At 42.4% G+C, this 62500-nt stretch overlaps 5 protein-coding genes and 1 long non-coding RNA gene across 10 annotated transcripts in view; 3 read left to right on the top strand and 3 right to left on the bottom strand.

Annotated features, from left to right (window-relative positions):
• The first annotated feature begins 1502 nt into the window (after positions 1-1502).
• Positions 1503-2857, top strand: LOC128600709 (uncharacterized). Its single transcript, XR_008384601.1, has 2 exons — positions 1503-2026; positions 2464-2857. It is a non-coding gene; the product is annotated as an uncharacterized LOC128600709 (long non-coding RNA).
• A 6888-nt stretch (positions 2858-9745) lies between these two features.
• LOC128600749 (uncharacterized) lies at positions 9746-15975 on the top strand. Its single transcript, XM_053613434.1, has 2 exons — positions 9746-11158; positions 11200-15975. The coding sequence occupies exons 1-2, from the start codon at positions 10899-10901 to the stop codon at positions 11933-11935; spliced, it is 996 nt and encodes a 331-aa protein (XP_053469409.1). The 5' UTR covers positions 9746-10898; the 3' UTR covers positions 11936-15975.
• A 3930-nt stretch (positions 15976-19905) lies between these two features.
• On the bottom strand, positions 19906-29303 carry si:ch211-165g14.1 (retinoic acid-induced protein 1). 3 transcript variants are annotated; one of them, XM_053612453.1, is made up of 5 exons: positions 25880-27266; positions 24384-24477; positions 22395-22444; positions 22218-22255; positions 19906-20774 (listed from the first exon to the last, which is right to left on the bottom strand). In XM_053612453.1, the coding sequence occupies exons 1-5, from the start codon at positions 27143-27145 to the stop codon at positions 20771-20773; spliced, it is 1452 nt and encodes a 483-aa protein (XP_053468428.1). In that variant the 5' UTR covers positions 27146-27266; the 3' UTR covers positions 19906-20770. The 3 variants fall into 3 exon arrangements, with proteins under 3 accessions (XP_053468428.1, XP_053468427.1, XP_053468426.1); XM_053612452.1 differs by lacking the exon at positions 19906-20774 and adding an exon at positions 28260-29303 and having other exon boundaries at positions 21763-22444; positions 25880-27147; XM_053612451.1 differs by lacking the exon at positions 19906-20774 and having other exon boundaries at positions 21763-22444.
• Positions 29304-30650: 1347 nt separating this feature from the next.
• mfsd13al (major facilitator superfamily domain containing 13a-like) lies at positions 30651-42315 on the bottom strand. Its single transcript, XM_053612454.1, has 7 exons — positions 41826-42315; positions 38840-39559; positions 37382-37536; positions 37033-37116; positions 34542-34682; positions 32919-33044; positions 30651-32692 (listed from the first exon to the last, which is right to left on the bottom strand). The coding sequence occupies exons 1-7, from the start codon at positions 41979-41981 to the stop codon at positions 32674-32676; spliced, it is 1401 nt and encodes a 466-aa protein (XP_053468429.1). The 5' UTR covers positions 41982-42315; the 3' UTR covers positions 30651-32673.
• cdr2a (cerebellar degeneration-related protein 2a) lies at positions 37419-56945 on the top strand. 3 transcript variants are annotated; one of them, XM_053612455.1, is made up of 6 exons: positions 37419-37532; positions 42609-42773; positions 44804-44916; positions 48595-48743; positions 50145-50312; positions 52425-56945. In XM_053612455.1, coding segments are annotated over exons 1-6 (1344 nt in total). In that variant the 5' UTR covers positions 37419-37531; the 3' UTR covers positions 53173-56945. The 3 variants fall into 3 exon arrangements, with proteins under 3 accessions (XP_053468430.1, XP_053468432.1, XP_053468431.1); XM_053612457.1 differs by lacking the exon at positions 50145-50312; XM_053612456.1 differs by lacking the exon at positions 37419-37532 and having other exon boundaries at positions 42543-42773.
• Positions 56946-60385: 3440 nt separating this feature from the next.
• sdr42e2 (short chain dehydrogenase/reductase family 42E, member 2) overlaps positions 60386-62500 on the bottom strand; it is a 19680-nt gene continuing 17565 nt past the window's right edge. The window contains exon 11 of the mRNA XM_053613336.1: positions 60386-62468. Within this exon, the coding sequence (XP_053469311.1) occupies positions 62220-62468 (249 nt within the window). The 3' untranslated portion in view covers positions 60386-62219. The remainder of the gene's footprint in view (positions 62469-62500) is intronic.

Genomic DNA, 62500 nt, shown 5'->3' with positions numbered 1-62500 from the left:
GACATTATAAGATAATCTATAAACTCGAACGAAAACTAACCGCCGGATCATCAAGGCGGCCATCTTGGAGACCCAAATGCTGCATTCGACTTACCTCGGAATTACAACTTCAATTTTAACCTCTGTGCAATCGAGCTACAAGGTGGAGGGAAAAAAAACATCCGTCTTCTGTTAGCAACAAGCTAGCTAGCTAACGGGTGAGTGATGTATATTTACATCCTCAAAACAGCGAACGGTGGAGTCATTGTTAAGATAGTACAGTATGTCTGTATGTTGAACGACCTAAAGCGATACTTGTATATAGAGCATAGTTCATTTAAATGTAAAGAATTGCTGCTTTGTGTATTGTTTATGCAGTGGGCGGCCACGTCGATTTAGCTCACGTGCTGAACTTGGAGTTGAGGAGATCACCCTGAGCTCCTGAGTAGGAATTCCAAGTCGAGGGGGGGCGTCGTCTTTTGTTTTTCCTAGTCGGAGATATGAGTTACGAGTTTTAGTCGTACTGTATGTGGTAATTTTCAAGTTACAATTAGACCATTTCCCAGCTCAGCATGGTCAATGTGTGGGGCAGGGGGGAAAAAACATGGATGCCTCCATGAAAGCATGTCTTTTGTTTGCTCTGTCAGAGCACATAAAGCTCATAAACATATACTTTACATATATACTAAACATTCGGACAACATTTTGGGCTGAAGTTGCAGCACAGCAACAACAGCAGACAATAGCGAGTAGCTTAGCAACAAGCTAGCTGGCTAACTTTAGTGATAACTCTAATGTTGATGATTACCTTCTCAAAACAGTTATTAGTATGGTCAGTGTTATAGATTTAACTTTCATTTGACATCCCTCCATAAACAGGAAAGGAACTGGTAGTTGAGAAGACAATCTGAAGTTAATGAGTTGAAGTTTCAAGTTGAGGGGGTGTTTTTCGGTGGCTTTTACCCGTTATATGTGAGGCAGCATTAGTTTGATGGGTGGCCATCTTGGACAGTTTTGGTTTGTTGAGTGACCATCTTAGAGAGTCATAGTATGTTGGGCAGCCATCTTGGAGAGTCTTATTTTGTTGGGTGGCCATCTTGGAGAGTCATAGTTTGTTGAGTGACCATCTTGGAGAATCTTAGTTTGTTGGGCGGCCATCTTGGAGAGTATTAGTTTGTTGAGCAACCATCTTGGAGAATCTTAGTTTGTTGGGCGGCCATCTTGGAGAGTCTTGTTTTGTTGGGCGGCCATCTTGGAGAGTCTTATTTTGTTGCGCGGCCATCTTGGAGACTCATAGTTTGTTGGGCGGCCATCTTTGAGAGTATTAGTTTGTTGGGCGGCCATCTTTGAGAATTTTAGCTTGTTGGGCGGCCATCTTGGAGAGCCTTATATTGTTGGGCAGCCATCTTGGAGAGCCTTATATTGTTGGGCAGCCATCTTGGAGAGCCTTATATTGTTGGGCAGCCATCTTGGAGAGCCTTATATTGTTGGGCAGCCATCTTGGAGAGTCATAGTTTGTTGGGTGGCCATCTTGGAGAGTATTAGTTTGTTGGGCGGCCATCTTTGAGAATTTTAGTTTGTTGGGTGGCCATCTTGGAGAGTCTTGTTTTGTTGGGCGGCCATCTTGGAGAGCCTTAGTTTGTTGGGCGGCCATCGTGGAAAGTCTTAGTTTGTTGAGCGGCCATCTTGGAAAGTCTTAGTTTGTTGGGCGACCATCGTGGAGAGTCTTCTTTTGTTGAGCGGCCATCTTGGAAAGTCTTAGTTTGTTGGGCGGCCATCGTGGAAAGTCTTAGTTGGTTGAGCGGCCATCTTGGAGGCTGCATGTTTGTTTTTCACAAGCCAAATTAAATTCTGATTTGAATCTGCGTTCAAATTCCCATCTCACATTGTTTTTAATAGCTATCGGTTTAAATGGAATCTGTCTACAGTTCAAGCCTACTACCAAGCCGCTAACATTTATGTTTGGCCCCTTGCTACCGTACGACGAGCCGGCCAATTCACTGAAGGGGAAAGGACGGCGGACGTGAAAGATGCATGTTTCATTCTGGTAGGAGGTTACTTTAACTTTGGGCTGACATTTTAGCTAGGTGAACTTTGACCTGTGAATTCACCTGAAAAAAAAAACGGAGGAGTTGTTTAATTTAATTTGTTACTTCAAGCATTTATAAATAACTTCTCAACAGCCTGATAGCTTAAATGACAACAACTGAATCTGTGCTCGATCCCTGTCCTGAAGTTTTTACATTTAAGCTGAATTTGTGACTGGTGGCAAAAATCCTAGCTCCCCAGATATCATTTCATAGCAGGGTTGAACTGCTAATTATTGATGCCTTTCTTTAGAAAGTTGCGTTCTGTAGTTTCTTCATCGTTGTACTTCAGACGGTCAGATTAAACAGCTTGTAAAAACCATGGAGTTTGTAAGTCAAGGCTGAATCCCGGGTCAAGTTTTTTTCTTTCTTTCTTTTTTGCTCCTTTTCTGCTCAGTCGGAAATGCGGCCGTAACGTCTCTCGCAGCAAGTCGCCCCGAATGGAGGGCTGCTTTTTATTGAAGGCTGACCTGCAAGCCCGTTTCAAAAGCCTGGATGCCAGCTGAGGGCCTACTCACTCACTGGGAAATGCAAACAGAGTTCCTATGGCAACGGGGACAAGAGGCAAAAACTCCTAGTGAGAGGCCTGAGGGGTGCGGGGGTAAGAGGTTGTGGGGGAGTGTGTGGAATAAGTGCGGCTGTGCGTTTACCCTGGCGCTGCCTCTCTTCACGAACACACTTTGTGCCCAGACCTCAAACCCAAAAATCTGTTTGAATTGCACAAAAATGTTTATTTTGAAAGCAGAGCTCGGCGTCACACGAGGCATTACTGCATACATCACATACTTTAACTCTGTCTCATGTTTTCTTTGTTCCTTTCAGGAATGTTTAGAAAGGTGTTTTCAGGCTAAGAGCGAATATAGTAAATGTTCACGAGCTCACAAGATGATTGACAGCTTGACTGGTCTCCATAACGACCATGGAATTTATTAGCTGGTTACATGCACAGTTATTTGTAAAATCTATTTGAAAAAGTATCTACAGTTGCAATCAAAATGATTCAACCCCCAGTGCAAATCAGGTTTATTGTCAAAATGTACAGACCTTCAGCTGTTTTCAATGAACAAATCAAACAAAAGCAGTTGAAATACTTGGACACAATGAATGCTTCATGTGGTTTCCCCAAATTCAACTGAAAATGCAATTTATAATGATCTCTCCAGTTTCAAAATGATTCAACCCCTTCATGGCGAGCATCTCTAGTACTTAGTAGAGCTCCTTTTGCTGTTCTGACCTGCTGCAAACGAGATGCAGAGCTTCTGCAGCGTTCCTGAGGAATCTGATCCCATTCCTCATGAGCAATGTCCTCCAGTTCGGTAATATTCTTGGGTTTGCGTGCTGCAACCGCCTTCTTCACATCCCACCAGAGATGTTCTGTGGGGTTCACATCAGGTGACTGTGATGGCCCTGTAGAATCTTCCAGGACTTCTTCTGCAACCAAGCCTTGGTGGAATTTGACGTACGCTTGAGATCATCGTCCTGTCGGAAGGTCCGATGACGCCCAAGCTTCAGCTTCCTCACAGACGGTATGATGTTTTCTCCTAGGATTTCCTGATACTTCACTGAATCCATCTCGCCTTCCACACGCCGCAGGTTTCCGGTGCCAGAGGATGTAAAGTGAAATGCTTCGATCAGCGCAGCGCTCTCACTGGTTAGAAGCTGGTTCGAACGCCATCTTTACCTGAGCAGAAAAACAGAAGAGGTCGTGGACAGAGTGTACCTAGTAGCTAGTAGCTGACGTGGTTAGGAATTGACTCAGAAATTGTTCGTTTCTGTTTAAGACTTTTCAAAGCGTTTATCTCGCATTACTTCATCGAAAGATTTTATCCTAGCTAGCGATTAGCTAGAATCATGCCTCGCTATTAGTATTGTGAACCTATTCTGTGGACCTGTAATGTTAGCTTGCACCTCGTTGCTATAGGAGATTTCTGTTTAACTCTAGCTTCCACGTTAGTCTGGCTTTCTCCCTTAAACATTGCGTAAAAATCAGTTTTCTACTTCTGTAATATCTGGGGTTAATGTTACACGTCGACTTGAAAAGAAACGACGTAGCTAGCATTAGCTAGCGTAAAGCAGTGTTATCCTAGCTGGCTAGCTACATCACCAGGCTGTTTTTGTGAGCAGATATGAAAGAGTATGTACGCTAATCACGTGTTGTTAATCAGACGAATGCCGTGAACGTGTGTTGAATATTTGAAGACAGGCTCCTGTTAAGAGGCTCAGTTTGTTTTCATGCTAATACGCCTTCGTTAGCTGACCGTTAGCAAACGCATACACGTACAGCCTGTGCGGATAAAATTAAGAGGGCCTGCTAGTCAGTTAACATTAGCTAGCTCAATCCAAAATAGCTACGTTAGCTAGCTAGGTCGATTTTTGTGTGTCTATACAGTACGTGTCTGTGTTTTCAGTGTATCTGGTTATCTCTTAGCTAGCTTGCTACTTGCTGGACGTCTTTCTAAAGCGACTAATTGAATAAGGAATAATTAACTGCAGCCGTAAGAAGAAGAAGGTCCTGGAACTCGGAGGCTGAAAGCTTTGTTTCTCGTCTCGTCTGAATCCTATGGAAACGGCACGGCGGCTCGGTCCAAGTTCAAACCCGGGACCGGAGCTACAACGATAGTCAGGTCCATTTATTCAAGGCTAAATTTCCTGGACTCAGAAACTGTCATCACAGCACGATCTGGCTCGGACGAGGCCCGTGTGCACATCCAGTTATGATAAGACGAGCCGAAAGTACGGGAAATGATTCACTAAGGGCGCCCTCGGGTTGGGTCAGATAAACAGCCGCGGTCGGGATATTTGCAGTAGCAGCAAATTGCTGCAGGAGTCAGTTGGCAGGAAGGAGGGAAGAGAAAGAGAGAGATGGAGAGAGAGAGAGAAAAGTGTGGGGAGAGACAAAATGGAGGGAAGAAGGCAATGAAAGGACGGGGAACGAGAGAATGGGATGGGATGGCGTTGAAAGAATGAAGAGAGAGAGTGACAGAGAGAGGCGGACAGAAACAGAGACAAACTGAGAGATTTCCGAACAGAAAGATAAAGAGTGAGAGAGATAGACAGAGGCAAGGGGGATGATGGCGCTAGAAGAACGAAGAGGAAGACAGGGAGTGTGTGTGTGTGTGTGTGTGTGTGAGAGAGAGAGAGAGAGAGAGAGAGAGAGAGAGATGATGGCGCTAAAAGAACGAAGAGGAAGACAGGGAGTGTGTGTGTGTGTGTGTGTGTGTGTGTGAGAGAGAGAGAGCGAAAGAGCGATGATGGCATTAAAAGAATGAAGATAAAGACAGACAGAGTGACAGGTAGTGAAAGAGAGAGAGAGAGAGAGAGATGATGGCATTAAAGAATGGAGATAAAGACAGACCGCGAGAGAGAGAGAGAGATTATGGAATTGAAAGAATGACGACAGAAAGAGAGAAAGAAGGGAAGGGAGAGAATATAAACATCAGAAAGCAGAAAAATTGTGACATCTTTCCAGCACGGGAAGTGCAGGAATTCATGGAATGTGTTGACTTCACTTCACACACACGCGTGCGCACACACACACACACACACACACACACACAGCTCCCCACAGTCTCCTGGCCTCGGCTGGAGGGAATCAATAGGGCCTCTGTGGCGTGTGCACGTGGCTCGGCCTCCGGCGCTGCTGACTCTCGGCCACACACCCGCCTCGAGAAGAACAACAGCAGCCCTCGCTGGGCCTCGCCTCGCCTCGCCTCGCCTCACGTTTCACCACGTTACACTTTATACCATCACCTCTGGATTTAGGACTGAAGAGAAATGCAGAATGGGGGGAAAAAAGAAAGGAAGCAGATAAAAGCGCAGGATGGTTGGGAACGCTCCGTATCCACCTCTCCGTTACAGAGCGAGAGAAGAGAAAGCGTCTCTCTCTTCTTTTTCTCTACTCGTTATTTTTACCTGCTACACATGAGAAAATAATGCTTAGAGACGTCGAGCGTGGATTAAAAACGTCAGAACCGGATGATGGAACGTCCCGTAATGACCGGGGTGGAGAAATCTGAGAGAACTTTAGACTCATAAATCATGAATGGTTTTATTTTTTATTTTTTTTCCGACATCGACCGCAACTTTATGAGGGTAATATTGTAAACGATCCTCTTCTGTTTCCCTTTTCATAAGCTATATATAGAGGGAGAAAATACAATGAGCCGTGAGATTACCATGACCATTAATGATTCCAAGCTGGATCCCAAATAGCAACCAGCATGAACTGATCCACCACCACCACCTAGGATACAGCTCCTACAGCTACACCAGCACGAATTCATGGAAGTGACGGAGAGAAATACTCCTTATGAGCTTAGAATGATCCGAAAAAGGTCACGATGCCTCATTAAAATCACCCCGTCCACTCCTCTGCTCTCCTCATGCGTCTTTCCCTGCTGAAAAAAACAACAACAATAGAAACCCTCAGTATTTGTAATGGTCATAATGGGAATTGTATTGGTTTTAATGGTTATAATGGGAATTGTATTAGTTTTAATGGTTATAATGGGAATTGTATTGGTTTTAATAGTTATAATGGGAATTGTATTAGTTTTAATGGTTATAATGGGAATTGTATTGGTTTTAATAGTTATAATGGGAATTGTATTAGTTTTAATGGTCCCTGTGGGTCTCTACTGGCAATTTGTTGCCTTCTATTGGTGACATGTTATGTCTAGTGGACACCATTAAGGACCGGTAATGGTTTTAATGCTTAGCTGATTGTTTGTAATGGTATTTGTAGTGGAAACCATTAAGTGTGTCAGTGATGCGTTGGGTCTCCAGGAGCCTCCATAGGTAGTCAAAGCATCATTTATTGCCCTAATACTGCTTCTTCATTTTTGGAAAAGACTTCCGCAAATGTTGTTGTTTTGTATCGACTTGGTAAACCTTGTAAATTACATTTTAATGGTGCAAAAAAAGGGAATTTTTTTTTAAAAGTGTGCTGGCGAGGTGACGAGCCACCAGAACAGCTTCGGTGCTCCTCGACATCGATTCTACGCATCTCAGAAAGTGTACTGATGCGATGAAAGCGTTGAAGACATTTTGGAAGAATGTGTGTTTCTTTGAAAAATGTTTTTCAAATGGTGGTGCTAGTGATGGTGGTATTGGTAGGGATGGTGGTGTTGATGGTGGTGGTGGAGATTTTGTGGTGATGGTGATGACGGTGGTGGTGATGATGGTGGTGGTGACGGTGGTGGTGTTGGTAGGGATGGTGGTGTTGGTAGTGGTGGTGGTGGAGATTTTGTGGTGATGATGGTGGTGTTGGTGGAGATTTTGTGGTGATGATGGTGGTGTTGGTAGTGGTGGTGGTGGAGATTTTGTGGTGATGATGGTGGTGTTGGTGGAGATTTTGTGGTGATGATGGTGGTGTTGGTAGTGGTGCTGGTGGAGATTTTGTGGTGTTGATGGTGATGGTGGTGGATGATGGTGGTGTTGGTAGGGATGGTGGTGTTGGTAGTGGTGGTGGTGTTGGTAGTGGTGGTGGAGATTTTGTTGTGATGGTGATGATGGTGGTGGTGACGGTGGTGGTGATGGTGATGGTGGTGCTGGTGGTGGTGGGGATTTTATGGTGATGATGGTGGTGGGGGTGATGGTGGTGTTGGTAGGGATGGTGGTGTTGATGGTGGTGGGGGGGATTTTGTGGTGATGGTGGTGTTGATGGTGGTGGTGGGGATTTTATGGTGATGATGGTGGTGGTGACGGTGGTGGTGATGGTGATGGTGGTGGGGGTGATGATGGTGTTGGTAGGGATGGTGGTGTTGATGGTGGTGGGGGGGATTTTGTGGTGATGGTGATGGTGGTGTTGATGGTGGTGGGGGGGATTTTGTGGTGATGGTGGTGGTGATGGTAATGGTGGTGGGAGGAATTTTGTGGTGATGATGGTGGTGGTGATGGTGATGGTGGTGGTGATGGTGGTGATAGGTGTTCAGTGGGGTTGAGATCAGGGTTAGGGAGAGTCCGGAGTCATCCTGGGCAGGAGTCATCACAGGGTGGAGTCATCCTGGAAGAGACCACGCCCATTACGGAAGAATTGTCAAAGCGTGCCAGAGAAATACATTTGTCTCCCAGTCCGTATAGACATTTATGAAGCACAATCTGCTCTCAGCCTCAGATGATTTCTGCCTGCTGACCGTCTGATGGATATTGTGTATTTTTATTATGTGCACCATAAATATGGAAAAATCTGACTGAAGGAAGGAACATCTTTCAGAAGAACAGAATTCATCGTTCCAGTCCTGCGTCGTTTCAGAGAATCGTTTATCCTGCTCATCTCGCATTCTCCGAGGGTGAGGGAATCAGTGGTGCTTTTGTGCAGGAGATCTGATCTATAGGGTGATATATAGTAATGCCTATTCCAGGTATGGATGTAAATTCTGGATCTGGATCTGGATCCGGAATCGTTTCTTTACTAGAACAGAGCCCAATTCCTGCTTCGTGGCCCAAAACCCCGTTATGTAATTATGTCGTTACGCTTCATTAGGAACAGCGACGTAACGACTCAGATAGAAAGCCGTGCTGTAAAAACAAATGACATTTTTCCAGCTAAACCGGTGTTTTATTGAATTTATTTATGTTCTGTCCCGAGACAGACTGAGTGAGTGAGCGAGCGAGCGAGTGAGTGAGTGGCTCTGTCCGGGAAACGTCATAAAACCGTGGCGCCATAATTCTTAGAAAGATCCCGCAAACGTACGGCGTCTGTAAATCAGCCCCCAGTCCACTTCCCTGGTTCCTCTGTGTGTCAGGATCTTTCGCATCGGGGCCGTTGATTTATTTCCCAGAGATTTGTCACACACGCATCAATAGATACCGAGCCCGAGGCGCTGGCTTATAAATTAAACGACTGACATCAATAGGAGGAAGTGGTGCCAGGAGCAGTGTGCTCTATCTGACTGTCTTTACAGGGAGAAATTCCACCGAGGCCTTGTTTATACTCCTGTTTTTGTGTGTGTGTGTGTGTGTGTGTGTGTGTGTGTGTGTGTGTGTGTGTGTGATTGACAAGAATTTCCACTGAACGTCCCTGAACTGAGGAAAAAAAAAACATTACTTCAAGCTCACTCAAGCTGTGTGTGTGTGTGTGTGTGTGTGTGTGTGTGAGAGAGAGAGAGAGAGAGAGAGAAGATTGTCAGATCACTTTCAGCTATATGAGACAGGTGTGAGAGCTCAACAAACACACACACAAACACACACACAAACACACACACAGAGGAAAATCATCCATAAGAGTGTGTTATGCGTGGTCATGTGACCAAGCATTGACCTTCTCATTGCCCCAGAAATACCCTTGGAAGCATGTTGAGCAAACATGCTGCCAATAGTTTAGACATCCCTTAACCCATCCTTGGCGACACACACACACACACACACACACACACACACACACACAGAGTGGCAGTGCCATTCTACCGACAGCGCCATGGCAACAGCCGCTATGTCACTGAGGCGACTATTTTCTCATGATGTCATGAATTCATTCCAGTCGCTTCGCTCCAATGCACTATTGTTGCCACAAAATAATAAATGATGGTCCCGGCTATTCACGACACGACGCTAGACTTCACGCATACCGCACATTTTTAGGTAAATTGGGTGTTTATTTATTACATTTTATGAACTGTCTGGAAAAAAAAGCGTGTGATTTTGTTGTAAAACAAAAACAAAACAGCCCCTATTTTTCTCTTGACGTTAACGAAACGAAGAAAAAACCCCCACAGCTTGTCGCGTTACCGATAAACCGCAAAAAAATGACCTCTGTCCCGACGTTCCGACCGTTACAAAGCGCTGACACTGGAGACTCCTTCCATACACGTTACATAAACGTCTCCTCACTTCAAGAACAGTTCACCGTATTCTCGTTTTTTAATCCGTTTATCTCCAACGTCCGGCGTACGAGTCCGCGTGAGCGAGCTGTTGCTATAGAAACGGTAACGTATTAGAACGAGAGCGCTAATATAAACCTGCGCTACTCTCCGAGCTGCTGTTAGAGAGAATGAATCGACAACCTTCTGACCAATCGCCACCCAGAACTCAACAGCTGCTTTGGTTCGAACATGTCATCGTTTCTATAGAAACAAAAACGAACACCGGGACGTGTACGGTACACCGGGACTCGCGCGAGACTGGAACTAACTTCTTTTCAGGGATGTTCCACAACGTTTCTACCCGGTCGTTTCTTGCGTCTTGGATATCCGGGTTCTCTCAAGCCTTCAAGCTGATTAAAAACGCTACACCTACAGGAAATTGTAACAACAACAGTCGCTCTGAAATCGCTCTGCACGTCTCACCTCGAACCGTCCACCGGCGTTTGCTTTCGCACATCAGACCTGACGTTGATTGGACAGCCTGGCTGGGCTGATGGTGCAATTTCAGCAAATCCATGCGCGTAATAGACGGCGATTACCGGAGCGTCTCGGAGCTGAGGGGATTATAGATGGCTAACGCGAACACAGTGACACACTGACAGACCTGTTCACGTGGTCTTGCATCAACTGAAAGAATGGTAAGTGAGAAATAAACCGAACAAAGTGGGAACGGAATTCGGAGAAGCCTGGCCAAAATAGAGAAACGGAAGACGTAAAGATTCAACAGCGGTCCGTAAACGTTCCTTTACGTCTGAAAGGCAATCTGAAATCCAGACAGAGTCTCAGCGTCGGATTTAAACTTCCGGAAGCAGAAGTCTTCAAGTCTGAAGAAGCACAAGGCTTATAACTAATGGGTTTGTAGTGCATGTAGAAGTAATTTCCTACAAAACAGAGAAGACTGTAATACAGTAATGGAGTACTGTCATTCATGTAATACAGTAAAGCCCAATAGAGCTCTTATAGAAGGCTTATGGAAATCTTATGGCGGTCTTATGGAAGACTTATGGAGGTCTTATGGAAGGCTTATGGAGGTCTCATGGAAGTCTTATGGAGGTCTTATGGAGGTCTTATGGAAGTCTTATGGAGGTCTTATGGAGGTCTTATGGAAGTCTTATGGAAGGCTTATGGAGGTCTTATGGAAGACTTATGGAGGTCTCATGGAAGTCTTATGGAGGTCTTATGGAGGTCTTATGGAAGTCTTATGGAAGGCTTATGGAGGTCTTATGGAAGGTTTATGGACTTATGGAGGTCTTATGGAGGTCTTATGGAAGGCTTATGGAAGGCATATGGAGGTCTTATGGCAGTCTTATGGCAGTCTTATCGAAGGCATATGGAGGTCTTATGGAAGTCTTATGGCAGTCTTATGGAAGGCATATGGAGGTCTTATGGAAGGCTTATGGAAGGCATATGGAGGTCTTATGGCAGTCTTATCGAAGGCATATGGAGGTCTTATGGAAGTCTTATGGCAGTCTTATGGAAGGCATATGGAGGTCTTATGGAAGGCTTATGGAAGGCATATGGAGGTCTTATGGCAGTCTTATGGCAGTCTTATGGAAGGCTTATGGAGGGCTTATGGCAGTCTTATGGAAGGCTTATGGAGGGCTTATGGAGGGCTTATGGAGGTCTTATGGCAGTCTTATGGAAGGCATATGGAGGTCTTATGGCAGTCTTATGGCAGTCTTATGGAGGTCTTATGGAGGTCTTATGGAGGTCTTATGGCAGTCTTATGGAAGGCTTATGGAGGGCTTATGGAGGTCTTATGGAGGTCTTATGGCAGTCTTATGGAAGGCATATGGAGGTCTTATGGCAGTCTTATGGCAGTCTTATGGAGGTCTTATGGAGGTCTTATGGAGGTCTTATGGCAGTCTTATGGAAGGCTTATGGAAGGCATATGGAAGGCTTATGGAGGGCTTATGGAGGTCTTATGGCAGTCTTATGGAAGGCATATGGAGGTCTTATGGCAGTCTTATGGAGGTCTTATGGAGGTCTTATGGCAGTCTTATTTAGTAATGAGTCTGAATTTAAGATATTTCATTCACAAATATCTTGCAGAATTTTGTGGACATTTCCCAACATTAAATGGACCTATAAATGTATGAAACCCGTCGCTGATTATTTTCCTGCTATATCAGCACGACACTGTCGTGTTTCATTCCTTACTTGGAATAACAATGTCTTCCTGCCTATTCATAAACCTGAAGCACGTGGTGCTATTTATGAACTAAAATAACTATTTAAAGATTTCTATTTCATTGGACAAATGAAATGTTTACGCAGTCAGTTTTCTCGAGTCTGGGTTCGGTTCCTGTCAGAACACTCCCAAAAATTCCGACTTGGGATTCACTGCCTGAGGTCGAAACGTGAAGGTTTTTTTTCCCCCTCAATCAGAAGGTGGGAATTGCGATTATTCCCGTATGACGTGAACGCAGCATTAGCATAACTGAAAGCTGTGTGGTCCCGTGAGAACGCGGTGTCGCTTGGGATGAGACACGGTTGAAAGGGGCCCTGCTTTTTTTGGTCCGGGGTCATTAAGGGACTCTGGGATAGTCGCTTCAATGATTCCCCCTGCAGGGAGACTGAAAAGAATTGAACCAAACCGTTCGATCGTAGACCAAATCAAGAATCTTCCAAATAAACACACATTCTTTTCATCTGAATTTCCTATTCATTCTCGACAAGGTACGACTCTTACAACCCGGTTTACTCAAGGGCTTTACAACCAGCGCGTGATTGTGTACGGATTCGTACAGCGGATTTTGGGTTCTTCCGTTGGGTACCGTTCTTTAGAAACACACCCGAGCCCTGAAAGAGTTTGATCTAATGCGAAGAAAAGCTAAACGTCATGATTTTTGTCCTTTCTTTTCTTCTTCTCTTTTGTAGAGAACCTTACGTATGTAAAGTTTTTTTTTTTTTTTCGCGTGCGGTTTCGTTTTCTTGGATTCGTCGAAGCCGAGCTAGCGGTGCGGTGGAATGTAGACAAGTTCGGAGACAAATCCACTATTAATGCACATTCAGAAAGCGCCTTCTCGCTCTTAAAGCACGTCTGACTTCAATGCCGTCTCCCTGACAACCATATCCCTCCTTCGACCCCTGACCTTTGACCCTTCACGGTGCATAATCGAACGAAGAAGCTGCGAATGAGTCCGGTGGGGGGGCAGACGAGGTCATGTCACGGCACACACAAATGAAGACCATTGTGATGGCGATAATGATCATTGAGCTGAGCAGGAAACGGCGCACACACACACACACACACACACACACACACACACACACTGAAAATGTCTTCATGATAAATGAGTTTCTGTGCAGCACAATGGAAGAGGAGAACGGCAGGTAGGAACACGCAAACAGAGTGAGAGTGACGGATGGATTGAAACGGAATTAAAAGACGGTTAGAATATGGTGTGAACAAACGAATCGCCTCCCGTGAGTCGACTCATCGAATCTTAAGCAGGCTCTTAACAGTTCCGTAACACGGAGATGTTTAAAGTAGCTCTGAACTTAAGGACGTGATGTTTGACCTGTAAGTGCTTGGGCACAGAGTTCACACACTGGTCATTTAATAATGTCTTAGTCGCACAGCTAAACACTTCACACACACACACACACACACCAGGAAATCCCTGCGCTTACCCATAAACTCCTACATAGTATCTGTAGTATCGATATTTGAATAGATTCTGTACTGTAAGAAAGGAATAAAACACTGTGTTGTGCTGCTTTAGGAAAATAATCAACAAAGGAGTGGTGTGATGAAGCAGAGTCACTGTCACCACCCTTAAGGATTCATTATTTTCCCATGACAGCACGTCCTGCCGTGTTTTATTCCCCTTATATCACAGCGATTTCCCCACGGTTGCAACGTTTTACTAAAAAGCGACTTTTTATCCGTTTATAGTTACATTTACTGTTGGGGAACGTCTACAAAACACGTTCGTTCCTCTTCTTACTTACGTCGTAGCAGCTATAAATGTACTGTCGCTCCCTCCCCGGCTTCTCTTTATTCTTTTTCTTGAAGTTATTCTTGAAGCACTGACACTGGAGACTCCTTCCTTCCATGATAAATAAACAAACGGCGATTAGAAAACGTCACCGCGTCGACGGTCACGCCGGTTTGTTACGCGCGTCCGACGCACGACCGGCGGCGATGTGTTAGCATGAGTGCATTAATAACGTTAAAAACGTTTACCGATCTGCGGTTGAATCGAATTACAGCCGACATTTTGGAATGTTTCGGAGACTTGGAGCGCCTCATCCTTCAACGTCCTCGTGCTATTCCCGAGCTGTTAAACCTCACAATGAGGTCGTTGTCTCATACAGGAAGCCGGTCTTTCGCTGACTCACCTCTTTGCCAAACAGGACCACAGATCAGCAGTGTTAGGAATGAGTGCTGTGAGTGAGTCAGGAGCAGAGTCGCTTGGCCTTCAGTGTGTAATCACCTGATCAATGCCCTGTTTATTACGGACACAGTGGGGCAACAGAGAGACTTCTGTGTCCGGACGCGCTGCGGTGCGGTGTACGGACACATAGAGCAGGTTTCTGACGCGTGCGCTTTGTTTGAGTACTAACAAGAAAACACACCAATACTCCATTAAGTGCTGGCATGCGTCTGTGCAGCAGCGTTAAAGGAATACTCCAGCGTGTGTGTGTGTGTGTGTGTGTGTGTGTGTGTGTGTGTGTGTTTCCTTGAACTGAGGGGAAAAACCCCCGTTTACTTCAAGCTCACGCGTAATGGAAGTCTAAGTTCAGTTGTTAAATGGTTTGTTTTTTTGCAAAACATTTTTGTCCACTGTCATGAGTTCCTTAGCACTTTTTTTTTTTGTGGTAAATTTAGGACTGGTATCCCTAATTTAGGACTGGTATCCCTAATAACGATGATAATTATAATTATGAGATAGCGGGTCATAATTCCGAGATGCTGTCCTCATAATTTTCGAGATACTAAGCCGTGATTTTTAGATAACAGGTCAACATTTTCAGTTAACAGAATAGACTTCGTAACTCGAAATGAACACTCAGTATCTCAGAATGATGACTTTAATTATCTCATAATTATGACTTCGTATCTCAAAATGATTACTGATGATCTCAATGATGATAGTATCTTGAAAGGATGAATTGTCTCGTAATTATGACTTAGTATCTCAAAATGTTGAATTATCTCAACTTTGTGACTTATAGTATCACGAAATTATGGCTTGTTTTAATTATGATTTAGTATCTCGTAACGATGAATTATCTCATAATCATGACTTAATATCTCGTATTGATTAACTATCTCAATTATTAAAATATCTCATAATGATGAATTATCTCATAATTATGACTTGTTTTAATTATGATTTAGTATCTCGTAATGATGAATTATCTCAATTAATTCAATATCTCATAATGATGAATTATCTCATAATTATGACTTGTTTTAATTATGATTTAGTATCTCGTAATGATGAATTATCTCAATTAATTCAATATCTCATAATGATGAATTATCTCATAATTATGACTTGTTTTAATGATGACGATATCTTGTAATGATGAATTCTCATAATCATGACTTACAGTATCATGAAATTGACTTGTTTTAATTATGATTTAGTATCTCGTAATGATGAATTATCTCAGTTATTACAATATCTCGTAATGATGACTTCTCTCATAATCATGACTTAATATCTCATTGATTAACTATCTCAATTATTAAAATATCTCATAATGGTGAATTATCTCATAATTATGACTTGTTTTAATTATGATTTAGTATCTCGTAATGATGAATTCTCAATTATTACAATATCTCGTAACGATGACTTATCTCATAATTATGACTTGTTTTAATGATGACAATATCTTGTAATGATGAATTCTCATAATCATGACTTATAGTATCATGAAATTATGACTTGTTTTAATTATGATTTAGTATCTCGTAATGATGAATTATCTCACTTATTACAATATCTCATAACGATGACTTATCTCATAATCATGACTTAATATCTCGTATTGATGATCTCAATTACTATAATATCTCGTAATGATGAATTATCTCATAATTATGACTTGTTTTAATGATGACAATATCTAGTAAGGATGAATTCTCATAATTATGACTTATAGTATCACGAAATTATGACTTGTTTTAATTATGATTTAGTATCTTGTAATGATGAATTATCTCATAATTATGACTTGTTTTAATTATGACGATATCTTGTAATGATGAATTCTCATAATCATGACTTACAGTGTCATGAAATTATGACTTGTTTTAATTATGATTTAGTATCTCGTAATGATGAATTATCTCATAATTATTACAATATCTCGAAATGATGACTTATCTCATAATTTATGACTTAGTATCTCAAAACTATGAGACATTACCTAGAATTTATAACTTGCTTTCTCATGATTTTGCCCTTTTTTTTTTTTTTTTTTTGAAGTGGAGGAAATGGGCTTCCATACACCACAAAACCTTTGGAAAAGTCTAAAGCAACCTGTACTTTTTTTTTTTTTTTTTTCTTTACTGCACCGTCGCTCCACCCTCACACCTTTATCGCTCGGTGTCGGTTCGAGTTTCTGCGTTTATTAAACTTTTATTAAACATTTAAAAGTGACTTACATTACGTTTGGCTTCTCGGTTCTGTCGTATATGAAGTCGATATTTTCAAACTACTTTTTATACCTGAAAACCTTCAGAGTCATGAAGTAAATAAAGTAAAAGAAAAGAAGTTAAACATACTGTATTTCTCGAAGTTTAACCGAGAATTCTGGTGTAAAGGTGCGACCGGGTATGAATACACTCTCCAGATTGATCAGATAGTACATCCTAAACGAATATGAATACAGACACGGAAAACTGGCAGAGCGTCGGAATGCTTTCCAGAAAGTTCTACGTTTAAATAACAATAATAATAATAATAAAAAAAAAGGGTTTGAGGATTTTACTTTAATCCGGTGCTGGGTATCAGATGGGACAGTTTAATAGTCATGAAGGACGTTGAAAGACCCTGACGTCATTAAGACACTCTTCTTGATGCACAACACGACGTGGTGCTCGAACACACCGACTGAACCCGGGAATTCGCTGAATCGTGGGTCTTTCCAGACGTGTCTCGTGTTCTTCCATTCGACGTTTCACAGCTACCGAGCTATAAAGCGACAAAAGTTACAAGTTTCTTATCGGTGCAACAGCAGCATGAGGTTTCATGTTCATAAATAAAACGCTCAAGGCGGTGTTGTGCACATTCAGCTGCGTGCATCAGCAAATCATTAACATTACAGGAGCTAAATCGAGCACTGAGAGAGCGGACGAGCCTGCTGAGGAGCACAAGTGTGAGCAACAGCTGAGTCGTCAGCTGTATAAAGAATGGCTGAGCTCAGGGAAAGTGCTGAGAAAGCACACACACACACTCTCTCTCTCTCTCTCTCTCTTGCCCACTGTAAGGTTTGCTACATGCACACAGAGCAACTCTGAGCATTTATGCATTCAAGGAAACACTCAGGATTGACCCCAGGGTCATGAGCTCTGACCCCCAAGAGGTCGGAGCTGCGTGATGCTATCAGGCTGAACAAACACTGTGAGCCACAGGTGCGTGATGATAGCAGCCTCCGCAGGCCCACAGAGAAACACGATGGCACACGCTTTTCACGAGACGTCTCGCACCATGAACAAACAACTCGAGCGTGAGGGAGGAAAACACACCATTGTCACGTCAGCTCGAGATAACACACACACACACACACACACACACAGAGCGAATAGATATATTTATAGAAGCGCCTTAAAATTCAGCTTCACGGTGCTGTTGAATTCCAGTCACTGCCCTGCGTGTGTGGAGTTCGTATGTTCTCCCCGTGCTGCAGGGGTTTCCTCCCCCAGTCCAAAGACATGCCAGGTAGGCTGATTGGCGTGTCTAAAGTGTCCGTAGTGTATGAATGTGTATGTAAATGTGACCTGTGATGGATTGGCACCTCGTCCAGGGTGTACCCCGCCTCCTTGGACTAGGCTGCAGGTTCCACGTGACCCTGAAGGATAAGCGGTATAGAAGATGGATGGATGGATGGATGGATATTAACGTGCTCGTTTCTATCTAATACGTCATCGTCGCTATAGTAAGAGCTCGTTCACAGGGACTTGTACGGCGGACGCTCCACATAAACGGATTAAACACCGCGTGTAATCGTCGACACTGTGAAGTTTTCAGTAATTTATGGAAGGAGTCTCCAGTGTCAGACTGTTTATAGCTGCTGTGATGTACGTGAGAACAGGAACCAGCCTTCTCGTAGACGTTCCTCGACGTTAAATGTAACTGTGAATGGAGAAAACGCACGACGGGTCAAATTGCTGTGGTGTAAGAGGAATAAAACACTTCAGGACCAGCTGTGGTGGGAAACGGCGACTCCCAGCGTGCGGCCTGATCGGGGTTGACGTGTGACAGCAGCCTGAAATGTTAACGCAAAACAAAGCAGGAAGTGAAAAGGGATCAAAAAGGAAGGAAGGAAGGGAAAAAAGAGAGAGAGATATTTATATGTTTTTCTACATTTGGTTTTCATTACAAGGAACACACATCATTTGGTTCTCCGATCTGAAACGAAGAAAAACATTGCTTGATGGAAGACAGACGCACGGTAGGTGTGGGAGATTTAAAAAGGGATTTCTAAGCGAGGATCCACACCGACTGCAGTCTCACGCCAGATTAGTGTTAAGCTGCGGCGTGTAAATCCGTCACGGTTATTCTGGAAGGTCACGTAGTTCAGACTCTTCACTGATCTCCTCATCGATCACACCCACTGCGTTATCACCGCACGTATTAAGCGTAACTGCATTCTGACCTCACGTGTAATAAACCACGGCGAGCTGGAGCGAGGGAAACGCAGACAGCTCGTACACGGACGTGTGTGCCGTGGGGGGGGGGGGATTCTCGCGTCATGTGTTACGAAGCCACAAAAACCACACCCATGCACAGCGTTGAAATACTCTCTTCAGAGTCGCTGAAGCATGATCAGAAAGTTGATTGAAGTTGCTAGGTGACGTCATGGACTAATTTACATATTCAGCGATTCGTCTTGATCATGTGATCAGCGATTGGTCGACGGGAACAAATGTGATCAGCGATTGGTCGACGGGAACAAATGTGATCAGCGATTGGTCGACGGGAACAAATGTGATCAGCGATTGGTCGACGGGAACAAATGTGATCAGCGATTGGTCGACAAGAACAAATGTGATCAAGTGATTGGTCAACAGGAACAAATGTGATCAGCGATTGGTCGACGGGAACAAATGTGATCAGCGATTGGTCGACAGGAACAAATGTGATCAGCGATTGGTCGACAGGAACAAATGTGATCAGCGATTGGTCGACGGGAACAAATGTGATCAGCGATTGGTCGACAGGAACAAATGTGATCAGCGATTGGTCGACGGGAACAACAGCCATCAGCGATTGGCCGACGGGAACACTGGCTTTTGACACTGTGAACACTGTGACGTGAGCTGGAGAGCCGTATCAAGTGCAGGACTCTCGCTGACATCTGCTCAGTCACTAAAGGTTTGTAAAAAGTCGCCAAATCTAGAGATAAAGCCCATGAACACGGTAGCCGTGGAAACGTGCCATTAACACACTTTTTCCACAAGCGGGCTTTAGAGATAAGTCACTTGAACAGCTGCATGAATAAAAGACCCAAGTGCATTCACGCAAAGAAAACGGTGATGGGAGAAAGAAAGCAAAAAAAAAAGAAAAAAGACAAGAAAAGGAAGGAAAAAGAGAAAGAAACACACAAGTAAGACAAAGACCAGGAAAGAGAGAGAGAGAGAGAGAGAGAGAGAGAGAGAGAGAACAAGAGAAAAGATAAGAGAAAGAACAAGTGTTATTCAGGTCCTGAACTGAGACACCAGTTTCAGCGGAGTGTAACTTCAGCACCACCATCAGGCCACACACACACACACACACACACACACACACACACAGTGTAAAAAATGTTTATTAGAACATACAGATAAAAAAAAAAAAAGGGCATAGGGTGAAATCCTACACACGCCTTCTCCAAATCTCAGGCCATAAACTTTGTCTCCTGGACAAAAAGTGCAACAGACACACAGACGTCATGTCCGATCACCTGAACAATAATAATAATAACAATAACAATAATAATAATAATAATAATAATAATATTTAAAAATCCCTGTATTTGTAAAGTGCCAAAAAGTGTGTAGACATTTCAGCTGAGGTTGTTCATCTGTGAATAAATACACGTAGGCATTAATCATAAATAAGAATAAATATGTTAACGTATAGTGCATACAGTACCGTCTGAGCAGAACCGGCACGCCCAGCATCACAGACTGGTGTTACATACAGAGCAAACCACTGGGAGATCTCAACCGTCCCAACAATTAACAACACCCTTTACATTTCAATCATAAATACAGCACATTTTGAAAAGAAATCCAGCACCGGGCCCTATCGAGTATAAAGTAAAAAAATAAAAATAAAAAAATGCAAACACCCTTTTGGTTGGAAAACAATAATAACAACAAAACAAAACAACAACAACAAAACAAAACAATAACAACAAAAAACACATTATTAAAAAAACAAGTGGACGAACATCAGGCTCTGAAATCCGATAAAGGAACGAGGCGTGGCTGAATAAAAACTTTCAGCGCCCTCAAAATTTTGAAAAAAGGCAGCGGCAGTGAAGGTGAAGGCAGTCGGGTTTCAGAGACGTTCCTCTACATGTGAGGAGAATGTAAACACTTCAATACTGTACGTGAAGGACAACAAACCCTGATGTGAACTCTCACGCCCATTCCGAAAAAATCACACGAGTTCACCTGCCGGAGAGAACACAAAGAACATTACTATTACTATTATTATTACATCTATTACTATTATTATTACTATTATTACATCTATTACTATTACTATTATTATTACTATTATTATATCTATTACTATTACTATTATTATTACATCTATTACTATTATTATTACTATTATTATATCTATTACTATTACTATTATTATTACTATTATTATATCTATTACTATTACTATTATTATTACTATTATTATATCTATTACTATTATATCTATTACTATTATTATTACTATTATTATATCTATTACTATTACTATTATTATTACTATTATTATATCTATTACTATTACTATTATTATTACTATTATTATTATATCTATTACTATTATTATTACATCTATTACTATTACTATTATTACTACTATTATTATTACATCTATTACTATTATTATTACTATTATTATATCTATTACTATTACTATTATTATTACTATTATTATTATATCTATTATTATTATTATTACATCTATTACTATTACTATTATTATTACATCTATTACTATTACTATTATTATTACATCTATTACTATTACTATTATTATTACATCTATTACTATTATATCTATTACTATTACTATTATTATATCTATTACTATTACTATTATTATTACTATTATTATTACATCTATTACTATTACTATTATTATTATTACTATTACTACTACTATTATTATTACTATTATTATTACTACATCTATTACTATTATTATTACTATTACTACTACTATTATTATTACTATTATTATTACTACATCTATTACTATTATTATTACTACTATTATTATTACTATTATTATTACATCTATTACTATTATTATTATTACTATATCTATTATTATTATTATTTTTATTTCTATTATTATTATATCTATTTCTATTATTTTTATTACTATTATTATTATTACTATTACTACTATTATTATTATTATTATATCTATTACTATTATTATCATATCTATTTCTATTACTATTATTACTATTATTATTCTTATTACTATTATTTTTATTACTATTATTATTACTATTATTTTTATTACTATTATTACTACTACTATTATTATTATTATTATTTCTCAGTACTAAACAGCACACTTGTATGATTGAACAATATCATTAAATATTCGTCAGGGTCCATCCGTAATAAATGAAGAACAATAATGCAAAAGAGAGAAAAATAAAAAGCAATAAAAAGACCAGGGGGAAACTGATGAGTTCTATAAATCGGAGCTTGCACTCTATCTCTCATTTTATGATTATTAATATTGTGATCATTTTAATCGCTACATTTTAATTCTAATTTATTTAAAAAAAAAAAAAACTGTGTTAAAGCTAAAAATAAACAAAAAGTACAATAACAAATTGCCGTGATGGTCATCCACAGCCTTTACAGCGTCACCTGTTCTGCAGTCTGCTCACGCCGAGTCCTGATTTACTCTGAGGAACAAACAACAAACAGTTATTTATTATTAGTACAATAAATAAACACAGCAACCAGCATAACAAATATCTAATACTGACTAGATCTTAATGGTGTGGGTGTGTGTGTGTGTGTGTGTGTGTGTGTGTGCGCTACCTTGTGCTTCGGACATCTCAGAGTAAAGTTTTCCTCATTAAACACACATTCTGTAAAAAAAAACAAAAAACAGCTCTCAAACGAGACAAGCGAGACACGCGAGGTGGAGTTTACACACGTCTCACAAATACACACAGACAAGATGAGCACCGCTGACATCCGCATGTACAGACTCTGGCATCTCTCCAGGATTCGATTTAGTTTTGAAGTCTGATATCTGTCTACAGCGTGTGCAGCGTGCGTGAGATTACTACAGGCAGGTCAACTCTGTTTACTGAAAACTCACTGCTGAGAGCGGCTTTCTGGAAGTTTCCGGATGAAAACGAGAACGGATCTGTGTTTACACTAAACGCGGTCAGGAGAAAATCCAACAAGACGGCGAGAAAGTGACGTCAGTATCCGATGTCGACAAAACGTCAGCGTGAAGGAACGAGAGACGGTTTCTGATGTTCGTAGACGCTACGTTACGATTCCGATGCGCGACGATATTTGACGGTACCGTTAATCTGATACGATTCTTAAGGTTAGGATTTGAGGGGAGTGCGGAGTCGGAGGTTCACACACCTCGAGACGTTGCTCGGATGTTTTATTTCAAGACATTCGTCAAGACGTTCGTCAGACGCGAGACATTTTTGTCCTTAAAACGCTCTCGAGTGTGTGTAACTAATTTATTACGCATCCCATCTCAAGCCTCCGTCACCAACGGAGCAGTTATTGGGGAGAGAGAGAGAGTGAGGGAGGGAGAGAGAGAGTGTGAGAGAAAGAGAAAGGAAGAGAGAGACAGAGAGGGAGCGAGAGAGAAAGAGAGAGTAAGAGAGAGGGAGAAAGAGAGAGTGAGAGAGAGGGAGACAGTGAGAAAAAGCGAGAGAGAAAGAGAGTGAGTGAGAGAGAAAGAGTGTGTGAGAGAGAGTGTGAGAGAGAGAGAGAGTGTGAGAAAGATAGAGTGAGAGAGAGAGAGATTGAGAGAGAGAGTGAGAAAGCTAGAGAGAGAGAGAGTAAGAGAGAGTGAGAAAGATAGAGTGAGAGAGAGAGAGAGATTGAGAGAGAGTGAGAAAGCTAGAGAGAGAGAGAGATTGAGAGAGTGTGAGAAAGTTAGAGTGAGAGAGAGAGAGAAAGTGAGTGAGAAAGCTAGAGTGAGAGAGAGAGTGAGAGAAAGATAGAGTGAGAGTGCGAGAGAAAGTGAGTGAGAAAGCTAGAGAGAGAAAGAGAGTGAGAGTGCAAGAGAGAGTGAGTGAGAAAGATAGAGTGAGAGTGCAAGAGAGAGTGAGTGAGAAAGAGAGAGTGACAGAGTGAGAGAGTGTGAGAAAGATAGAGTGAGAGAGAGAGTGAGAGAGTGAGAAAGAGTGAGAGAGAGAGAGTGAGAAAGCTAGAGTGAGAGAGAGAGTGAGAGAGAAAGATAGAGTGAAAGTGCAAGAGAAAGTGAGTGAGAAAGCTAGAGTGAGAGAGTGAGAGAGAGAGAGAGAGTGTGAGAAAGAGTGAGAGTGCGAGAGAAAGTGAGTGAGAAAGCTAGAGAGAGAGAGAGAGAGAGAGAGAGAGAGAGAGAGAGTGTGAGAAAGATAGAGTGAGAGTGCGAGAGAGAGAGAGAGTGTGAGAAAGATAGAGTGAGAGAGAGAGTAAGTTCCCGGGTTTTCCCCCATTTCATGTTGATAATATAAAAATATAAAAATAGAATAAATAAATAAATGAATACTGATAAGTCTACGTGTTCACAGGATTTTCCACAAAGGTCTACTGATGATCCATAACATCATGAAAACATTTCTCAAGACTCAGTTTTCCATATAAAACTGTCTTATATTTATCCTTTAAAACAGAACATGTAGACACTTAAGCCTGGTGGGACGAGTGTGGGGGCGATGGGGGGTTGGTGCTACGTCCCTGGACGATCCCACTGAATCTGATACGATTCCATTTAGATTCCTACGAAAGGAGAAGGCAGGAGATCTTTCCCCCGTTTAAACAGATCTGCTGTGGAGCACAGAAGCTTACCAGCCTGGAGAGCGCAGGGGAAATGGTATTTATTCGGGCAGCCTTTGAAGAAGCATCCCAGCGTAGCACCACAGCTGTGGCAACACGAGCAGACCTGAAACATTCACCACCACGAACAGTTCATATTCACTTTAGTCCAACTTCATACACTTCTGATACAACAGGTTTTGGAAAAGGGTTAGAAAAAGAATTGAGAATGGGTTTTGTTCCTCTGACACGCGAATGCAGAATTTGGAAAGAGGAGTGTATTGATGAGGTTTACACAGCCCTGTGTGTCGTTTACTCTCGCCCCCGCTGTCTCGGGTCACGTTACGAGTCATACTGTGTTGATCTTGGTATAAACTAACCGAGCTGCTGAACATCTGGTATGAACCATAATTTATTTATTACAGCTCAGCAAAACCGTCACTCTTATTTCCTGTTCATTCTTAATTTCCACAACTATACTGTATAGAGGGATATTAGTGGAATACTGGAGGAGTATAGGAGGAATATTGGAGGAATATTAGTGGCATATTGGACGAATATTAGAAGAGTACTGGAGAAATATTAGTGGAGTATTGGAGGAATATTGGAGGAATATTAGTGGAGTATTGGAGGAATATTAGTGGAGTATTGGAGGAGTATTAGTGGAATATTGGAGGAATATTAGAGGCGTATTGGAGGACTATTGGAGGAATATTGGAGGACTATTGGAGGACTATTGGAGGAGTATTGGAGGAGTATTGGAGGAATATTGGAGGAACATTGGAGGCGTATTGGAGGAATATTGGAGGAATATTAGTGGAGGTTTGGAGGAATATTAGTGGAATATTGGAGGAACATTAGTGGAGTATTGGAGGAATATTGGAGGAATATTAGTGGAGTATTGGAGGAATATTGGAGGAATATTAGTGGAGTATTGGAGGAGTATTAGTGGAATATTGGAGGAATATTAGAGGAGTATTGGAGGAATTTTGAGGAATATTGGAGGAATATTAGTGGAGTATTGGAGGAATATTAGTGGAATATTGGAGGAATATTAGTGGAATATTGGAGGAACATTAGTGGAACATTGGAGGCGTATTGGAGGAATTTTGGAGGAATAGTAGTGGAGTATTGGAGGAATACTTGAGGAATATTAGAGGCGTATTGGAGGAATATTGGTTGGAACATTAGTGGAGTATTGAGGAATATTAGTGGAATATTAGTGGAATATTGGAGGGACATTAGTGGAATATTGGAGGAATATTGGAGGAACATTAGTGGAGTATTGAGGAATATTAGTGGAATATTAGCGGAATATTGGAGGAATATTAGTGGAATATTAGTGACATATTGGAGGAATATTGTAGGTGTATTGGAGAAATATTGTAGGAGAATTGGAGGAATATTAGAGGAGTATTAGAGGAGTATTGGAGGAATCTGATTCTCACTGCCCTGTTTACCTGATGGAAAACCTCCACATAAACGTTTTCAAAAAAAACCTGAAACAAAGCCATGCTACATGAACTCACGGCTTGTTGCGCGATCCTGACCGCCTCCTCCAGTCCGTACAGCCTTCCTTTAACGAGGAAAACGCCTGCCGACCAGATACTGCAGTCCTCGTGAACCCAGCGTTCTCCGACCTCATCTGACGTCCGATTCTTCTTCGCGCTGGCATCTTCGTGTCTGTTTATCAGGAGATCCGCAGACGTCTTCCTCTCGGGTCCGTGGAGATGGTACGGTCCATGCAGGTCGCCCAAACCTGTGGCGTTGGCCATCCGGCCGCACAGGCAGCACATCTCGCCGGTCTGCCGCTTGCCCTCTGACCCGAGGCGTCCCAGCTGGAAACACGACGTGGTGGGGACGATCCCGGGGGACGTCACGGGCTGTCGGGGCTTCCTCGCCTGGAAGTCACCGTCTTCCTCGAAGTTGACGACGGTGCAGGCGGAGAACTCCATGCGGACGTATGGTGCGAAGGATTTCCCTCTGCTTTCTCGCTTCCCCTCCTTGCAGCTTACGTACTTCAGCTTGATCTCGGGTTCGTTTGAAGGAAACGCAGACGACGACGAGGATAAACCGGAGCGCTTCTTCTTCTTCCTCCTCCTCTTCGCCGCACTCGCTGTTGCTTTCTTGCCTGCTGAAGAACTGACGCACTGTTGGTTTCTCTGATTTTCCTTAGTCGCTGGCGCCCTCTCCTGGCTCGACGATGACGATGACGTTGATCCATTCTGTGTCGGCTTAAAGAAGTCTGTATTTTCCGCCTCTGAGGTAGACGGTACGTTTCTGGATTCCACCGAGTCGCTATCCTGGATCACGTCCCATTCTATCAGGTTCGGAGAAGAATTTTCGATCACACCGCTGTCGTCGCTGGAAATGCTCTCCACATGTACGGATCCGGAACACTCTGACGACAGGGTTTCGACGGCAGGTAACCAGGAACGTAATCGTGATGGAGGAGCGCCCTTCCTTTCGTTTTTTCCCCCTCCCGTCCTGTGCCGCCACTCGGTTTCTTTTACAGTCGCGTCATCAGTCTGGACGTTTCCCGTAGCGATCATCAGAGTCTTCGCAGGTTGCTGGGCGAGCCCGTTTGGCAGGGAGGCGTTTAAAGGCACACATGCGGACTCGTACCCGAACTCCGAGCGAGGAGGACGGATACCGTCGGTCCCTGAGGCGTGGTCGCTCCGGCTCCGCTTCTTCCGCACCAGATCCAGAGCCTCGGAGATCTGCTTGGTGAGATCCAGAGGTGTGGGAAGCGGATCCTGAAGATGCGTGACGTTCAGCCGGCTCAGAGGATCCATAACTAGAGATGAACACAGAAAGAGAAAAGAAAATCCTAACACCACAAACGTGCTCAGATCGCCAATCTCATGCACATTAGCGGGGGCGTTTTTTAAAAAAAATTTCCACCCTGACGTTTCGGCTTCCCGTTTTCAAATATTTAGCACATACGTCTTCAAAGAATGATTAGAAATGCTTTAAAATAAGGTTAGCAATCTTGTAATAACATCATTATTAAAATATTAAAGGAGGAATATTAGTCAAATTAATCTTTGGTGTTGCTATCGACGATACGATTCCTATATCCTGATCTTATCTCGATCTATTCACAGCAAAAAGCTAAATTAATTGATTCAATTACTTAAGTTAAAATGTTGATTGATATATATATATATATATCAATCAACATTTTAACTGTTAAATAATTAATAAAGATATGCAAATTATTTTTAGTCATTAAAACATTACTATATAAAATATGACAACTATTAAATTACAAAATTATAAAATAACATCGTTAAGCAGATCAGAGTGTCCTCAAATAAATCAATATTTTTTATTTATTTTTTTTTTAAATTCTATAAATTAATTAATAATTAATATAAATCACGGCTTGTTTTGGTGCCTTTAGGAAATTTAAAAGCCTAGGGGGGAAAAAGGTTTATAACGTCATAAATATTTTATTAACACAACTTCACCTATAAAGAATAATTTAATTAATTATATTATTATTATCTTAGTCGGATTTAGTTTTAGCTTTTTAAATTAAAATGAATATTCTTTGTTTATTAAAGAAGAGCTAAATTGCTAGTTAGCCTTCAGCTGTAGTTCTGGTGTGTAGCTCAGGGAGAGCTCAGGTGGCTACATAAATATATATATATTTTCAAATATATATATCATAATATGTACATTTCGGATAATTTAAATAAATGTTTATATTTTTACCATTTAAAGTGAATAAATATAGACATTTGACATTTATTAATACAGATTTGGAAGCTGTTTTGCTCACCTGAGCCGGCAAAATAAACTAGCCAACTGTGCTTAAAAAAAAAAAAAAAGAGTTAGCTTAGCTTAGCCTAGCATAGCCTAGCATTGCTTAGCATAGCATAGCTGTTAGCTAGCAGGACTTACCGGAGAAATATGTTCAATTCACCGAGTTCAGGAACATTAACCCCTGAAGGCGACAACACTAAAGGCACAAATTACTGAATAAAAAATATTTTTGTGTAAAATCGTACAATAAAACTGAATTATATGAATAAATATAAATAATATATATACATATATACAGCATATATATGTTTTTATATTATTTAAACAAATTAGCTGAACACTGTGACTCAGAGGGCTAACAGATTTTAAGATGGCCGACAGGAACCTTTTAACGTCCTTTAATGTCAAAATAAAAGTCACAACGTCACGGCAGCGATTACCGCGGCGCTGTTGAATTCTGGATTGTGATTGGTCAGAAGGTGTTGATTTTCTACAACAGCAGCTCTGACAGTAGTGCAGGTGCAAATCAAAAGGTTTATATTAATGCTATATTAAATGCTTTCTTTCTTTTTCTCTTCCTGTTCTTTCCTTCCTTCCTTATTTCTTTCTTTTCATTCCTTTGTTTCTTTTGCTGTTTTTTCTTTAAATATTTTTTCTCGTCTTTCTTTGTCTTTCTTTTGTTTCTCTTCCTGTTCTTTCCTTCCTTCCTTATTTTTCATTCCTTTGTTTCTTTTCCTGTTTTGTTCTTTAAATCATTTCTTCTCTTGTCTTTCTTTCTTTCTTTCATTTGTTTCTCTACCTGTACTCTCATTTAGATTGATATGACATGATATGTTGTTTTGTTTTTTATTGGTTTTGGTGTATTTATAATTCTTTTTAGAACATTGTACGGCACACTGCTCAACTGTGGTTGTTCTAATTGTGCTTTATAAATAAAGTGAGATGAGATGACATGGTTGTAACAGCTCATTCACAGCGACTTGTACGGCGGGCGCTCCATACACACACACACACACACACACACACACACACAAAAGATTTTAAGAAAGTGTGTGTAAACGTGTGGTTGATGTGGTCGAGTTTTCTGTAAGGAGACGTTTACGTAACACTTATGGAAGGAGTCTCCAGTGTCGGCTCTTTGTAACAGTCAGAGGTAAAGCTGTAACTTTAGGTTTCTGGACATCTTCGGGACAATTTTACGCTTTGCGGATTCGGGGGAACAAGCTGCATTTTTTTGTCTTATGAACTTGAAGAGAGCGATTCAGTAGAGAGGCTGGTCAGGGAATGACTGTTTATATCTTCTGTAACATAAGTGAGAACAGGAACTGACTTGTTTCAAGGATGTACCACAATAATTAAATGTAACTACACATTATACAGGTAAAAAAACAAACAAACATGGTGTTGTTCTTAAATGAAGAAAAAATAAAAATGATTGGCACCAACTCCGGTTTCCTCCCCCAGTCCAAAGACACGCATGGTAGGCTGATTGGCGTGTCTAAAGTGTCCGTAGTGTATGAATGGGTGTGTGAGTGTGTATGTGATTGTGCCCTGCGATGGATTGGCACCCTGTCCAGTGTGTACCCCGCCTTGTGCCCCATGCTCCCTGGGATAGGCTCCAGGTTCCCCGTGACCGTGAAGGAAGGATAAGCGGTATAGAAGATGGATGGATGGATGGATGGATGATTGGCACCAGGGTCTGAAATGATCTTTTTCCTCCACCTGCCACCAGAAACTAACAACGCTGTCTAAATAAAGTAAAGTCATCCTCACATGCATTCATTAAATTCAAATAAAACACTCAACTATTTAATCATACATTAGCAGATTTAACGGGCAAAACGTGTCCTCGTCTTCATCCTATTTTAGCCAGTCCCGCCTTTCTCCGCTCTCCGTTACCTTCCACGTTTCATTCAAACATCTCCTCTTTTCGGCGTGCTCCCCGTGACCTCACTTTGTTTTCTTTTCGGAGGTTGAATTCCAGGAAAACGTCTCCGAAGTTTTACAGTAAAACACGAACGTGATGCTGATCAATGTTTTCACGAGCCGTTACGTGGGAGTTCGTTTATAATCGCAACAGACAGTTAGCCACGAACGGGAGGAACGAGTACAACTGATTTATGCAAATTTAGATTTCTATTTTTGTAAGCCCTGCTTGTGCGAGAAGTGTTCCAGACAATTCTCCCGCATTTGGCGGGTGCAAATTTCATACCCTGAGTGGCAAGGTGTTGTGGTATAAGAGGAATAAAACACCGTGGGACGCGCTGTTAAAGGAAAATAATCAACTTCGGTGTGGTAACAGCAGAACTCCGCTTCCTGTATGATTGTTTTCTTATAACAGCACGCCCCCACGTGTTTCTTATTATAACGTAATCTATTACAGATGTAGGAAGTATTGCCACCCTTCATGAAAATGAGCAAAAATGAAGAGACGAAAAGAACAAAATCCATCTTTTTTTTTTTTATTATTCAAATTTATTCAAAACTTCACATTCGTGATCAATAACCGCAATGAATTTGCAACGCGAATGGAGTAAACTTTTTATTTTTTTATTTGTGCTTCTTACACAACGTAATGATTTATTTTCCCCCCACACTGAACACACCTTTCTGCCAAAAAAAATAAAAAAGAAAATACACTTGTTCCCTCGGATATCAATCCTACATCAAAAGTCACATTACAAAAAGTAATACGTATAGAAAAATGGTGTCGGGCCTCGTTTATCAAACTGGACACGAACAAAATTTAATCCATAAATGAAGACGAATAAGACTAGCCGGTCGGGCGGAACAAAAGTAACGGCACCCTATAAAAGGAGAAAGCGTTACGTGCTAAATTTTCCATTAACGCAGCTCAGCCACTGCAGCGTGTCGGCCATCGGCTACAACGGACACACGCTTGCTAAGCGTCTCAGTTCTATGAAGCGGTAAAACGTTAAATCCTAACGATTGGCTCGTACGATTCCTCAGACCAGTCATATGAGGTGTGTGACGTGTGGACGTTTCTTCGGTTCCTCCTTCACAACTTTCGTTATAACCGTAGATTCATCTTCATCCTGTCGTATACGACGTCTCGACGATAATTACGGAATATTATACGACAATAATTACGCAATATTCGACTTGATAAACGAGGCCCGTTGGGTGTAGGAAAAAAAAAAAGAAAAGGATTTCTTAAAAGTACCTTTCTTTTGTAAACAATCTTCCCCTGCACAGTAGAACCTGGTGATCATAGTGTATGACGTCACTGTTTAATGATAATAAAAAAAAATATCCCTACATCCTACATCACAAACAGTTTTCATCTGCAGTAAAGTGCACTTAGGTTCCTCACTGGTGCTTCAAAAGAGCCAGCTGCTTTTATCCAGGATGATTTATTTATTTATTTACTTTTAAATCACGTTACGATCCTATCCGAGCACACAGCCGAGCAGCTCAGTGTTTACACTGTTCCTGGAGGACTGGTTTACTGCCAGTGCTGAGATTTAAACTCACACCCTTCTACGTATCCACAGTGCAGAATCTTAACCAGGGTACCTTTAGTACCACCTAGTACCGTTCATCAGCCAGACATTTATACCCATACAGCCTCCACAACAACATTCCCACTGTAATGCCTCCTTCACACTGAAGTGCGCACATTTGAAAAGGCGTTCTTTTTGTTTTCCTTCCTCCATTTTGTTTTTCACATCCACCGATGAAAACGCCCCGTGTCGTAAGACGTTCTCCGGGGCTAGCCGAAATCGAGACTAACCGACTTTCTTGCACCGTGCTGTCACCTGATCCTAGCTCCGATCAGTTTTGGTCAGTCTTTTTTCAACTGAACTCCAAAATTATTGGCACCCTTCGTGTAACGGAGCCCAAATGGACATTATTAGCTCTGTTTGGACTGGGTCAGGGGTTTGTATTTTTTGTGTGTGTGTGTGTGTGTGTGTGTGTTTGTTGTGTTTTTTTATTTAACATGAAGGATGTGTGATGTAATTATTACTGGCGTATCTTTAGGATTTTACAGAATGTAGAGATCTTCATGAGTCGTGAAACATCCCACATTTTACCAACTATAAAAGGACTTGAAGAAAAACAACAACAACAACAACAACAACAACAGGTAATTATATCCTGCAGAAAACGGAAATACTGGTAAAGATTATGTTATATCCTGTGGGAGAAGTGGTTTTGTGCCTTTACGAAGTTTTTTTGTTTTTTTTTAATCATCTTGCAAATGATTTAAAACACGACAATAAAATATAGATGATGTTTAGAATGACTTCTCATAGAAGTAATGTTTTATCTGGGATTTAAGTGTTTAGGTTTTTTGAGTTCCTAGTACATGTTCTGGGCATGTTTTTTTTTTTTTAATTTCTTTGCAAAAATTATTGGCACCCCTAGAACTGACACCAGACATCTGTCATCGCATGAGGCACGTCCACTCGGGCTCATTTTCATAATTCTTCCCACTCAAGTCAGGTCCAGTGCAATTTTGTACGTTTTTGTCTTTTCTCTGTATATCACATTAATGTAATAACGTATAATCTCACTATTCACGACGTCTTCAATCTTCCCAAGGGCTCCTGTAACACCACCACCAGCAGCATAAAAGTCACAACATGGATGGGGAAAAAAAACAGCCATTTTCAAATGTGTCAGTAGTTATAGTATCCCACTAATAAAAAGTAAAAAAAAAAAATCCTCCCCCAAAACCTGTATAGTCTTTAAATCCTATGAAAAATCTATTGTGATTGTAATTATATTGACTGAAACTACGGAGGGTCTCCACGAAATCATCCCTCTACGTACTTTGAGTCAATCGTGTGACTGTCTCTGATTGAGAACGGCTTCCAGCAGAGAAACTGCAGAGCGGTGATGAATAACGGCACCAAGCAGACCAGGTAGAACATGGTGCTGTGGAGCGCGTCCAGTGCACTGTGGGGGAGAGAGAGAAAGAGAGAGAGAGAGAGAGAGAGAGAGAGAGAGATTAATTGAACATATTCTTGTTTATATAGCTGTATAGTGCCCCTGTGAATCTCTAGAGGGCACCAGATGTCTCTGTATCAGTTTACGTTTATTTACGTTCATTTACGTATCTGGCAAGATCCAATTCAGACCACATGGAGCAGTTGAGGCTCAAGGGTCTTGCTCAGTCTTTTTCAGGATTTTAACCTTCCCAGTTTGGAGAAAAGACAATCATTCATTCATTCATTCATTCATCTTCACTAAGCGTTTTTGGAGGAGGCGTGGCTTCGGTGATTCAAACCAAGTGAGGGAGGCATGGTCTCTGTGAATTACTCCAATGAAGGAGGCGTGGCATATTGGGAATACTGTCCCGGGAATACTGGGAGTGAGTTTGGAGTAAACCCTGGACACACATATTCACACTCGCACTCATTCACACCTAGGGGTGATTTAGCATAACCAATTCCACTGAACTGGACAACCCTCTGTCTATGGCCTCTGTGTCTCAGATCAAATGAGGGAGGCGTGGCCTCTGTATCTCAGACCAAGCGATGGAGGCGTGGCCTCGGTGTCTCAGACCAAGTATGAGAGGCATGGCCTCTATTTTTCAGACCAAATGAGGGAGGCATGGCCTCTGTATCTCAGACCAAGTGAAGGAGGAGTGGCCTCTATGTCTCAGATCAAATGAGGGAGGCGTGGCCTCTGTATCTCAGACCAAGCGAAGGAGGCGTGGCCTCGGTGTCTCAGACCAAGTGTGAGAGGCATGGCCTCTATTTCTCAGACCAAATGAGGGAGGCGTGGCCTCTGTATCTCAGACCAAGCGAAGGAGGAGTGGCCTCTATATCTCAGCCCAAAAGAGGTCGGCGTGGCCTCTGTGATTCACTAAAGGATTGACAGCTGCGTCTGTCGGTCCCAGTAAAAGAGGCGTGGCCTCGTACTCCTCAGATTTAAAACTTTTTCTCTAATTTAAATCGACTGTTTAGCATCACGTCGAAACAGCACTACAGTACATCGTATCATTATGAATCACAGGCTGCTTTAAAATGATCTTTAACCGTCGGATCACTGATCATGTGTTGGAATGCACCTCATTACCTTTTCAACAGCCACGCCCCTGTCCCGCCCCTGACACGTGAACGGTTGAATTAATGTCTTATTTTGTAATAATTGTCGAATCAGTTTCAGGCTTGTGGAACCCGGTACTGCTGTAAGTGAACACTCGCGCTCCGTGTGCTTTTCCAAGATTGAAAACATTCAACATTTTACTGTGGCACTTTAAGTGGTTATTTTTTTTTCCTCATGGTCGCGCATATTCCTGCCTTGGGGAGATTGCTTTAGCATCATTATTTTTTATTTGATATATCCAGAACTGAGGAGTAGGAACGAGGTTTGCAACACACCACTACGCTTCAGCTGCATTTTCAGTTCTGTCCAGTCGGTCCAACGCAACATTACTATGACGTTTACCTCTGATCGATAACGCTCCCGTCCTTCAGCTCCTCGTAGCCGTACTGGTTTAAAATGGAGACCACCAACATGGGCGCTAAAGACTGGGCGGGCTTGGTGAAGAGCGCGTTGGTCCCGAAAACCATAGATGAGAGCGGAGAGCTGGTGGAGACGAGAGAGAAAAACAACTAGAAATCGACTCTTGGTAAATACACACACTGAGTTTAAAGTGGAATGAAATGGCTTTAAGAAAAAATGATACAGGTGCAGCTCAAAAAAATTGGAATATCGTGTGAAAAGATCTTTTTTTTTGTTTTTTCTCCGTAATTTAATTCAAAAAGTGGAACTTTCATATATTCTAGATTCGTTACACACGAAGTGAAATATTTCAAACCTTTGTTTGTTGTAATCTCGATGATTACGACTTACCGCTCACGCAAATCAAACATCCAGCATCTCAAAATATTCGAATGAAGAATTTATAGTACAGAAATGTCGACCTGAGATGACTCTAATCAGCGAATGAACTCAAAACACCTGTGAAGGTTTCCTGAGGCTCTAATCTCTCAGTCTGGTTCAGTACACAAGCACAATCACGGGGAAGATGGAGGTCAACGTTTCATTTCATTTGGAAATCAAGGTTCCAGAGTCTGGAGGACGAGTGGAGAGGAACAGAATCCGAGCTGCTTGAAGTCCAGTGTGAAGTTTCCACAGTCAGTGATGATTTGGGTTGCCAGGTCATCTCCTGGTGTTGGTCCAGTGTGTTTTCTCGAGTCGAGAGTCGATGCAGCGTCTCCCAGGAGATTTTAGAGCACTTCATGCTTCCATCTGCTGACGAGCTTTATGGAGATGCTGATTTCCTTTTCCAGCAGGACTCGACACCTCCCACAGTGCCAAAACTACTAGTAACTGGTTTACTGACCGTGGTGTTACTGTGCTCGATCGTCCAGCCGACTCGCCTGACCCGAACCCCATAGAGAATCTACGAGAGACACCAGACCCGACAATACAGACGAGCTGAAGGCTATCAAAGCAACCTGGGCTTCCAGAACACCTCAGCAGTCCCACAGACTGATCGCCTCCATGCCACGCCGCACCGACGCAGTAATTCCTGGATTAAAGGATTAAAGCCCTGACCGAGTATCAGCGCATAAATTAACATACTTTTCACAAGGTCGACATTTCTGTATTATAAATTCTTTTTATTTTAATAAAAAGCGGGGCGGTTGGAATGAACTTTTTTCACATTTTTTTCGATGCACCCGTATGTCCCACCGTGGGAGTTTCAGCGCCATGTGAGGAAATCGATCCGTTAATAGGCGCGCCGCATCGTGTGGTTAACCGAATTATCTCTGATGACGGTAATTAGCTTCGAATTACCGTCCCGGGTTTAAAACCTGAATCAGCCGCACTTCTAAAGAAGGCCACACCCGGAGTTCACTCCCTCGTAAACAATCCTCAGGTGTGATTTAATTGAATTTACTCGCACACACGTCGACCTGTAATAACAGACCGACGTAAACGCTCACGGCTTTACATGCAAATACTAAACCTGAATCCAATACAGTGAGAGTCTGAGCATTCACACACACACACACACACACACACACACACACGCGCGCAATTAACCAGCGGGTGTGTTTAAAAAATCAGGGCTTGTACCAGGTATCCTAATAAGAATAGTGTGATAATAATACTCATAACTTTGGAGGTCACGCCTAATTTGACATAACGACGTTACCAGATATACGAGCGCTTTAAAAAGACTGACGCTTAAATAAAAGTCTTTATATTTATATTCCACAGGAAAACTCTACGTCCTCTATAGAAGTTAGACGACGAAATAGAAGGATTCAGTTTGCAGTTGTAATGTGTCTTACTCTGAAGTCAAGGGGAAAGGATTCCCTTTCCTTTCAAAGGGAAAGGATTATTATTAAAGCGTCTAATTGGTGTAACGCACGTTTTTAGACAAATTCAGTAACGAATAAAACACTCCGTGTGGTTCTGTTACAGTAAAATAATCAACAACAGGGTGGTGTGATAAAGCAGGGTCACGCTACCACCATGACGTCGACTGTTTGCCCAGAACAGCGTGTCCCGAAGCGTTTTATTCCACTTTACACGACGACATTTTGACAAATAATGACGATTATTTTTTTTTCCGACGTTCGATGACGTTCCCTCACCCGCCGCTCTCTCTTTTTTTTTTCTTTTCTCTTTTGAAGTTGTCCCGTTACCGAGAAACCGCGAACGCGTAAACGCCCCTGTCCTGAAGATGTCGGGAAAACCCACAGCGCTGACACTGGAGACTCCTTCCATTTCCAAGTCCTCAGAGAGAGCTTCACCGTATCAACGAATTACACGCATTTAAATAAATCAATCAATCAATCTGGGTTTGGTTGGGGGGGGGGGGGGGTTTGTTTGTTTGTTTGTTTTTTTGGAGTGCCTGTGAATGAGCTGTTACTATAGAAACGATAACGTAATCAGAATCCAGAACCGGACTGTGCGTTACCTGCGCTTGTATTTCTGCAGGTCCAAGTCGATGAGGTCGGCCAGGGGCAGGTTAAAGAGGCTGAAAGCAGCCTGGATCAAAATCCTAAAACACGTCCAGAGAGAGACGAGGGAAAGGAAAGAAGTAAAACACGCATGCTGGATAAAGTGTACAGAATAGATGAGGAATCCTTTTTTTTTTTTTTTTGTATAAAGATGTTTCCACAGAAGGAGCAACGGTAGTGTGATGTTTTAAAAACAGAAAAGAACGGGGTATTTGCACTCAGAATGCAAAAGCAACACTGCACTTTTCACCTGTGTTCAGGAGAGTGTGTGTGTGAGTGTGTGTGTGTGTGTGTGTGTGTGTTTACATGTTGACGGTGATGAACACAGCGAGGCAGTAGTACTGTCCCGACCCGAGCAGCAGCATCAGCGCGGCGCCTCCTGCTTCCACAGCGAAGGTGATGAGGATGATGCGGTAATACCCAATCCCATGGAGCAGATTCTGACTGCACAACACCAGTAACTACACACACACACACACACACACACACACACACACACACACACACACAGGAAAGAGTGAGATTTTTACTGTGAGAGTGAGACCTCATTTAAAAATGAACTTTACACCACGGCGCTGCTGAATTCTGGATTGTGATTGGTCGGAAGGTGTCGATTTTTCATAACAGCAGCTCTGACAGTAGCGCAGCTGCTCGTCACACGTTTCATTCACTTTTCTTTCTTTCGTCCTCTTCTCTCTCTCATCCAGTCTGTGTCCACCTGTCTTATTCTTTCTTTCTTTTTTCTTTCTTTCTGTCTTGCTTGTGTTCTCTTTCCCATCTCTCTCTCTCTCTCTCTGTCTGTCTCTCTCTCTCTTATTCATTCTCTCATTCATTGCACTTGTTTCTATTTCTTTCTTCTCTCTCTCTCGCTCTCTCACTCTCTCTCTCTCTCATCCAGTCTGTCTGTGTCCATCTGTCTTATTCTGACTTTTTGTCTTGCTTCCTTCTCTTTTTTATCTATCTATCTATCTATCTATCTATCTTAATCGTTCTTTCTTCTTACTTTTCTTTCCTTTTATTCTTTCATTGTTTCTTTCCTTCCTTTTTCCATTCATTCACTCATTCAGTGTGCTTGTTTCTCTTTTTCTTTCTTTCTTTCTTTTCTCTCTATCGTCCAGTCTGTCTGTGTCCGTCTGTCTTATTCTTTCTTTCTGTCTTGCTTGCTTTCTCTTCTTTCTATCTATCTATCTATCTATCTATTCATTCATTCATTTTTTCTTTCTTTCTTTCTCTTTTCCAGCCTGCCTGTATGTCTGTCTCTATATCTTTTTCATTCTGTCTTTTTTCCACTTTCCTCCCTTTCATTATTGCCGTCTTCTCTGTTTCTATCCTTCCGTTTTCCCTTTACATGCTTTCACTGGTTCATTCGTTCATTTTGTTGTCTCTCTTGCTTTCTCTTTTCCAGTCTGTCTTATTCCCCCCACCCCCCCCACCCGTGGAAGTCGATAATAAAGCGAGCGTCCCCCCTCGGCTTCACTACTTTACTTAAGACGATTCAAAATTTTTTAAAAACATGTCCCGTGGTGAAAATCTGAAAAGCATTGTTCTGATAATCTCCTGAAGCGATCCTGTTAAGCGGCCCGCTGTAAACGTGCTCTACACCTTCTCTTGCTCTGCTCCGAGCCTCTGATGATAACTACATAATTACCCACACGCAGGTATCTCAGCTGTAATTACTGGGACGACTGGACATTTTTCACGCCCTTCCGCTCCTGTATAATATCGTAACGGCTAAACGTGACTTAATTGCATTTAAGACGGCACCTGGGGGCAGATAAATCCGGCTCCGTACATGAGGCTCTTGGCCAGCGACGGCAGGACGTCCGCCGGGATGAGGTGGTCGGCGAAGATCATGGCGAAGTTGTTAAAGAAGGCTAAGAGGAAGACCTGGAAAAAGTTCATGATTACAAACAGCAGGAAGTCGCGGTTGGTGAGGATCTGGCGCGTCATGGTAGCCACGGCGGCGAGCGACAGAGGCGGCTGCTGCGAACTCGCCTCCGTGACCTTCGCGTCGAAGCGGCTCTGGCTGTGTAAGCCCGTGTAGACCATGCAGGCGCATCCCAGCAGCGCCACGAACACGCAGAACAGCTGGAAGGAGAAGAAGTTGTCCATGTTGTCGGAGACGAGGCCGCAGAAGAGCACGCTGGAGGAGCCGACGAGAGACGCCACCTGGCTGTACTTGATGAGCCTCAGCCGGTTCTGGTGGTTCTCCGAGATCTCGGCGAAGAGGGCGCACTGGGCCAGGAGCACGAAGGTCAGCAAGCCGTCGAAGGCGCACAGCGTGATGACCAGGTGCAAGCCGCTCAGCCAATCCCCCGCCTCGTACGATCGCCAGGGGAACCAGGCGAGCAGGAAGGCCAGGCAGTAGAACGGAGCGCCGTACAGGATGGAGATCCTTCGCTGAGAGCAGCAGGAAATGCGAGAGTTGTCCTGCAGGTAGCCGAAGAGCGGGTCGTTCAGCGCGTTCCAGATCAGATACACCACCTGAGCATGACGAGAAGCGGATTATAACCACCATCCGGGAATAAAATATTGGGAATGTTCCACAGGATTCTGGCTTTTTCCCCACGAGTGAAAAAAATTAATTGAAACATTTTCTATACTCTGTATTATTTAGACACCAGATTATTCCTGCTTCGTTCATCCTTTGGACATTTCCATAATTTTAAATCTCAGTTTTAGAAAATTTTGGAAACAGGGTTCTTGCACAGGTCTAGGAGGTCTGGAGAAACATACTCCTTACTATTTCTCATTTTCCATTGTTTGGAAATTTCTATTTCTATTTTCTAGAATGCCTATTATAATAAAAATAGGAAAAATCCATCCATCCATCTTCTACACCGCTTATCCTACAGGGTCACGGAGAACCTGGAGTCTATCCCAGGGAGCATCGGGCACAAGGCGGGGTACACCCTGGACGGGGTGCCAATCCATCGCAGGGCACACTCACATACACACTCACACACCCATTCATACACTACGGACACTTTAGACACGCCAATCAGCCTACCATGCATGTGTTTGGACTGGGGGAGGAAACCGGAGTACCCGGAGGAAACCCCCGCAGCACGGGGAGAACATGCAAACTCCACACACACAGGGCCACGGTGGGAATCGAACCCCCGACCCTGGAGGTGTGAGGCGGACGTGCTAACCTCTAAGTTTGTAAGTAAGACTTACATTTGTAAGTCTGATTTCAAATGCGTTCCTGTGCAGGTCTAGGAAGTCTGGAAAAGTCGAGCATTCCCATCTTCCCTCCTTTGGGAATTTCTGACTTATATTATATAATAATACATATTACGTCTTTGGAAATGTCCAGAGTACGGAAACTATTTGGAAACTCGAGTTTTATGTTTGTAAATCTGGTTTCAAATGTAAACCTTCCCGTGCAGGTCTATAAAAAGTCTGGAAAAGTGAAGGGATTCCCAATTTACATGCTTTCCCAGAAATGTGCAAGAACTCTGCGAGGATTTGCATCAGGCTTACATTTGAAACCGGAGTTGTCACCTGGCCTCGCATGAATGTGTGCAATCTGCCGAACCCAAAACCTGCTGTCTGTCACCCTCCAAACCTGTTCTCTGGCGCAAAAAAACAACTAGATGATCAGCGGAAACAACGATACATAAAGAACAACTGAGCGTTCTTTGCTTTGTCCTTCTTGGGAAACCTTTACCGTGTCTCTTTATCAGTGAGAGCTCCAAGTTAAATCCCTTTAAGTAGAGAAGGGATGACGCTGAGTATTGTAACGTGACTCGATAGTGTCTCTGAAACGCTGGATCAACATCAGATCGGATTTGACCCGGTCTATTTTTCGATCCGATTCACTGACATATTTTACGTTGACTTACCTGACACAGACCTCAGACCACACCGCTATCACGCCTGTAACGCTTTACCTGTCTACAGATGTTTACAGAAAGCCGCTGGGTTACTGTGAGGATGTCAGTGTCGTAATCAGAGGACACTCCGAGGTTTTTTTTTTTTTTTTTTGCATTTTCATTGATGCTCAAGAAGGCAACACGGTGCATGAAGAGCTGGGGGGAGGGGAGGGGAGGGGAGGGGGTGTAAACTTTTGAACAGGATAATCAGTGTAAATTGATATTATTTTGAAACATGTAAATCTCTCATGTAGTTCCTGAAGGGCGGTACTAAATGAAAAAGTAAGATCTTACAATCTCAAGATAATAACGATTTACACCGATCATCCTGTTCAAAAGTTTACACCCCCCATTCCCCTTGGCTCTTAATCTATGCCTTCTCGAGCATCGGTGAGCGTGTGCACCTTTTGTAATAGTCGTGTACGAGTCCCTCGGTCGTCCTCGGTGTGAAAAGACGGATCTGGACATCATATAGTCTGTTGGAAAGGAGTCGAATATGCAGAAGATGCTGGAAAAGTAAAGTATGTGCAGGACCTGGAGGATTTTTCTGAAGAACAGTGGGCAGTTTAACTGCTCAGGATAAACACGGGACTCGTGAAGAACTCTCACAGAACATACACACATCATGTTGTGGATCATCCAGGTCACGACACACGGGATTAATAATGGAGCGTGTGTAAACTTCTGAACCGGTTCATTTGTGTAAATTCGGTGTCTTGTGGACTGTATGTACACATCTGTAATGTGAAATAGATTATTCAGGGCAGGACTAAATAAATAAAACTAAATGCTGTTTTTATGATCGTATGTAAAGGTAAGACCTGAACTGTAACTGCAGGTAGATACAAATGAGCAAACAGGTAAAAACTCACCTGGGACTTGTGGAAAGCTCCTTCTGATATATTGTACTTGTTCAGGAACAGCTTGACGTAATAAAAACTAAAAATGCTGTTCATCATACTGGATCCGAGTGTAGTCATGGAGTAAGCCACAGAGGCTGGATGTGTGTTCAGTCTCAATACTTTCATGATGATCTGTTTTTATTTTTAATAATAATAATAATAATAATAATAATAATAATAATAATAAAAACTCACTACATTAAAGCAAGGCGGAAGAAACTTTTTTTTTAATCAACTATTTCATAAAATAATAAATTACTTCTGTATACACGTGATTAACTCTTACTAACTCTTTTTTTATTTTTATTATTATGATTATTATTATTGTTATTATTATGTTGAGTAAAACTATCGCCGAACGTGCGAAGAAAAAAAAATGCACCAAAAAAAAACTATCCCTGTGTTTCATTGTGTACGGAAGTAGGCGTTAGACTATTCGGGAGTCACGTGACGGCAAACGCGCGTTCTGATTGGACAACGCTCCTCCTTGTTTCGTGATCATTGGCCAACGCGACGTCAGTCCACTTTCCTATCGGTTGAATTTCAAACCGCGGTGATTTCCCTCCTCGAGCGCACTCTCTAGTGCGCACGCTAAGGCGTTTCGAGTGCACTCATTAGCGGCCGAGGAGTTGTTTTGGGACTCGGCTCGTATTTTCATCCTGCTGTGGAGTTTGCCACGTTGCCGCAGTTGCAGAACAACGCCACCGGGTGTGTTGGGAGTATTTTTTATTTTTTTGCTCTTCTGTTCACCAGTGTACAAAGTGACCCGATGTAGACGGCGTTCCACGGGTAAAGGAAGACCCGAGAGAGCTTTTAGGTTGATTCCAGAAGTTGTGAAGATGCTCGCGGGGGTGATAGTGGAGGAGGAATTTGATAAGGAGCAGGAGCTGTGGTACAGCAGGAAGGAGCTTGAGCATGGTGAGGTCAAGCTTTTAAACTGTCCGCCTACATCCATCACTGAATAATCCTATTCCTTAGACATGAAGACCTTCCTATTCCTCACATATCATTCTGACACCTTTAATGCACCATTATGTCCTAAATATTCCACTATAATTGCACTGTACCTTTAGTATTAACCTATTTAATCTAAAATCTTTTATATATACACGCATCTTCATCACTGCTTATATTATACTTCTATATCCTATTTATACTCTTTTAAAAATATATATTTTATTGAGTTAATGAGGGCAAAAAAAAAAAAAAAAACCCAGACTGTTTTATTTTCTTATATTTGAAGCAGGTTAATATGTCTAACACATAAAAAAAAAAAATAATAATAATAATCATATATATTTGAGGCTATTTCCGGTTTGGATGCATAATAATGCACCTTATATATTATAGGCTTAGATATGCGAGTTTATAAACGCTTGTACGCATCCTCACTGCAGATAAACAGTATTTACTTCATTATTTCTTCATGTCCAAGTATGCTGGGGTTAATCTGTATAAAAATATGTGTTTTTAATGCGTTTTGTTTAGTTCCTCTCATCAAAACTTTACCGCATTGCAAAAAAAAAACCAAAAAAAAAAAACAACCGGGCTTGTTGAGAAAGCGCATACTTCCCCACTAAACAGTGTGCGAGAGCAGGACGCCAGTGCAGGGGTGAATACTACTCTCACATACTCGCTAGAGCGGTAGTATGCGGATTGGAAGGCAGCCAGGACGGTTCCTAAGCAACGGCGTCACTGGAAGGTCACGCGCCGCGAGGCAACGGTTTAAATCGCGCTTCCGCATTTTTAAAAAATAAATAAATCATTTTTGGTTCAAATATTTAATCATTATTATTATTAATAATAATAATAATAAAACTCACAGGTTTATATTAACCCGCTCGTTGTAATACTTCGTAATCGTTTCCATAGCAACCGCTCGTTCACAGGGGCTTGTACAGCGCATGCGCCGTGTAACCAAATCTATTCATTAATAAACAGATTTTAAAAACAACAACAACGTTTTGTTTTGTTGTTGTTTTTTTAGCAAATAAAACAAGTATAATCGTTGATCTGGTGGCGTTTCCTGTAAGGAGATGTTTATTTAATAATTTTTTTCTAACGGAAGGAGTCTCCAGTGTCAGCTGTAACGTTTAAGGACAGGATTATTTTTTTCATGCTTTTGTGGTATTTCGAGAGGGAGAAAAACGGGCAGGACAGGAGCTAACTTGGTCGGACGGTTTCGCGGAACATCCGCGACGTTAAATATGACTATAAACGGATAAACCGCGAGACGTTTGATTCGTCAATCAATGAAAAATGGTACAAACCGGATTCCGGTACACTTCTCAAAAGTAATGATGTTTTTTTTCTCAAATTTCTAATGTCAAGAAGAAGAAAAATAAACATGCATTAGATTTGATCCGACTCCTACAAAGCAGATAACATGAGTGCGAGTCAGACGGATGAATTTTTTTTAAGAAATGACATCGTATATGTGTTTGTGTATATATTTATCTGTCTGCTCAGATTACGGAAATGTTCCGCAGCCGCTCGAAACAAAGCCTGGGTGTTTAGGAGAACTGTGTAAATCTTTGTTTTGGGAGACTGTTGTGGTTAAAATGATAGAGGAGACGGGGTTTGTTTTGTAAGTTCCTTATCAGCGAGCGGTCTTATATCTTAAATATTAATATCATATCACTAAATATAATAGAAATGTTTGCTATAGTTTTATGTTTATAGGTTAGATCTTGCATAATCAGACCATCATAAGTGTAATAAATGTCATTTATAGTCGTGTGTGTGTGTGTGTGTGTGATTTAGAAGTGTGTGAGGCTCCATGTGACGCTCTTGCGTCAGGATTTCTGTGACTCACACGTTGATGTCCAGCATGTGGCTCGGTGACTTCCTGTGTCTGGACTGATAAGGTGTGCAGAGCTGTTCATTTTACCCTGCGCTTAGTGTTTACTGTTCTGTGTGTGTGTGTGTGTGTGTGTGTGTGTGTGTAGATCTACACTTGGCTGCAGAGTTGGGAAAGACTCTGCTGGAGAGGAACCATGATCTGGAGCAGGGCCTTCAGGAGATGTACTCCACCAATCAGGAGCAGCTGCAGGAGATCGAGGTGACGCTTCCTTCCCGCTCGTCATACGTTTACGCGGCGTTTATTTAGAAACAGGACGTTCCACAATGCCGAGCCTACATCCTGTTTCTCAATAAACACTCTGCGATTCGGACAGCGTGTGAGAGAACGAGTTTGTTTTCCACCGCCACAGTCTGCACCTTTCCAAACGTGTCCTGTGGCGTCTACGCTGAGAGTTCGAAAGCGGTTTGATCCGTCCACTGTAATCATCTTCAGGCATCATTTCCGGATCCACAGGTCTGTCCGGAGGTTATTTCCTCAGCATGACATCCTCCTGTTAGTGTCTTAAACTGGCCTCCTCAGGGACGGCAGCGGGAACGGTGTAAACACCTTCTGATTACTGGCCGGGGATCCATTTCCCATTACTACAGGAACCTTTCCAGGAACTCTAACGTTTTCATGAACTCAGGAACTTGAGGTCTGTTTTCACCAGGGAAGCCACCGCCACTTCTAGTTGTAGAAACCTTTCGGTTCCCGGAACAAATTTAGTACTTTTATGTAGGACAGGAACTGTTGTGGGCGGAGTCTGCCGTACCGAAAGTCTCTGATTAGTCAAGCAAAAGATTCCCAGAATGTCCAACTTTCTTACCTGCAGTTTTCCCCAAAACACTGTTTAGATAACAAGCGATTACTCGAATGTGTTTCACATTATGACGCTATTTCCGGTGTTCCGGTGCATTCCTGAAATGTTATTTATCGGTATCAGTTTTCTATTATGGAGTTCCAGGAATTTTGTTTCTTGTCTTTTCAGAGTTCCAGGAATTCCTTTATGAAGTTCTGGAATTTTGTTTCCCTTTGTTGCGTAGTTCCTGAAATTCCTTTATTATGGAGTTCTGGAACTTTGTTTCCTTTGTTGCAGACTTCCAGGAATTCCTTTATTATGGAGTTCTGGAATTTTGTTTCCTTTGTTGCATAGTTCCAGGAATTCCTTTATTATGGAGTTCTGGAATTTTGTTTCCTTTGTTGCAGACTTCCAGGAATTCCTTTATTGTGGAGTTCTGGAACTTTGTTTCCTTTTTGCATAGTTCCAGGAATTCCTTTATTGTGGAGTTCTGGAACTTTGTTTCTTTTTTGCATAGTTCCAGGAATTCCTTTATTATGGAGTTCTGGAACTTTGTTTCCTTTGCAGACTTCCAGGAATTCCTTTATTATGGAGTTCTGGAATTTTGTTTCCCTTTGTTGCGTAGTTCCTGAAATTCCTTTATTATGGAGTTCTGGAACTTTTGTTTCCTTTGTTGTAGACTTCCAGGAATTCCTTTATTGTGGAGTTCTGGAATTTTGTTTCCTTTGTTGCATAGTTCCAGGAATTCCTTTATTATGGAGTTCTGGAATTTTGTTTCCTTTGTTGCGTAGTTCCTGAAATTCCTTTATTATGGAGTTCTGGAACTTTGTTTCCTTTGTTGCAGACTTCCAGGAATTCCTTTATTGTGGAGTTCTGGAACTTTGTTTCCTTTTTGCATAGTTCCAGGAATTCCTTTATTGTGGAGTTCTGGAACTTTGTTTCTTTTTTGCATAGTTCCAGGAATTCCTTTATTATGGAGTTCTGGAACTTTGTTTCCTTTGCAGACTTCCAGGAATTCCTTTATTATGGAGTTCTGGAATTTTGTTTCCCTTTGTTGCGTAGTTCCTGAAATTCCTTTATTATGGAGTTCTGGAACTTTTGTTTCCTTTGTTGTAGACTTCCAGGAATTCCTTTATTGTGGAGTTCTGGAATTTTGTTTCCTTTGTTGCATAGTTCCAGGAATTCCTTTATTGTGGAGTTCTGGAATTTTGTTTCCTTTGTTGCATAGTTCCAGGAATTCCTTTATTGTGGAGTTCTGGAATTTTGTTTCCTTTGTTGCATAGTTCCAGGAATTCCTTTATTATGGAGTTCTGGAATTTTGTTTCCTTTGTTGCATAGTTCCAGGAATTCCTTTATTGTGGAGTTCTGGAACTTTGTTTCCTTTTTGCATAGTTCCAGGAATTCCTTTATTATGGAGTTCTGGATTTTTTTTTTGTTTTGTTGCATAGTTCCAGGAATTCCTTTATTATGGAGTTCTGGAACTTTGTTTCCTTTTTGCATAGTTCCAGGAATTCCTTTATTGTGGAGTTCTGGAACTTTGTTTCCTTTGCAGACTTCCAGGAATTCCTTTATTATGGAGTTCTGGAATTTTGTTTCCTTTGTTGCATAGTTCCATGAATTCTTTTATTGTGGAGTTCTGGAACTTTGTTTCCTGTGTTGCAGACTTCCAGGAATCCAGGACGTTTTTTTTTTTTTTTTTGCTTGGCGTTCAAGAACTCCTGTGTTATAGTGAGATAGTTCTAGTAAAATAGTAAAACACAACTCGGAACTAATTGTCTAGTCACATATGTAATTAACTAAGAGATAAATTCTATCTTTTTAGGTCTTTTAATTGATTCGACATCATTTAGGAAATCCGTTAGTCCGTGTAATAAAGGATCAGGTGGTGTCGGATGATTAACTGAAGGCGATTGATGAAATGGCTTTAAATGGAGATGAGAAAACGGGTTCGCTCATAACCAAGGGGTGTTGTTACCGGGGAAACTGGGACTGCGTATCCGTTCTGTGATCTCTCCAACAGACACTGCACTCCTGTCTAGCTGTCCCGTGTGTACTGTAAGTTTGTAAGTTTACGTGTTTAGTCGTCGTCATAATAACGAGAGCTTTAGAATCTGAGAGCATGTAGTGGCTTGAGCGTTCCTCCGATACGATCTCTGCACTTCAGGCCTCGTCTGTACGTGTTCTGCTTCCTCCATCTGCGTGTGAAGAAGCAGCGCAGGGAAAGGGAAGTCCTGAAAACAAAAGACTTGAGAGATTTTCACACAGGAATGCGTTCTGTCCGGTTTTCCCGTGAAATCCAACCCAGTCGACCAAACACTTCGTTTTCTTTTTTTTCTTTCGCTGTCCTGCCGCAGTCTCGTACTTCTGCTGTTTCGGTCGGGGGATATTTCACCGACGCGTGGCCTGAAAGCCGTTTGGGTTACGCATCACTGGTTTCACAAACAGGAAAGAGTCTTTCACGTGGAGGCAGAAAGCATCACGTTAAGTCTTAAAAACCATCATATCTGTGTTTTTCCTATTTAATAATATTAATAATAATAATAATAATAATAATAATAAAAGTTTTCTTTAAATAGTAATATTTTTAATCAACTTAAACTGGCCAAGAACATCAACACCTTTACCCCTCATTAAAATAGCACGAATTATGAATATTCATGAATATGCAAATTGTAAACACCCCACATGCGCACTTGCGTACGAGTCTTGATTTTGTCTCAAATTTATTTAACAGCAGCCAAAAATATAGTGTGGAAATATAATGTTGCCATAACAACCGTGCTCCCCCCGCCCACCACTGATTAGCAAAGGTATAGCTAGCTAAGTGACTCATTTGGGATGCACTGTAATGTCTGTGGGTTTTAAGGTTAGCACAAACACTCCATCCTCTAATAATTTGCATATCGAAGGTGATTGGTCCAGAGCAGCGGAGCTTATTTAGTGACGTCACTACTACAGCCGGAATCGGTGGTCGTACCGGGAAAGTCCTGAGAAACTCATGGAATTTAGCTCCGTTTTAACAAGTTTGATCTGTATACAGTGATTAGAATGTTTCATTATGAATGTGTGTGTGTGTGTGTGTGTGTTTTCTCTCTCAGTACCTGAACAAGCAGGTGGAGCTGCTGAGGCAGATGAACGATCAGCACACTAAAATGTACGAGCAGCTGGACGTGGCGGCGCGAGACCTGGAGACGACCAACCACAGGCTGGTGCTGGACAACCGCACGGCCCAGGGAAAGATCCTGAGGTGAGGGGGATCGCGGGACGGGAACGCATCGGAACGTTTTTATCAAAACGACTCCACGTGAACGGAACTGACCTTCGCGTGAAACAAATAGAGTGCGCACACGTAGTAAAGGTTTGTAGACTTCTAATCCAGAAGTTCTCGCAGTGGGGTCTGTGAAACGTAGCCAGGGAGTCCGTGAGTTAGTTATTTATTTGTTTGTTTGTTTGTTTGTTTGTTTTAGTCACAGCAGTGGAAACGTCTCGAATCGAGCGAGTCCGATCCAAACCTCGATACCTCAAAAACTAGTCGCCCGGTAATAAGATGGGCCCGGGTGTCAGGTCTTCTGCAGGCGGAAAGTTCAGGAATAGAAAGCTCTATGGTGCTAATAGATACGCATTTTGATTATACGCATATTATTTTATTTATTGTTTCTGAAGTAAATCTGTACTTTCAGGATCAGTTATGGCACAATCTCACTTTTTTTTTTTTCATGAACAATTGGAAGCAGCTGATTTGGTTATTAAAAAAGAATTCCACCGGATCTTTACGATAGCTTTAAAAAAAAATTAGATTGTTTAAATACAACTAGAATTGATTATTGGAATTGATAGTCTATTTTGTCTCCATTTTTTTTTTCCAGGTTTAGTAGACCTTACATACTTCATATAATGTATTAATACAAATGTTATTAATTTTACAGTTAAAGACGTCCTTGGCTGCAAAAAGGTTTGCGCACCCCTGCTTTGGTGATCTCAAAGGTGCCGATGTTTACGCTAGAGCATTTATGATGTTTGGCAGGTCGCTTCGATGGTTTGTTTGTTTGTTTGTTGTTTTCCTTAAAGCATCGTTCAGACCAAACACGAATAAAATTCACCTGGTAGAAAAGCCGATTCACCGAAGGGGAAAGGACGCGGGATGTGAAGGACGCTGCATGTGCTTCCGATAGCCGTTAATTTCACTACTAGGTGAACATTCAGCTTTGAATTTACAAACTTTGGTCTTGTGAGCCAATAGGAAGCAAGGAGGCGGGGCTTCAGGCGGATAATTATTAAGTAATGATCACGCTGAATTTTTTTTCCACGCGCTAGGGTTTTTTTTTTTCTCTCTGCATGCTAGGATGTTCTCGTTAGTAATGTTAGCGCCTCTGGCGGTCTAGAAGTATCGAGTCTGTTGCAAGTTGAAGCAGGAGAAATGCTGAAGGTGCGGTCTGCGGTATAAAGTGTGCACGCTGAAGCCAGTTGGTTAGTTAACGGGTTGAACTGAAAGCAGGTTTGATTTATCCGATTCATGTCTCTCACGCTGTTGTGTATATAAAAATGCACAACAGGGGGTGTGGCCTAAAGTTTGAAGCAGAAGATGTGCATGCGAGAAGCGTTTCAGATGTATATGAAATTGTTCAATAGGTCTGGCTCTCCGTTTCAGCCTGACCGAGACGGTCGACGGTCTGCAGTCTCACATGGAGGGTCTGCAGAAGCAGGTGGAGGAGCTGAAGGCGTCGCAGTCGGAGCGCTCGAGGAGAGAACGCGCCGAAGCTCGCCGAGGCCTGTCGGCTCAGAGCGTCTCCTGCGTCTACGACCTGCACCGGGACACGTGAGTCCGCACACGTCGTCGTGTTTGTATTAGCCAAACCGTCACGTTTGTGTGCGTAGGACACGGGAGGACGCGTCACCCAGTCTCCGCCCCCTCTTCCTCCCACCCGGTTCTCGTCTTCCTCTGAACAGATAACGCACTAGAGATGGGAGGGTAATCTTAGGTTCAGAGTGATTTAAACGTTCCGTGTTCTGCGGCAAGTCACGAAGCGTTACGTTCCGGCACGTTTTCAACGTTCCAGCGGTTTGAACAGTTTTCTGTTTCTTCATTATGGATGAAACTTGTTTAATTTCATGTTTAGTGTTCCACCATGTTATGTTCCAGGATTTTTTTTTTTATTTATTTTTTTTTAAGTCTTCTCTGCCTTATCCGGTGACGTTTGGTTCCTCGTTTCCAGCTTGTGAAGCAGGAACTGAAATGTTTCCTGAACCTCTGTCTCAGGAACTAAAGTCAGCCCTGGGTATTACAAAGCATATGCACTTAAAGTGCCTTGAAACGCACAGCGTTATCCGACATGTCGCTGTCATCTCCACCGAAACAGGAAGTCCGGGCGGGGCATATCGAGTGGCTCCAAGAAAAATGTGTAATTAAAACGGATGAAAGGAACTGAACGCTAGTCTGAAAGCACATAGAAACACACATGCTTTTTTTAGTTGTCGTGCCCCACCCGGTCTCGCTCTGTGTGCTTGTTTTTGTTTTGTTTTCTGGGTTTTCTTTTCTTTTTTTTTTTAAAACCTCAGGAATATTTCGGGATGTTAGGATAAATGAGACATGGATGAGTTTGACCATGCTCCAGGAACCATTTTAGTTCCTGCTTAAAAGTAGGTACTTTTTCTGCCAACATGGGACTGGACGTCTGAATAAAAAAGAGATTGAAGATATTTTTTTAAAATTAATTACACTTTAAATAATAATAATTTAATAATTTGAGTGGTTACACCATGTGCAGTGTCTGTCTGTCTGTCTGTTTTTCTATCTGGCTTTCTATCTGTCTAGCTTTCAATCTGTCTGTCTAGCTTTCTATTTGTCTATGTCTGTCTGTCTGTCTGTCTGTCTATCTATCTGTCTATCTGTCTCTGTCTATCTATCCATCTATATCTATCTGACTATCTATGTATGTCTGTCTCTGTCTATCCATCTCTGTCTATCCATCTCTGTCTATCCATCTCTGTCTATCTGTCTCTGTCTGTCTCTGTCTGTCTGTCTGTCTGTCTCTGTCTGTCTGTCTCTGTCTGTCTGTCTCTGTCTGTCTGTCTGTGTCTGTCTGTCTGTCTCTGTCTGTCTGTCTCTGTCTATCTATCCATCTCTGTCTGTCTGTCTCTGTCTCTGTCTATCTATCTCTGTCTGTCTGTCTCTGTCTATCTATCTCTGTCTGTCTGTCTCTGTCTATCTATCTCTGTCTATCTATCTCTGTCTGTCTGTCTCTGTCTGTCTGTCTCTATCTATCTCTGTCTGTCTGTCTCTATCTATCTCTGTCTGTCTATCTATCTCTGTCTGTCTGTCTCTGTCTATCTATCTCTGTCTGTCTATCTATCTCTGTCTGTCTGTCTCTGTCTATCTATCTCTGTCTGTCTGTCTCTGTCTGTCTGTCTCTGTCTGTCTGTCTCTGTCTATCTATCTCTGTCTGTCTGTCTCTGTCTGTCTGTCTGTCTCTGTCTATCTATCTCTGTCTGTCTGTCTCTGTCTATCTATCTCTGTCTGTCTGTCTCTGTCTATCTATCTCTGTCTGTCTATCTATCTCTGTCTGTCTGTCTCTGTCTATCTATCTCTGTCTGTCTGTCTCTGTCTGTCTGTCTCTGTCTGTCTGTCTCTGTCTATCTATCTCTGTCTGTCTGTCTCTGTCTGTCTGTCTGTCTCTGTCTATCTATCTCTGTCTGTCTGTCTCTGTCTATCTATCTCTGTCTGTCTCTGTCTGTCTGTCTCTCTCTGTCTATCTATCTCTGTCTGTCTGTCTCTGTCTATCTATCCTTCTAAGTAATAAAAATCTAAAAATAATAATAAAAAATGCAACAGAAAATAAAATAAAAATTGAATTGGAAACTGGAAGCAATCTGTGATGTAAAAACTTACGCGCGCGCGTGTGTGTGTGTGTGTGTGTGTGTGTGTGTGTAGGCGTCTGAGCTCAGAGAGCCACAGTGACGATCTCTCGTGGTGGGCGCTGGATGCTGGCCAGGTGGAGGAGGAGAAATCCGCCCTGCAGAGTGCGTTGCGTAGCCTGCACACCCAGCTGGGAACTGAGCGCGAGCGTCGGGAAGCGGCGGAGAAGGTTATGGAGCTGACCGAGCGAGAAAACCGGGCGCTGGAGGAACGGCTGGCGCAGCTGGAGAGGACACGACGGCACCAAGCCGAACTGGAGGCCGAGGTGGAGGAGCTGCGGCAGCTGTGGCGCTCGGAAACGCCGAGCGTCCGACCTACAGACTCGCTCGTAGCCGACGACGTGATCTTCCTCGCCGAAGAGGAGAAGGGGGCGGAGTCAGGAGTGGAGGTGGTAGAGGAAGAGGAAGGGTCAGAGCAGGAACCGAGACGCGGGCACGAGCTGACGTGTATACGCCGCTCGGAGGCAGTGAGGCAGCGCGGCATCTCTCTGCTGAACGAGGTGGACGCGCAGTACAGCGTCCTGAAGACCAAATACGAGGAGCTGTTGCTGCGCTGCCAACGCGGAGACCGAGCGCCGGCGCACAAAGCCGTCCAGACGCCCGGCGCGGCCCTCGAAACGCGGTCGACCTCCCTCACGGACGACTCGTACCAGCCCGAGTACAGGGCACTCTTCAAGGAGATCTTCACATGTATCCAGAAGACCAAAGAGGACCTGAGTGAGAACAGGGCCACGCCCAGGGCCACACCCAGGCACAAACAGTGACTCCGGGTTGTCGTTGTCGTTGTTGTTGTTGTTTTCTGGGGGGTTGACCAGCAGTATTCTCCGTCTGTTTAAAAAAATTTGTGTTCGTTCATGTAAAATGCATCCTTCAGAGTGTTTAGGTGCTGACCTACCGCAGTGCATTGTGGGATATCAGGTGTGTGTCGGATATTCCACACTAGGCGTTTTAAAAATGATTCCCTGATCAGTGCGCTCTATCGTAAACACGCCGAACATGACGGTGTCGTAAACACGACTGCGGCCCGACCGATACAGCGACGTCTTATCAACAACTCCCATAACGTCGGCCCATAGAATTACATAAATTATAGAAATATAATTACATAAATTATAGAAATATTATTATTAGTATTATTATTTATATTCATACGTACAAAAAAAAACATCCCTTACAGAAAAGTCCCGTGAATTTCACGCATTTTTTCCGCACGTGAGCTTTTCACACGTTCTTTCACGACGTTCCTTTGTTACTTGTTTTTATTTTCCCAACACTTTCAGCTTTCTTTATTAATTCATTCATTTATTATTTTCCCGACAGTGTCCGGTTTTCTCCATCTAGTTTACTGTTTTGGTTTTATTTTTGACACGCGGTCACGTATTTATTCACGGAACGGCACGTGTTTGCTTGAGTTCACGGTGAAACACGGTGAGATGTGTCCTCGCTTGTTGGGGGGGTTTTTTTGGGGAGGGGGAGCCCCCTAGTGGCACGGCGCTGCGTCTGTCCGTTCCGTATGAAAGCTCCTGTTGATGAACGGAACACCGATTTAGAAGTAAACGTGCGAGAGGTCTTCTTTCAGAACGGTTTTCCGTCCACACCGATACCGTAAAGCTCCGTATCGGACGATCCGATCAGCTCTCGGACGTACCGGTCGGGCCTCGGGTGTGAGCACGTCACACACACGTTTTACCCAGCTGGGTTTTGTCGCTCTGGCTTCCCTGCTAAACGAAACCTTCGCCATTTGTGCGTCTAGTAATAATTAACGAGCGCGCTAGCTTTCTGAAGGCACACTGTAGCATGTGTGTTCGAAGAAGGAGAGAAAACGATTCGGTAACGCATCAGGAGTAACAGATGAACTTCACGCTTTCTTCAGTCGGGTTTTGTTTTATTCCTGCGACTCGAAGCTTACCTCACGAGTTCTGCGTACTAACGAACTTTTCGTGCTCCTGTGTTTGGGTGAGATGGTTTCTCACGGCTCGGTGGAACAGCCGCTCTGCACTTTATTCTATCTTATGCATTTCAGGGGTGTTTTGTTTTTTGTTTTTTAAAAAATTTTTTTTATTGTATTTATTGTTTTTATTTTTCCCCACGTGTGGATGTAGATATAAGAGCTTTATTTTTTATTTATTTTCTTAATTTTTGTTCAGTCACTGTATATTTATGACGTGGGAAATGATTATTATTATTATTATTGTTTTTTTATTTTTTTATTTTATTTTTTCCATTTGTGAACACTGAGTCGATGTTTTCTTCGTAGATTTATAAGAACGCGTAGTTGCCTGATGGGTAAATACTTATACTGCTTTACTTTTTGGTGCTGAATACCGGGTTAAAGGAATTTTTTTATTATTATCACTATTATTATTATTATTATTATTATTATTATTATTATTATTATTTGCTCCGAATTTACTCGAGATGTTTTTGTTGTCTGATGTTTGCTCGCTTAGTTTTGCGCGGGAGCTGCGGAGATGACCGCTAACAAAAAAACAAAACGCTCGGACCCTCATCCTCGCGCGCCGCGATCTCGTTTCTCGCGCCGAGCGTCCGAGCGTCAAATACGTTTACACCGACGTACTCGCGATGCGTTCAGCGTAGCAGATTCTGGTGTGAACGGTGGGGAGACGACGTTATCGCCAGCGCGGTAACGATAGCGTTTAATAGAAGGAAAACTTTTCAGACACAAGGAATAACGCTCAGGTTTTGCTGTTAGCGTCTAAAAACAAAACGACCCCCCCACCCCCACTCACCCCCGCTCATCTTTTTCCAAGCAGCTCACAGTGGAAGAAAACGCCGGACCCGGGTCCGACGCAGTCGAGCGTGGAAAGCCGATCTGTTTGAGCAGATGACGAGGTGAGCGAGAGCGTGGCGGGCTAAAACGCTAAAGCGCCGCTGCACCACGCTGTCTGTCAGCAGGTAGTGGAATGGCGTCGTGTGTACTGCAGGAAACCGAAGTGAAAATAGGGCGAATTTAAACAGGAAATCCTTCTCGGACTGAGTTCCTTTAACGGCGAAGAAGCTCCGTTATTCATCGTTCCGCGTCGTCACTTCCTGCTTTCGAACTTCCAGGAAAGCGTTTCCGTGATGCTCCAGCGTCCCGCTGAGGTCCCGCAGCTTTGTGACGAAGATGTTTACGAAAGAGAGGAAATACTTTGGGTGACTTTAGAGTTTCATTAGTGACGTTGGACTCGTCGCTCCAGTGCAAAAAAAAACAACAAAAAACTGAAGCAAACGTCAGAGCAAAACTCGCATTTTATTTCCTACAGGAAAAAAATAACTAATTAAAGTAGAGTCTTTTTTTTTTTGGCGAGAGCGTTCCTTTACTCTGAGCTTTACTCGGCCGTACGTCGTTCTGATATAGCGTGACGGCGGAATTGCATTCCTGTCTTCAGGAACGATGTCTTGGTTATTTGCACGTGCGAACGTTTTCACACGTTCAGTGCGCCTGGTGAAAGAGCGACGACGTGAACGGAGCGTTTAAAGGGAAAACGGAGACACGTTTGAACACGCGGTTCGGACGTGACAGTGGAGGGTTTTGCACGTTGCGGGTGAAGCGGGGGTGGTGTGGGTTGATTGCGTTGAGAAGGAGAGAGGAGAGCGTGTGATTGGATGATTGGATGATTGGATGTGGATACGAAGGAAGACGAGTGGAAAACGTACAGCGGCGTTTAGCATCTATCGTCTTTGATGTTTTTTTTTTTGTTTTTTTTTACAGATCTGAAATATCTCGGGTCCGTGCGTTTACTCCATTTCAAGATCATAACAAGGGCAGTTTTATTTGATTTCGTGAAATTTGAATGTTCAGATATTTGTACCCCCCAGGGATAAACACGAAGCTTAAAAATACCACTTTCCAAAGCAAATTAACGTTTTTATGACGTTTTATTTGATCAGAGGTGCCAATTATTGTTAACAAAGGCTCATTTTTCCATTTTTACGTGCGTTTTTTGTTTTTTTTTTCCTCCAGATGTGCGGCAAGCCACAGAAACAAAACGGAGAGGGGCGGACCCCAGACACCGCGAGTCCCGCCTTTTCGTTTTCTGTTGGCTGACGAGACCGAGGCTCGTGACGTCACAGGTCAGAGGTCACCGAGATAACGTCGACGGCACAGCAGTTAAACGCGTCTTTCGCGTCACGTGCCCTTTCCCCTTCGGTGAATTTCCCCACCGCTACTTTAGCTGAAAAAGCAGAATAGTCGATCGCCGTCGCAACGGGTCAAAAACGGTCAAATTCTATGCCTACGCCATAAATGTTGGCACCTCTGCTTTGATCCAAATGTACGTTTATGTTAAATTTGTCGTCGCAGTAAGTCTCAGTAGGAACGTGTAGGACGTTTTCTCGGGAAAACATTTAACATTTTCTAGACCGTATTCGAGTCATCGTCGCAGTGAAACGACGTTTTTTTGGTCATTTTTGCGAAGATTATTTCGTCATCTCAGAAAACGTTGTAAAAAAAAAAAACGAAAATAAGAAACCCCGGGATCTCAGAAACCAAGTAAAAAAAAAAAAAGAAATTAAAAAAGCTGTAGAAGGAAAACGGTGTCAATCAAAAATATATTAAAAATAAATATTCTATCCGTGCTTCCGTAGGTCACAAGTGTAGCATGAATTTTATTTAACGCGTTAAATGTGAATAGTTTCATCGTAAATATCCTACTAGAGATCCGTCTATATGAATAAGTCGTAGACTATAATAAGGTTATTTAAGGTTATTAAAGGTCAACCTGTAGTATTTAGGCATTATTGATTAGCCGGATTGCGTGAACGGTGTGATTAATCCTGCCTCGGGAACGTCCCGACGGCTCGGACGGCTCGGACGGCTCATTCGCATATTTAAATTAGCGAGCGAGATGGATATTGTAATATAGATTAATTATTCAAACGAGTAGATGAGCTTTATTCCTGCATTAGGTGCGCGTGTGTGGAGATCAGAGTCTTCGTTCCAGTCGGTCCAATTTAAAGGTGCTAAGAATTTTTTGATATACGCTGACGCTATTAGGGAAAAATTAAACGACGGAAGGAAGAAAGGGAAAAAAAAAAGGTAGCGTTGTGCTTTAACTCAGAATGCTAACTTCCTTTAAGCGTGAAAAGAAAAAAAAATACAAAACGTTGCTTAAATTGAATGATTGTAAACACACACACACACACACACACACACACACACACACGCACTTCCAGAAGTCCATTCCTGATCATTTCCATCCACTTTAATTTTCTGACTCGGTCATGTCAGTATTGTACTTAACATGTTGGACGTTTTCTTACCATCGTTGATGAAATGCTTCTAAAATCTAATATGCATAACCTGTAACATGGTGCTGAACTTTGTAGACTTTGTAGCTAAACGCCATAGAAATGCCTTTTTTTTTTTTTTTTTGGAAAAAGATGAAAAAAAAAAAGAGTGAGGGCATGTTGGGAAAAGTAACAGTGGCGTGAACAGCGGCTAACGCTCGATCAGGCCTTCAAACGGCCGATTAAAGAAAGATTTGCAATTGAACGAGTCTGCCGTGTGTTTATTTGACGGAGAGACACCGGACTGTCGGCGTCAAGATGCACTGCGGGAACGCGCCGAGCCAACCGAGTCGCGTACGCGGGTCTCACCGGAGGCGCCAACCATCTCCGCTACTTCCGTCCAAAGCTTTATCTTTCTCCGTAACGTCGCGTAAACGTTTAACGAGAGGTCGTGTACGACAGGAGGAGGTGAAGCTATTATAAGGTTAGGACTGAACGTCGCGAGCGGGGAACTCTAGAAAGGAACTCGGCCAACGATCGTTGAGGCGTGTTGAGTCCGGCATCCCTAATTTGCATATAATTGAGAGAGTTTCCACTCGGGTGTCAACTCGCTCGTCACGCTGTTGCTGGCCAATGGGAACGTAGGGTTAGTCCACGCGAAATATAGCACACGGGTAAATTTCGGTCACATGAGCGTTTTCAGTCCAAACTATTTTGCTCAAATTTCCACCAACTTGGAAATAGAGAGGTCATGTGACAGTGTTGTTTTTTTTTTTGTGGGTGGGTGGGGTTTCAGTTTTCCTAAATTGACACATAGACACAATTTCTTTTGGAGTTTCATTTCAGATCGATTAACGTCAGAGAGCTGTGCATTCGTCATCAAAAACATCGCATTAGCGTAAATGTGAAAGCAAAACCGTTCAGATAAGAAAAGACGTTTGTTTATTATTTTTTTTCTCCCTTTTTACAAATGTACTAATGTTTGGGGGGGGGGGGGGGGCGAGGGTTCCGGCTTTTTCTAAAGGTTCTCCTTTGAAACTCTGAAAGGGGAAACTCTGTTTCCACTGTTGAGGCTCGTGGAATAAACTCGTGAGTCTGAAATAATTACACAAGAAATATTACACCTTTTTATTATCCTCCTTCACATCAGTTCAGTGCTTGATGTCCAAAACGTTTAAACACACGGCGGTTACAGGAACACTCACTCACGGACGTACGGCGGGTCTGAAGCGTTTTTGCAACTGACGGTTCATTATATTTCTCATCATCTATCTCGACACATCATACATGGTGCAGCCCAGAAGTTCTTTATGGCAAAAAAAAAAAAAAAAAACGTCAGAAAGCGAATTTTTTTAAAACACTCTTTAAAAGTGCGGCGCGTTTTCTACCCCATCCTCCCGGTTTTTCAGCTCCACAGCTGTCCTGACGTTCGGACGATTAGTTATCTCTCACCGGCGCGACGAGTCGAGACGGGTTCAGTTCGTTCAGAGCGCGAGTCATGACGTTCCTGAAATAAATAAATAAATAAATAAATCCGGGTGCGGGAATAGCGGCGACGTTCCAGCGAGTGTGAGTTCACGACTGCGTAAACCGGATCAGGCTGCGTTCACACTAGCTGCTTGTGTCGATTATGAAGGAAAAAAACGAGGTCACACAAACATTTATTAAAAAATTAAATAAATAAATAAATAAATAAATAAAAGATCAGCTAGCAGGCTGGATTCTGTTCTGTGCCAGCGGTCGACAGATGTGGTCCGGATGCAGACCCTGTACCGTTTTTGGTTGTTTTGTTTTCTTCTTGATCACAGATTGCAGTCATTTCTTACGAGGCAATTCATTCATTTAGTATCTTCGATACTTGATTCATCATGGTCTGTCCGGAAGTGGCATGGACGAGTACAATAACAACTAAACAACAACATGAGCACTTAAAATTGTCTCATCGATAGCCGTAAACTAATCTTTAATAGTTTTAAAGCATTTAAAGGTAACTGTCGTTGCCGTTCGGTTGTTTGTCGCTTATACAGAACTACAAATGTTAGGTGAATACCCCTGGTATATATGATTTTATTATTAATATTAATAATAATAATAATAATAAAATGAGGGTTGTTAATCAAGAAGTGTCGGTCATTGACGTGCGTCCAATTCAGTATGTCATAAAGTGGCGTATATTTACTGAAGAACGAAGACTAAGGTTTCTACCGAGTACTCTACTGTATCCTGCAAAACACCGATGGTTTTGGAAACGTGCTTCTCAAAAAATTCTACAACGTTATTTAAAAGAAATTTTTTTTTTTAGCTGTATGTAGGTCGGGATGGGCAACCTTTGAACCTTAAAAACGAGAAATATAAATAAATGAAATCGATCACACTAACACGTGCACCAAACAGAGGCGTCTGTCGATACACTAGTGCACTGCTAGTCACACGCTGAGTACACCTAAGACTAGTTCACAGGGATACGTCTGTAGATCGAGGACACGGAGGGTTAATACAGAAGAGCCTGGAGTAGGAAATAAAAAAAAATGTAGAATTTAATTGCAAAATTCTCTAGGGGGCGACAAAGGGCTGCAAGCGACACGAGTGGGGCGTCATGCCGAAAAAGTGTGAGAACCCCCGGTTTAGATCTCAGTTTGCACATCAGCGCCAGTTTGTTATTTGCAACGCGACGTCCGTCAAGGTTCTGTTTTCGGCCCGCTAGCGTTTTTGCCCTTCGTGTCCAACCGCTTGGATTTTTTTTACACTGATGATTCACAGCTGCACGTATAATTAGGGTCGGATCCAGCAGCTCGGATATGCAGACTGGAAGATTTTCTTGAAGGCTTAGATGAATATAAAGTCATCCGCGTGGATGCTACACACTGGGGGTGGTTGAGGGGATTCCCCCCCTCCCCCACCCCCATACAATGTAAAGCCGCCGCGAGTGCCTAGAAAAGTGCTATAGAAATCTAAGGAATTATTATTATTATTATTATTATTATTATTATAAACATTTCCTTCTTAACACTAATGTCCAGTACTACTTTGGTCTAAAACTAAGGTCGCTCATTTCACCGATTTAACCTGAAACGCTAGTGTATCGTGTGTGTATATATATATATATATATATATGTGTGTGTGTGTGTGTGTGTGTGTATATGTAACGGTATACTCTCACACATTCAAGCAAGCAAAAATGAGTCTTATATTAACGCTACACGATGACGATGAACTAGGACTTGCGTTTATGGCGTCTGGATTAGAACACCGTAATCCTGTCCTCACCAGGAAAAGAGAACGTGGGCGTCGGCTTCTTTTAGAAGCTTGTGTTTTCCGAAGACCTTGCGTTTACGTGTGAAATATCCACATATGTACTGGAGGTATGAACACTGGAGCCTGTGCACTGCTGGACTGGGGGTGCTTTGAGTATTCCCATTGGAATAATCACCGTCCAGAGACTAAACGCTGTGATCAAGAACAAGAACAAACTTGTCTGTCGTGGTGTTCAGTCCAATCGTGACCACCTTTCATTCTTCATCCAAGTTCATGGAAACGCTGGATGCTTTCGATTCATAAAATAACTGTTTAACATGGATCGTTTAAGATGTACATCAGCACACACACACACACACACACACGCACCAGAGCACACACTCCTTCCCTGCTTGATGGAGAAGAATCATCGCTTCTCGTTGAGAATCGTCCTCTATCTCCTTTACTCGGACCAAGTTATTATTACGTAAAGAAGCCGTTTTAGTTTCTTCCCGAGCAGACTAAATCACGTCGTAACACGTTATCGTTCCTATAGTAACCCGCTAAATTGTTTTGGGATGGACATTTAAAAAAATAAATAAAACAACGCGTGTAATCGTCGATACAGTGAAGTTGATGGAAGGAGTCTCCAGTGTCAGCGCTTTGTAACAGTCAGGAGGTAACGCTGTAACTTTCCCGACGTGTCCAGGACGGAGGAGTTTTACGCTTCTAGCGGTTTCTCGCTAACGTGACGAACTGCGTTGTTTTTTTACTTGATTTTTTAATTGTTAACTCCGAGAGAGTCTGACGAGGGTCACGTAACGGCCGCTGTTACGACGCGAGTGTCGTTTCGTAGACGGCCCACGAGCTTAAACGGATTAAAAGTCTGACGCGTTCTGGAATGAATAAATATATAAATGAATAATAATAATAATAATAATAATAATAATAATAATAGTAAGCGTTGCTGTGGGATAAGAGGAATAAAACACTTCAGGGCATGCTGTTATAGGAAACTAATCAACTTTTTGCTAGTTGCAAGAGCGCCACTTCATCACACCACTGATTATTGTTTCTATAAAAGCATGCTGTTCGCCGATACTCATAAAATATATTCGAATATGAACACAGGTCGAGGATCGGTAAGGTCTCACGCCGAGATGTTCGGACAGACGTGGATAATACACGAAATCGACTTATTAAACCACAAAACCACACGTGACTCAGATATTTACAGACTAGTATCGTTTTAGGGCGTTCCTGCTGCCCTGCAGCTGAGGTGGACCAATCAGGAAGCAGGGTTTAAGGGAGGAGTCGGGGGATGGGAGCTTTGCCGGACTTGGTGTTAACGCTGATGCTGATGCCAGCGTGGGCAGAGAATCAGCACCACCAGTCCCACCAGCACCATCATCATCGTCATCATCAGGACGAAGAGGAAGGACCGCGACTCCTGGAGGGAGGAAGCGGATGGGACGGGTCGGCTCTGGAGGTACTGGTCCACCGAGTCGGCGAGGGTGTACTTCTTCGGGGAGAAGCCCAGCTCCTTACGCGCCTTCTCGATCCTGAAGGTGTGGCTCACGGCGATGTTTCTCACCTGGACGACATGGGAGGCAAATCATCATTAAC

This window comes from Ictalurus furcatus, chromosome 24, assembly GCF_023375685.1.
Source record: "Ictalurus furcatus strain D&B chromosome 24, Billie_1.0, whole genome shotgun sequence".
In the NCBI taxonomy this organism is placed as follows: domain Eukaryota; kingdom Metazoa; phylum Chordata; class Actinopteri; order Siluriformes; family Ictaluridae; genus Ictalurus; species Ictalurus furcatus.
Note: the sequence above shows the minus strand (reverse complement) of the source record. Positions and strands in the feature narration are given on the sequence as shown.

Coding starts and splice junctions, on each gene's coding strand:
- mfsd13al (XM_053612454.1), bottom strand. CDS start 41,981: ATGAAAGTATTGAGACTGAACACACATCCAGCCTCTGTGGCTTACTCC. Junction 37,537..38,839: donor CCGGATTTATCTGCCCCCAG/GTGCCGTCTTAA, acceptor GTGTGTGTGTAG/TTACTGGTGTTGTGCAGTCA. Junction 37,117..37,381: donor GTGTTCATCACCGTCAACAT/GTAAACACACAC, acceptor GACGTGTTTTAG/GATTTTGATCCAGGCTGCTT.
- cdr2a (XM_053612455.1), top strand. Junction 44,917..48,594: donor AGCAGCTGCAGGAGATCGAG/GTGACGCTTCCT, acceptor TTTCTCTCTCAG/TACCTGAACAAGCAGGTGGA. Junction 50,313..52,424: donor TACGACCTGCACCGGGACAC/GTGAGTCCGCAC, acceptor GTGTGTGTGTAG/GCGTCTGAGCTCAGAGAGCC.
- si:ch211-165g14.1 (XM_053612452.1), bottom strand. CDS start 27,145: ATGGATCCTCTGAGCCGGCTGAACGTCACGCATCTTCAGGATCCGCTT. Junction 24,478..25,879: donor TCAGGATCGCGCAACAAGCC/GTGAGTTCATGT, acceptor TGAATGTTTCAG/GTCTGCTCGTGTTGCCACAG. Junction 22,445..24,383: donor CCCCTGCGCTCTCCAGGCTG/GTAAGCTTCTGT, acceptor TTTTTTTTACAG/AATGTGTGTTTAATGAGGAA.
- LOC128600749 (XM_053613434.1), top strand. CDS start 10,899: ATGGAAATCTTATGGCGGTCTTATGGAAGACTTATGGAGGTCTTATGG. Junction 11,159..11,199: donor TTATGGAGGTCTTATGGAAG/GTTTATGGACTT, acceptor GTCTTATGGAAG/GCTTATGGAAGGCATATGGA.